This window comes from Oreochromis niloticus, unplaced genomic scaffold (genome assembly GCF_001858045.2).
Source record: "Oreochromis niloticus isolate F11D_XX unplaced genomic scaffold, O_niloticus_UMD_NMBU tig00002839_pilon, whole genome shotgun sequence".
Lineage (NCBI taxonomy): Eukaryota > Metazoa > Chordata > Actinopteri > Cichliformes > Cichlidae > Oreochromis > Oreochromis niloticus.
Window position 1 is genome coordinate 187 of NW_020327727.1, and position 72,089 is coordinate 72,275.

The following is a 72,089-nucleotide window of genomic DNA, read 5'->3' on the forward strand; positions in this document are numbered from 1 at the left end:
ACTTTCAGTTTCAGTAGCGGGTCTTTAGCTTATTTGACACATAGAATGTGTCAAGAAGGGGGGATTTTGGGTTTAATTTGAAATAAGGGGCTTTATGATCATGTTATGACTTCCTGGGTGTTTGATAATTTAGCTATGATAAAACTTACTCATAAGTAATTGCTTTTATGCTTAAACTTAATTGACTGAAATGTTTGTTTTCTCTTTGATCTTTTAGTAGAATAAGCAGTTATAATGATTTTTTACACATACTGGAAAAATGCTCATGAAGAGATGATCTATTGTGAAAGGTGACACAGTGTAGTAAAGGTCAATGCAAAAAATGCTTCTAGACACAGATAACATGAAGATTGACTTGTAGGTCAGAGTTAAGACACATTTTGCTGGAAACTTTTGCACTTGCATAGCAACAGTTTTTTAATGCACGCTTACGGACACAAATATTACGTAGATTCATTTGTGGGGTGGAGGTGAAAAACAGTTTGCTTTGTCTTTGCTTAGCAAGAAGTAATGCAGAAGGTGTGAAAATAGGCCTGCTCTGAATAGGTCGACAGGAAACATCTGTAGACTGAGACAGCCATATAGGGCAAAATGTGGTTGAGCTTGCAAGTGAAAGTGTGCCTGCAAAATAACAGGTTTTTTTTTTTCAGGACGTGCTTGAGATGATCAGATAAGAGAAGAAGAGAGCGAGCTAGAGGAAACACGTGTTCTTAAACGTGGGGTCAAGGTTGTTAAAAGTGTTGTTTACCGAAATGAATAAAATTGAAGAGTATATATGTATAAATGATAGACCCTAGAACATGATAGGTTGAACCAAGTTTGAAGAATTAAGAGAACAATTGATGAACATAGTAGCTTATGGAGGCGTAGCAGGGAAAGGTGTTTGTTTCCTTTACAGGAGATTTCAGGACCACAGCGACCACAGGGGTGGCGAGAATCCAGGAAGCCCGAGACCGAACGGAACCAACCAGAGAAAGGGGGACCCCAAAAAGAAGCACAGAGCACAGAGGGCCACAGTTCCAGAAAATGGGTTGTTAAGAGACTAAACCTCGTTAGACACAGGTTGAATGTGACCATAAAGTAATGACGAGTAATGGGAGGATTGGCCTTAGTAATAGTCTGTGTGATTTCTAAAAGGAGACCTTTTAATAGGATAACGTTAATTATATATGATTGGATTTTATAGTGAGCTTTGAGGGAAGTCAGAAGTGGGGTAAAATTGTGACTCTGGGATTCAAAAGGGGATGGTAGGAACAGAAGGAACGATAGCTCACACCCAGCGTAAACGCAAGGTGTTGTATAAGGGCTTGATTTATTTGTTTGATTTATTTGTTGTGGATACAAGTAATTACGCCATAGTAATAAGGGAAGATTGAAAGTGTACAACTCGTTGAGGGGACGGATGACCTAAAGGGTTGGGCAATTGAAAGGTTTCATTTTTGATAGGATTTCATTTGTAATATTTTAGCTATTATTTTCACATGAAAGTAAACTTAATGGGATAAATTAGGAATTATGTCGTGTTCTTGGAAAACACGAAAAGGGGAAAACTGTTGGGATTTAAATATTTAATTAATTTAATGCTTATTTGCTGATTAGATTGTTTTATGAGAGGCCCAGACTTGACTAGGTCACAGGCTGACAGGAAACTGCATGTTTTTGCAGAATGAGGAGCAGACAGAGTGAAACTAACGTCTGAAGTACAAAAATAACACGTATATGAGACATATCTTGAGCTTCAAATGTTAGCGATCCTGCGGCTACCTTTGGGGTGTGCAGGGCTCTCTCTTCCAGAAGATAATTAAATAAACAATCATAAATGTTTGACCACTATGAGTCGGTTTTCTGTTCTATCATGGGGACAAAAGAATCGGGGTTAACGCCAGTATTGTATTCCGTTACTCCCAACACTGCTGATATGTCATTGCTGGGACTATGTGGCAGGTAGGCTCTTATTCTGCTCCTTGGTTCTGAGAAGAGCTGCCCGAGTGGATCTCCACAGGCAACAGCAATGACAAAGGTGGTGCTGCACAGATGGGCAATTGTGTTCTCCCTCAATGGCAGGCAGAAATGGTGGTTTGTATTCGAGTGAAGCCTGAAAAGGGAACAAATGAGTGGCTGAAGAGGTTATTGAATTATGGGCGTTCTCTACCCATGCCAGTCATGAGCTCCACAGGGAATGATATGCGTCATCTGCTGTGGATAACTGGTGTGAAAGAGCATCTGGCTTTACATTGTGTGATGACGGCCTGCAGGTGATGACAAGATTAAAGTGTGTGAAGAACAGTGCCCACTTCGCTTGATTTGCGTTCAGGGTTGGCTGACCCAGGACCGTGAAACACATAATATGACTCTTTTCAGAATGACTCAAAAATGTGTGGGGTAATACTCAGTCTGTTCTGCACACTTCAGCATCGCATACATGGAAAGTTATTAATATAAAAGAAATCTTGTTTTTTTTAAACTCAAAGAGTTTGAAATAAAACAAATTCACCTAACAGTAGAAGTTATTTAGGTGTCATAGTGGTCCTTTCAAAAGGTGAAATGGTGGTTACCAGGCATATCCAGTAATGCATACGTAGAAAAGATTTTTCAAGTTTTTCCTTGGCACAAGCCACATACTCAGCTGTGGTGCTCAACCACAAATGTTGCTTACAAATATGACACCATATAAGGGAAATAAACAGGCTTTACAAGGGTATACAATTTAATGTCAGGAGTCATTTTTATAACAAAGAGATAATCCACTAAACAAAAATTTCCTTACTTTTTGTGCTTTTTATACATGGAAAGAACTTGTAAAACAATGAACGAGGCTTAAATTGGTCAACCCCCAATTTACCCAACCCCAACCAAATAATTAAAAATTAAAAAAAGCAGATTACTTGTTAATAAATTTGTTTAATGTAGTCTCGAGAAAAAATGAGCAGGAGTTGCAGTATGTGTTATGCACCTTAACAATAAATTTCATGCTTCATACAGTTGAGGCCAAGCTTCACTGGGACAGGCTTAATCAGGTTGATACAGTTGGTGCTGGTTTGGACATCTTAGCATCACTGCAGCATGTGACAATTTTTCCCGCACTTCTCCACAGCTAGTACTAGCAACAGCAGTCTCCTGTGACAGCAAACTTCTCTGTCTTAGTTTTCAGATTCGTCCTTTCAGCACTTCTTTTACCAACTCTGTTCCACAGGTACGTGAACACATGGAGAAGATAGATGCCAGCATGCCACTTACCAGTCCTGCGTGGGCTGGGGTTTGATATCATTTGTTTGCATGTCAACAGGTGACAACAGATGAAGCCATGTACAGCAAGCTCAAACTGATAACTATGAAATTTTGCAATCCTGAATCATGTGCTATGTAAAGCCAAAAGACAAAGATGGTAACAGACATTCTCACTTTCAAAAGTCTTCAGCTTGGTCTCAAACTGCAAATTGTGGCGGCTGTCAAAGACTGATTGCAATGTGATTTTAAACAGATTTTTGAACAAATAGCTCCTGTTAAAGTATAATCAACAAAGAAATAAACAAGGGGATATTGCATTGGCAGAAGTAAAGAAAATTAATGTGTACACAATAAGTGACTCTGTTTTGACATCATTAGCCTAAATGATGTCCTATTGCTGAAACAAAAACATTACAAATTGTATGTAAATAAATGCAAATGCAATTACAAATAGCCTTTTTATACACAACAAATAAGCTTCTGAAACAATTAATATGTATATATGTGACATCAGATACCTTATGGAATAAAGAAATTTTTAATGATTATTGTTTTGTTTATTTTCAGCTGGTTATCTATTAAACTGTAAATGTAAATATTTGCACAAAATCAATAAAGGCAATGAATAGAAACTCCTACATGACATTTATTAAATGAAAAGAAAGATACTTGCATTTGCAGCATATTTAATGACTTAAATGAAAAAATTACCAAAAAAAATCCTAAATCAAATACTAAGTAGATTACTTGTTAATAGATCTGATATCTCAACAGATCATGAACAAAAGTTGCAGTACGTGCAATGTACCCTAACAATATCTTAACTGTGTTCTATATGAGGTGGTAAGGTTTTCTTCTACATCATAAACCAGGACAAAATCATAATATCTGGCATGTTTCCTTCATGCAGTAGGAGAAAATGACAAGGGATATTTTTTGTCATTCATTTATGCCAATGACTCTTTAGGCTAATTTCTGCCTGCTTTTTTGTTATAGACTTCAGGTTACATGAATATCAGCAGGCTCCCCCTTATATTCCTCAGCAAACTTCCTGTTGTATTTTGTCATTACATATTCCAGTACTCTGATGCCTCAAGGCTCACATCTGGAGGAATTTTCCAGTCTGGGCAAATTTCCTTGTAACGCTTGTAATGGTGCCATTCATTTTTTGTAGCACTGCAGCGAAATGCACGTCACTGTTCACAGCAGACGTGCATACATCAGTGACAAGTTATTTGTACTTTCCATATGCGCCTGCCTAGACCCTTGATCGATGTAGTGAGGCAAAGTGCTCAGTATGGGCTCCTCTGCTTCACAGGAGCAGTGGAACGGACATTGTTGCCACAACCAATTAACCTGTTAAAAAGCTCATTCTGGGGCTGCACATGGAGATACTGTAATTTAGTTTCAAATGGTGATCTTTAAATTTCTGTCTAAGAGCTTTTCCCATATCATCACAGAAACTGTGAGCCAGTGAGCAACTGTTCTTGTTGGCATTGTTCAGGATCATGAAGCACCAAGCACATCCTGGGAAATGATCAGCTTATCACCAAGTTCTTTACAAATCTCTTCAACAAATTCCCCAAGTTATCACTATTTCCTGTTTTGGCCTTGTTGATGGCATCATCTATGCTCCTTATACTTGACTTTAGATGTTGGTCTTGTTACGGATTCAAATATTGGGGATGGATACAAGAGGAAAACAAAATAACAACACTGGTCCAGCCGGGTTGAGTCAAATGATGAATTTAATGAATACACGCGCGGGAGATGGACACCGTACGCAGACAGCATCAGATCTCAAAGTGGTGGAGCATTGCTCAACTCTTATACCCTCTAGTGGCCCCCACCTAGTCATTAAAAGCCTAAACATTCACATTCTTTCTCTCACACGGCGCCTAAGCTACGACCTTGGCTCCTGTTTATCTGCTCCTGCTGAGATGGGGCAGAAAACCTCTCCGGTATGTTCTGTTCTCTTCTAATCAGACAAATAAGATCATGACTCTCTGAAAACAGTATTTCTTATAACTCAGCCGTATGATGCATCATAAAACAATATCATTCATTCACAACAAATCAGCAGTCTAATGTAATGCAAATCAGTTTAACAAATGTAATAATCACCTTCAACTAATTCAGGAGAATAATGCAAACTAAAACTACATAATAATTCACAATCTTTAATTAGGGGTCTAACATGGCATAAAATAATATTATAATCCCACAGTCTTCAAACTGAAATGCTGCTGATGGAGTTGAGAAGTGCTTCAGTATTTGATTGCGTATCCATGTCTTTACATACTTCTCATATGAACAAATATAGCTCAGATTAAAGTTAAAGTTAGATTAAAGTTAAAGTTATCCTTTGAAAGCAAATCCAATAAAATAGAATACTGAAAGGACAGTCGTGTGCTGAAATTCTCACATCAGCACTTCACCAATGATGTCAGGACCCAGGGAGCGTTTCACAAAGTCTTCAACTGCAGGCTTTAAGCATCGGTTGGTAAATTCTTCTGCTTTCTTTTGACACTGGTCTCGTTCATGGAACACATCTTTGAAATCAGCACAAAGCTTTTCCCTGCGATTCATTAGACATCTGTAAGGATCATTTCTTGCATGAAATCTTCGTGCATTTTCCGAAACTTTCTGGCTGTAAATCCACAGATGTGTTGCTTTAGAGAAACTTCAAACTCAATGTCTGTTTAATCTCTTGATTATTCTGCAGTTTTGTATCAATCAAGTGTAGAATCTCCTGGATTAAGTATCTGAGTAATTGCTTTTTCTCTTCACTTTTCACTCACAAACTGAGTGCAAGCATCTATGATGCTCTCAGCAAGGTTTTGTCGAGCCTGTATATGATCCTGATTGGTGAACAACTTGCTGAATGCATGTTTAAATTGCTGAAGGACTCCTTCAACTGTATATTTGAAAGGCACCAGACCACAGTCCTTTAGTCTTTTTCATCTAAAGTTGGCATGCATGACTACCCCTATTTTTCAGATTTTCTCTTAAGTAGTAGGCTACACTGGTGATGACATTTTTAGTTTGTTGTTCTACAAAGAAAGTTCTCCACTATTTTATTCCACATCTTATCAAACTCTTTGTCCAGCTCTTTGTATGTCATCTGGACATTCTTTTCCTGCATTCGTCAATTAGTGCACAAACTGCCTTTCAATTTCTTTTGTATGATTTTCTTTGATTTTGAAGAAGTTCAGTCATCCCCTGTCTGATTTCTGTTGCTGCTGTGAGCTGATTAAAAACAGATCTCTCGATTTCTTTTCGAAGGCTCTTTGCACTGTTTGAGAATTCCTCTTTGTATCCTTCAACTAGATGGACATGACCCTCTGTTTGCTTGAAATACTTTGTCAGATTTCAAGAAGATTTATCTCCCATTTGGACAGCACTGTGGTGGCTTCAGTTTTCAAAGATGTGAGAAATTCATTGATGTCAGAAGATTTAGATTTTGCAGCAACTGTACCAAAATTTGAAATTCTTGTTTCTGCATTTGTTACCCAGGTGTACATTTCTTTTTGAATTCCCACTCCCATTTGTTGAATGCTGTGCAGAGTCTCATGTATGCATCAGCTACGAGGCTGTTTCTGAAGCTGAAGATGAAGTTTTCTCGCTTTACTGCATTCCACAGACTTGTCATCCACTCTTTTTTTTTTTTTTTTTTTTTTTGTTTCATAGTTGGGCGTGTCTGTGACATAACTTTTTTTTTTTTTTTTTTTTTAAACCTGTCCCGTTTGGTTCTTTTGCCATCAGAATTATTGTCTAAAGGCGAAGAAAGATGCCCAACGGATTTACTTTACCAAATTGACCATCCCAGCCTTGCCGTAATGGTCCATTTGATTCACCTTTTATTGTTTATTTTATTTTCACTTGCTGAATACGGGACAGACTTAACTGGGGGAAAGAAAGGGAGAAAGAAAGAGGGAAAGAAAAACAGCGGGGAAGAGGGACGGGGAAAAAGGGCAAAAACCAAAAACCAACAGAATAAGCAGACAAAAAAATACATATATCGATCATCTGGCTCACCTGTTGAGAAAGAAAGAGAAAGCAAGCAGAAGAAAACGAGAGTAATAAACAACATCACAATGATCTATGGGAATATGACCGTAAATACTAAATATTAAACATTATTGTGCAGTACGTAAGATCGACAGTGCACAGTGTGCTTTGAGGTAAGAGCCAAAAAGGGTGTAGTTTGTGTGTGATCACCTGTGTGTACACCTGTGAGCATGGACGCGCTTGTTTTTTTTGTTTGTTTGTTTGTTTGTTTGTTTGTTTAAAGGTTCCTTCATGTAATGATCTGCTAGAGGGTGTGGGGGGCCACTGCCCCGTCCTCCAGGGCATGACGCAGGTATGGAGGAGATCAAAACTCTAGACATCCAGAGGCCCCCAGAACACAAGAGACCAAGGAAGACCAACAGAGGGCAGCTGCGTCACTATCCCAGAAAGAGCTGAGGAGAGTCCCAGATGAGGGGTCACTCAGCAGCCGCGGAGCAGAAGCCAGGGGGGTTGCAGTGACGTGCCCGTGAGCTCCGCCGGCAGCCAGCTGTGCCTGAGTGACCGAGCCCTGGGCCGAGAGGCCGAGGGCACCCCGCCTCCGAAGTGGCCCGAGCGAGCCCCAGGCTCCAGGCCCCAATAAGCAGCCGCCAAGGAGTGAGCCGGTGTGTACCTGGGCGCCCACCCCCGGACACAGAGAACCACCAACGCACCGATGTCTGAGGGCGTCCACCACCGGCAGGGGAAGTGGTGGGGGGAGATAGGCCTCCAAACCTTGGAGGGCCTGAGATGTCCCCAGAGAGGTGGCGTCTGATACCCAACCTGACATATAGACACAGACATACAGGCACACACAGATACAAACATCCATTCCCACCCTCATGCTCTCATAGGCAATTATTCCACACTCAACCAACGCGGAGACAGACATAAAGAGACGCTGTACACACAATCACACTCCCCAAGCGTACTCTAAGAACCGGGTCTGGGTACCCTTGCCCCTGGAGGGGGAAACTGCACCCAGACCCAGGTGGTGTTACCCTTTTCCCTGCGGTGGGGAGAAGCAGACCGCCCCGACTCCGCAGCAGCAGGGAGGCCCCACATTCCAGACCCCAGTCGGACGGCCAACTCCTCCTCCTAGCCCCCCACTCCAGCAGGCCGCAGAGAACGGGGGTGTGTGAAGACTCCAAACCTCCCTCCACCCGCTCATATGTAGTGTTGATGTATGTGTGTTCTAAGGTGCATTTAAAACCCAGGAGGGCATGTAGCTACCTGCCAGAGCAGCAGGTAAGCGCATAGCCCCTCCTGCTAGCCCTCAATGTCTACGTGTATTTAAAATTGAGAGGTGGGCAACGACGCCAGGGGTGAGGTGTACACCCTGATGGTAATTTGGATTCTGTGTGGCGTGCCCACCCCCAAGATCCTATATGTATGTGTAATGAGAGTGTGAGTAATGTGAATGTCTAAGTTGTGGGATAAAATTGAGGCAGAGTTAGCCAGAAGGGGACAAAGGGGGGGGATGCCTCCCCTGCACCCTGGTGACACACCCCTACCCCAAGGCCCTGCATGTGTGGGTGACTGTGGTGGAGCGAGAAGAGGGAGGCAGCTGGAGATGGGGAGGGAAGGAAGGGAGGGGCAAGTGACCCCTCCCTGGGGCCAGCTCCCCGCTGACCCCAGTAGGCACCCCCATACTCTGCAACCCGCCAGGGAAAGGGGGCCCAGGCCCATCCGGACCGGGGCCCAGTGCAGCAGCGCCGCCCGGCCCCACAGAGCCGGGACAGTCCACCCGACCCCACCACAGAGAAAACTACACCCACCCCATCATCCACTCATCTTCCAGACTACACAAGACAATAGACGCCCAGGCTGAGATCTTCCTCCACCTCTCCTGTATCTCCCCCTCCTGCAGAGAGAGTTCCCGAAGAGAGGAAAGCTCCTGCAAGATGTGACAACCTCCCCCACCAGTTGAAGAGCCCCCCAGGTGGCTCGATGCACCGGCGGCACCCTGCGCCAGGACCGGGCCCCCATACACCCACCCGCCCACAACCCCGGCAACACACCAACCAGGACCCAGGCCCCTGAGGCCCGGCCAGGGCCCCAGCCCAGAGACGGAACGCCCCCAGAACCTCACGCCCATCCGGACCCACCCAGGGGCAGCCAGGCTACCAGGTCAGTAACCCACGTCCGTCAGCACAGACCCTCCCCTAGCCCTGCTGCACGCAGCCACGAGGAAACCGTCACCCAAGAGCCAACAGAGCCCTTAATTGGCCATGACCGCTACCCGGGTTGAGCCCCCCAAGGAAGATGCTCCTGGGGAACCCCCGATGCCCTAAGCCTGTCCCTACCCCACACCGATCACAACAGTGAAGGTGAGACCAAACTATGACCCCCACCCCCACTAGGTGATGGAGCTGATCAAAGGAGCCCAGAGAAATTGATCTGATGTGGTGACAGAGGCTGTATCAAGACTAATGTAATCTAATAGATAATTTCTATATTGGTTAAAATTAAGATTATTTTTATTTTTCCAGTTCATGAGGACTGTTTTCTTGGCTATGCATAGTGCAGTGAAAACCATATGGGCTATATTCTTTTCCGTAGTGACATTATCCAAGCTGCCCAACAAACACACTAAAGGCGAAGTTGGAATGTTACATTTCAGACACTTTGATAAGTCTTCACATATCTCGCGCCAAAACTTCTGAACTGGTGGACAGAACCAAAGTGCGTGGATATAATTGTCCGGTGAATTGGTTTGGCAGTGTGAGCAGTTGTTGGTAGACGTAAAGCCCATCTTGAACATCCGATGACCTGTATAGTGCACTCTATGTAGTATTTTGTATTGAATTAATTGAAGACTGGGATTTCTAATTAGATGAAAGGTTTTTGAGCAAATCTGAGACCAGAAGTTTTGGTCTAAGTTAACTGATAAATCCGCTTCCCATTTTGCAATAGGAAGTGATATTGATTCATCTATTTTAGAAAGCATTCTGTATATTTTGGACAGTAATTTGGGGGTTTTAAGAGTCAGAAATTGAACCACACTTGGTGGTGTTTGTAGTTCATCTTGACCTGGTTTAAATCTCTTTTTTACTATGGATTTAATTTGCTGATATTCTAAAAATCTTTTCTTGCTGATCCCATATTGTGTAACTAGTCTGTCAAATGAAATAAATTCTGTTCCTTCTAGTATATGTTCTAAATATTTGATTCCTTTACCACTCCAATCTGAAAAGTTTATCATATTATTGTTTTGTAATATGTCAGGGTTGTTCCAGATAGGTGTACGTTTGCATGGGATTAATGAAGACTCTGTCAACTTCAGAAACTCCCACCATGCTGTCAGAGAAGAGCTGATGTTGATGCTTTTGAAGCATTCATGTCGTTGGATGTTTGAGCTGATAAATGGTAGATTTGAAATCTCTAGATTATTGCAAAGTGCTTGTTCTACATCTAGCCAAGGTTCATCTAAGAGGGTATGTTTTTGCCATCCTGAGATAAACTGAAGCCTGTTGGCTAAGAAGTAGTGCTGAAAGTTAGGTAGTTCTAATCCTCCTTTATCCTTGGTCTTTTGTAATGTTTTTAAGCTTATACGTGGGGGCTTATTTTTCCAAAGGAATTTGGACATATATGAATCTAGAGATCTGAACCAATCTTGCGGCGGTTTAGTTGGGATCATTGAGAATAAATAATTTATTTTTGGTAATACCATCATTTTTATAGCGGCAACCCTTCCCATGAGTGATATGGGTAGACATTTCCACCTAGCCAGATCACCTTCTACTTTCTTTAAAAGTGGGATATGGTTTAATTTAGTTAGATCTGCAAGCTTGGGAGAAACATTAATACCTAAATATTTTATATTTCCCGATTGCAGTGGAGTAGAAGAAGAATTATGGAAGGAGCAATTAATCGGAAGGACTGTAGATTTTGACCAGTTAATTGAGTAATCTGATATTCTTGCAAAAGAGTTTATCAGTTCAATCACCCCAGAGATATTGGTTTGTGAATTTTGGAGAAAGAGTAACACATCATCCGCATAAAGGCTGATTTTATGTTCCATGTTCTTGCATTTTATGCCCTTAATTACTGAATTCTGTCTAATTGCTGCTGCTAGTGGTTCGATAAAAATTGCAAACAGTGAAGGGGAGAGTGGGCATCCCTGCCTGGTGCCCCTCAGGAGACAGAAGCTGGAGGATGTCTGGTCATTTGTTCTGTCACAAGCTGTTGGGGAATTATATAATATTTTTAACCAGTTGATGAAAGAAGATCCAACACCAAATTTGTTTAAAGTTGTAAATAGAAATTTCCAGTTAACTCTGTCAAACGCTTTTTCTGCATCTAAAGATAATATTGTAGTTTCAAGGTTTTTACTGTATGAGTAGTCTATCAAATTAAGTAATCTACGTGTATTTGTTGATGAGTGCCTACCTTTTATGAAACCAGTTTGGTCAGGATGAATTAAGAGAGGGGTTATTTTCTCTAGTCTCTTCGAGAGAGCTTTGCAGATAATTTTGAGGTCTACATTTATAAGGGATATTGGACGATAGCTTGAGGGATATACAGGGTCTTTGCCTGGTTTTAGCAGGAGATTAATGTTTGCAGAATTCATATTTGATGGAAGTCTGCCCTTTTCTTTGATTTCCAACAACGTTCTGTAAAAAACTGGTGCTAGAATCGTCCAGAATTCTTTGTAGAATTCTGCAGGAAAGCCGTCTGGACCTGGAGCCTTATTATTGGGCATACTTATCAGGGCTTCCTGGAGTTCACCTAATGTCAGTGGCGAATCCAGTGCAATTGCTTGAGAGTCTGATAATTTTGGGAGAGTTATGTTGTCTAAAAACTGATCAATTTCCTTTTTAGATGGGTTTATTTGTGGTGAATACAACGTTTTATAGAAATCCCTGAAGATGTTGTTTATTTGTTTTGGTTCATATACTGTGTTCCCAGATGAATCTTGAACAGCACATATAGTTGTTTTTTCTTTCTTTATTTTTAGCTGGTTTGCTAGAAATTGACCGGATTTATTACTATGTTCATAATTTTGTAAGCGTAGTCTTTGTACTAAGAATTTGTTTTTTTTATCAATTATCTCATTTAATTCTAGTTTTGTTTTGCGTATTTTGTTCAATGTTTCCTGATCTTGGTGGGACGCGTAGGCTTCTTCTAGTGATTTGATGGTTTTTTCTAATTCCTGAATATTTTTGTTTTCTTTTTTCTTTTTATGTGATGAGAAAGAAATTATTTTACCTCTCATCACAGCTTTCCCTGCTTCCCATAAAACAGAAGCTGATGTTCCGGGAGTGTCATTAAAGTCTAAATATGAAGTCCACTCTTTTTTAAAATATTTAATAAAGTCTTCATCTTTAAGCAGTGATGTATTAAATCTCCAGTTTTTACTTGGCGTAGTATTATTCTTCTGCATTAGTGTTAAAGATACAGGAGCATGATCGCTGACAGCTATAGGGTGAATCTCAGTGTCTGAAATGTCACTCAGCAGTGAGCTGCTGACCAAAAAATAATCCAGACGAGAGTAGGAGCGATGAACATGTGAGAAGAAAGTATATTCCTTACTGGTGGGGTGAAGGGAGCGCCATGCATCGCAAAGACCAAAGTCGCTCATATACTGTTTGATTATATTTGTGGACTGCCAATTACGCTGATTTCCTGCTGTATTGAGCCTATCCATTTCTTCATTTAGTCCAAGGTTGAGGTCGCCTCCAAGAACAAGTGTGCCATCTAAGTGTTCAGAGAGTGCACTGAAAAAACCGTGAAAGAATGAGGGATCATCAACATTTGGACCATATACACTTACAATGCATAGCTTTTTATCAAGTATAGATAGTTTAATGATTAAGAATCTGCCCTCTGGATCTATAACTGTATCGAGTACTGTGAAATTAATTTTTTTATGGATTAAAATCGCTACTCCCCTTTGTCTAGAGTTATAACAAGCTGAGAACACATTAGGAAATTCAGGTGTTTTAAGTTCATTCGAACCTCTAAGAGGTCTGTGGGTCTCTTGTAAAAGGACAACATCTGCCTGTAGTTTTTTGAGTTGGTTAAATATTTTTAACCTCTTTTCTCTGGAGCCAGCTCCATTTACATTCCATGAGACGAATCTTAGTGCACCCATAGATGTCTGTGTATAACTAGGGGTGTATGCTGTGTGTGTTGCTTAGACAGGTGGAGAGAAAACATCACTTGTTCATAAATAAAGAGACGGAGAGAGAGAAGGAATATGTGGCGAGATGCTCCCTGAGTCTGACTATGTGTTTGCATATTTACTAATATGAGTACGCTTGGCTTAAGTGTGTGTATCCTATACGACTGTGTGCGCTGTCTGACTGATGTAAATGTGCTGCCGTTGCGCGCATGACTGTGCGTGATCGTGCTGTGCATGTGTCGAAATAAAGGATGTTGTTTGTGGATGAGTGTGGAAGCAGGTGATTGAAGCAGTGAAAGAAATAAAGAAAGAAAGAAACCAAGGACAAGGGTGAGCAGCATAAAAACAAGAGGGGGAAAAGAGAGAGGAAAAAACGAGAGGGGAAAAAAAAAAAAGAAACAAAAAACGGAAACATTCCAATTAAACCACTGACGGAGAGTGACGGTGTTAATTCTGCTATGATATCACACTTAAGATGCGATTTAATACTACTAAGTTAAACAGATGTTAATGCAAATTAGTGTGAGTGGATGGGGAAAGGGTGTAGCGGATTCTTATCTGGTGTGAAGTTAATACAGCCACGGAGTGGTGTCGGGGTCGCGGTGGAGCTGTCCGTCCACGTACAGACGGTCCACAGCGATGACAGCGCGGGAGCCCTTCTGGATGAAGCCGCGTCGGATTGGGAAGAGGACCCTGCGTCGTTCCAGGATCTCTTTGGGGAACTGATCGTTCACGCTGAAGTCCGTTCCTTTTAATTCCCTGCCGCGGCTTTTCACATGTTCCTTTTGTTTGAAGTGGCCGAATTTGGCCACGATAGGACGTGGTCTCCCGGCTGCAGCCCGAATAGGGCCGAGGCGATGCACCCTATCGAAGACGATGTTCTTCACCGTGTCCTCCGGCAGCTTTAGGTGGGTTTTGATAAAGCTTTTTACCGTGGTCTCCACGTCCTCTCCAGCGGCTTCTGGAATACCAGAAAATACCAGATTATCACGCATGCTACAGGCTTGTAGATCAATAACTGTTTCTTTTATTTTTTTATTTTCTCTATTTAGCTGAGTAACATTGTCTGTGAGACATTTCACCGACTCCCTTAGCGTGGCATTTTCAGCAGCGAGCGTTTCCACCTGCTGCTGGCTGAACTCCAGTGATTCTCGTAAGCATTTAAATTCCCGGTGAAGAAGCTCCACCAAGGACAGCCTTGCGTCGAAAGTGGACAATCGCTTGTCGATTGACTCCAGTATGTCGGCAATATCTTTGCCGGCTGGCGATGTTGTGCCGGGGGAATCTGCCGGGCGAAGTCTTTTCGACGACGGCGTCTCAGATTTAGCCGGGGAAGCTGCACACTGGGCCTTCTTCATCACTAGATCCTGAAAGCACTGATCAATATAATCTTGGAGAGCCTCTAAACTCTCCCCGTTGTTCTCCAGGGTGTTGGAGATTATTTAGACAAATAACGTTAGTTGTAAGACAATTGATAAATGTATTTGGTAAGATTGAAGCTTAAAGGAATTTGTTCAAATCTAAACTACCATTCGCTTTAATTTTCCGCCAAAATCTCCGGCGTCTGACGTCAGTTACAACATGAGTCCCTTACCTTGTCCGTCACTTCCGTCCTCCACTCTTTAAAATCCATGATATTATTAGCAGATGACTTACAGTTTCCCAGCAGTTGGATGATGTTTTTCTTGAGCTCATATACAGCCTCACTGTACCCTGCATTGACTGGTGCCATTGGTGGGTTTCCATTCCAGAGTCCAGGAATGTACCAGTTCCCAGTGTCTGGACTGTACTCCATCACATCAGTGAAGCTCTTGTTCTCCTCTTTCTTTTCCATTCTGGCTGCTGCCTGGGTCATCTCATGTAACTGCTCCAGGAGCAGTTTCCTGTCTCGTAGGTTCTTCTCATGGGCTGAAACATCGGACACATTCTGGTGGACCAGCTGACATTTAGGCTTTTTGCCCACCTCCTTCATCCTGAGAAAAGCATGCACAACTATTTGTAGGACGTCCTTCATTTCAGTTGAATTTTCCATTGCAACATTGACAATGGTGATGTCACTCAGCCCCACAACAAGTGTTGCAAGCTCATTGTCGTGCTCATAGCTGTTGTCCAGTTGTGCAAGTTCTGGTGACTTTAAGCCCTCAGTGTCAATGATCACCATGAAGTCACAGTTTAGAAATTTTTTCATGTCTTCATTGATTTTGATGAGCAACATAAAGGCACCTCGAGTACATCGACCACTGCTGACTGCAAACTGCACTCCAAACATGGTGTTAAGGAGAGTGGACTTTCCTGTGCTCTGAACTCCAAGAACTGTGACTACCAGGATCTTTCTGTTTGGAGACACCAAGTCACTGAGCTGAGAGAGAACATCACTCACCCATCTGAGAGGGATGTTGGATGCATCTCCATCTACAAGCTCAAGGGGAAATCCATCAAGCAACAACTCTGCACACAGTTTGGGCAGATGCTGCAACTGTTGACGTGCTGGATTTGTTTTTGGAAGGGACAGTGAAGCTTCATAGATCTGACCCATTTCACGGAAGAAGTGTTCAGTTCCCAGTGAGCTGTTGGAAAGCTGTCTGTCAATTTCCTTGATCTCCTCTTTGTTCTCCGAATTCTTAGATTTTTCTTTATATTTCTCCCTGAGACCACCCAATTTTGCACGAGACACATTATCAAGGTTCATTCGCATCCATTTCAGAAAATAAAACCTCTCTTTTCCAGGGCTTGTTATTGCATTGATGAAGCATGTCATAGCTTTTGAGATGTCACAGGAATTCTGCTTTTTCCGTAGTTCTTTTTTCTGTATTTTCAGTTCATCTTTGTATTTTTCCAGGTCATTTGCCCCAACCTTTCGAAGTCGAAATTCTTCCTTTTCTAAGCATGTCAGATCTTTCCATATTTGGCCTTGGCGTGGAAGCTGATCTTCTTAATATTTAAGGATGTCTTTAATTTCCTCAGTGATGGCATCTGCATTTGTCTTTGCAGCCTGACACTCTGGAGAGTCTTCATCAACCAGGATTCCAAGTTCATGGGCAATATCTGCCATCTGCTCTATTGCCATCCTCATCTTTGCGTTCTCAACTACACCCCTAACTATTTCCCACAATAGATGGACAAAGTCTGCATCATTTTTTTGCTTTGTTTTATTAATGATGTTGCTCTTGTTCAAACCTAACTTGGTTGCTGCCTTTTTTAAAGAATCTGCATTGAAACTCTTGCTTTGATGATTACCCACCAAGAAAATTTGTGCCTTATGGTTTTTATTGGCAAGCAGTCTGCACTCAGATCCTAAGTCATCAAAAAAACACAGAGACTGCTGCAGATGTCTCACACAAAAAAAAGAGTATTGTTTTCTCAAGGATTCAATGTCACCACGAAGGTTAGCTACAGCCACTGGCTGACTGAAAATATCAATATTTGTGTTTCCACCAGGAAGATACCAAGTAATTTCAGTCAGTCCGTTGGACATTGTTCTTGGACTCTCACCACACTCCATGTTGTAGTGAACAAAGGTGTCATGGTACTGCTGAGAATTGCTCAGAAGCTTATTAAGAATCTCTGACTTGGACAAGGAGCACTCACCCAGTCTGACAAAAGAGATCATTGGAAGTTCAGAGAGAACGATTCTGTCTTCAATGAAGCCCTTGGATTCTGACAGAGACTGAGGTCTGTACTTTTTAACAATGTCTCTCATGGCCCACAGCATGAGTGTGCACTGATTGGTGTCACAATTGGGAAGCAGCAAAGGAACAGAGAACTGACATGTGGACATTTTTAGTGCCATTTCCTGCTGCACAAAACCATCAGAACACAGAAAGAGAGCAGTGATGATGTCGAGAGGGTTTACCATGTCAGCAGATGTTTCAAAATCAAGCAGATTTTCAAAATCAAACTCCATACTCCCTGATTCATCTTGACAGTTTGACTCAAACTAATTTACATGCCACATTTCTAGCTGTCACATTAACCATCATCAGTTTCTTTAGAAAATACCATGGAAGATCTGATTTACACTTTGCTGCTTCATCAGTAATGGTCTTCTCATCTATCTCAAGTATTGCGCTCAATGATAGTTTCTCCCGGTAGTAGTAGTGTTCCAAGCCCAGGTCCTCCAAAAAGCTTGCCATGTCTTTCTGTGGATAAAAAGAAGTGTGTTATTTCCAAACACTCGTAGGTATTACAAGATTAAAAGTGATCTACTAAGCACAGTAATCTCTTCTTCAGGTGTTTTCTACTGTCCCCGAAAAAAAATTGCTTTGGTGAGAATTTTTTTTGAAAAGCTACTGCTTTTTATTATTTTAATGACTCTTTTTTTTGCCAGATATTTCATGTAAAAGAGATTTAGTATCAATGGAACTTTCACTGAGTGAAAATGGACAGTAAGCAATGCAGTCTCTGGACATTTATACTCATTTTGTACTTGAGTAGAAGTACAGATGCTAGTGTTAAATGAAATACTCTTTAAGTAACCTAACTCTGATCATGAGTACCACAGCCACTCTGCACCAGGCACACACTCTTTACTTTAGTTTGCTGAAGTGTGAAGGATTTAATTTGTTTATCCTGCACTAAGCTGTAGAGTATTTTTCATGCACTCTTTAAATAGCACATTTATTCTACCTCAGTTTGTTTTCCAGCATGTTTCACGATATGAAAAAACAATGGCAAATGTCTGAACCCAAATTCTGATTTAAAAACATAAGGACTTACATGTAAGCTTTCCATTTCCAGTTTATCAAATACCCCTGAGCAGTCCTTATCTTTTCATATAACCTGTCTAAACCTGTCCGGTCTTTCTTATTTTTGTCCATCTCAGAGTGAAGTTCTCTCGTCAAAAAATTACCCCCGTTTATGTAGTTCATCTGTATGTCTAACTAGATGCTGAAGAACTGAAACCACAACTTATGGAAACCTGCAGTAGTTCTTGTTTTGTGGCAAAACAAACAAAACCAAAAAACGTTGTCAGAAAAATAGTTAATCAAGCAAAGATACCTGAAAATTCTACTTAAGTACAGTAGAAAATTATTTTTACTTAATTAAGTCCCACCTCTGACTAAAACAGTGTCATGAACCGGCTGTGGCACGCAGGATGTCAGACCCAAAATGCAGGACACTCAGACGGAAGAGTAAACTCTAACAGGCTGCTTTTATTGCAGTAGCAGAAAAAACTCCATAAACACTAAACTTGGGAAAAACAAAATTAAACTAGAAACTTACACTTAACACTAAGAAACCTTGAACCGCGGCGCACAGAGGGGAAAACCACACGGCATGAGGGGACGACACGACAGAGAACAAAGGAAAACACAGGGCTTATATACACAGGGGGGTAATCAGGGAATGGAAAACAGGAGGGAGACACAACTGGGAGAAATAGGGCTAACGAGACATGGGAAGCAAAAGTGAATACACTCACATGAGACGAGACCTTCAAAGTAAAACAGGAAACAAGAAACAATTCACAAGGACGCTGACTTGACACTGAACTCAACAGACAGGCTGTATCCCAATTCAGGGTCTGCAGCTTTAAAGGCCGCATTTTAAGGCCGATTATGTCACAGCGACGCGACGAAGGATGTCCCAATTCAAAGGCTGCTCGAAATACGGCCCTCAAATGCGTCCTTCATTTCCCTGAATTTTAAGGGTCCTCCATGTATCCTCCATGGCCCAACATATCCCAGACTTCATAGCACGGCGATGGGTGTGGATAATTTTGCCGAAAAAAACAGCTGAAGTGGAGCGCCCGAAGAGTAAACTCTTAAAAGTAAGTACCAAATATTATGTGACTTATTTATGTGCAAATGTTTAATAATGAAGAACATTAAAACATGACTGTTGGCCCCATGTCAGCAAAGTTATTTGACATTAGTGATGTCTGTACTTTCAGCGTTAACTTGGTTTTAAAGCCTTTACTTTAAAATATACGACATTAATCTTACAGAGAATGTGATGATTTTATGGATAACCAAAGTCAGTCATATATCCACAAACACAACAAGCTGAAAGTCAGTGAATGCTGCTCGGTTTGCAGTCCTGAATATCACGGCACAAGCAGGATTCACTACACTGTTAATGTTAGCTATGTTATATCGCTGCCTCTGTTCGGTGGTGTCAAGCCAATTGGACTTTAACGTTTGTTTGAACAAGCTGACGGTTCACTCGTTAAGCTGAAAGAAAGATGCTTTAGTCACAGGAGTCACACGTGTCCACTGTACCATCTGGGAACTCTTCTTGTTTAGCACTCGTAATAACACAAACATTAAATCCTCCTTCTCTTGTGCTGTTTTGTAGCAGTGTATACACCTGAGACTGTCACCTGTGTGCCTGTCCTGCACTCTCTCTCTTTGTATTTCTCTCTGATTGTGTAATAAAAGTATGAACATGTATTTATAAGTTACACTTGTGTTTGAATCCTGCAGCTTATCACACATTTGATATGTGTCCAGAGTGAGGACAGACTGAGGGACCCACTGCTGCACATCATCTGTGAGGCTTTGCACCCCTGATGATCCACCAGGACAAACTCAGCAGTGTGTGAGGAAGAGGAGGAGGAAGAGCCAGCAGCAGCTGACAGATGGAGAGAATAGACAGACTGTTCCCTGTTTGTGAAGAACTGCTAGGAAAGTTTAAAATAGCTAATTGTCTGTCCTGAATCAGTCTTATTAGTTAATGTTCAAGTAATTTTATCATTCCAGTGTTTTCAGTGTGGGAGAAAGTACTCAGGGCCTTCAAGTTACACACTATGAAAGGCAGCAACAAGTTTAATATTCAGACAGAAACCTAAAGTATGTATCAGCAGCAGAATGGACCTAAAAATAAATGTCCATGTTTGTTTCAGTTCTATGAAGCTTTGAGTATTTTGGATTAGTAGTACTGCTGTGGTTGTTGTATCATATTGCTGTAATTGTTTATATGCTTTATATATTCTGAGGTAAGTTGATCTATAATGTTACATCATATTCTATAAGGATGTTATGTGTTTGTAGACTTTCTGCCCAGTTTGACCCATTTAGCAGAAGTCAGCCTGTTTAAGGCTCTGATATCTATTCTGTATGACTTAAAGCAGTTATGACATGGTACGATTTTCTCACCCAATAAAGGAATATTTAATATATCAGTCTACTCTTCATTTTATCAGAAACATTTATCACAGCTTGTACATTTTCTTTTTAAACTTATATGTAAGCACTGAGCCAAATTTAGTAATGCCATCTTAATAAAATAACAGCATTTGTCTATTATATTTAATATATCTATATATACACTGTCAAAGATACTTGTCTTTGAGTAAAGATTTAAGGTGGTAGGAAATATAAATAACTGCAACTTGAATCTTTACTGAAGCTCAGTATTTGACACAGAGTTCAAGTTCACTGCTGTAATAACTAATAATGGTTAATATAATAATAACTTTAATATTGGCCATATTATATTTACATTACCAAAGTAAGTTGACTTTAGTCTCATGAACAACATTAGCTAATTGTTATTTACTAGCTAATTTTACAATGAGTGTTCAGTACAGAAATGAAGCCCAACAATCATGTTTTTACAGTACCGTGGTCTCAGCCTCAGATACTTATCAAATCAAAGAGATCCCATAAACAAAATGAACCTACAGAAAAACTTTTCTCCTTCATTTCTGTCAAACGATGCTGTATGAAACATTTCCAGCGGTTAGTATCATAGTTGCTAGGCAACCTGGGCAGCGCGACGGGGGTAAGGCTGTCCCATTTCACAAGCCTCGCACTTCCGGCCTCAGCGATCTTTGAGTGCGTGGCCCTTGTGGACCGTTAAGGCTGTGTACTTTAAGGCTGCAGACCCTGAATTGGGATACAGCCACAGACTAACAAGCAGACACTATGACATCATGGACAGGCAGAGGAAACACAGGGAAGTGGGACCAGTGCAGGTACACAACAGAAACCTAACAAATGGCAAATCTATTTTTTTTTTTTTTTTTTTTTAACCTGTCCCGTTTGGTTCTTTTGCCATCAGAATTATTGTCTAAAGGCGAAGAAAGATGCCCAACGGATTTACTTTACCAAATGGACCATCCCAGCCTTGCCGTAATGGTCCATCTGATTCACCTTTTATTGTTTATTTTATTTTCACTTGCTGAATACGGGACAGACTTGACTGGTGGAAAGAAAGGGGAGAAAGAAAGAGGGAAAGAAAAAAAAAAAAACCTGAGAAGAGGGACGGGGAAAAAGGGCAAAAAACAAAAACCAACAGAATAAGCAGACAAAAAATACATATATCGATCACCTGGATCACCTGTTGAGAAAGAAAAAAGAAAGCAAGCAGAAGAAGACAAGAGTAATAAACAAGATCACAATGATATATGGGAATATGACAGTAAATACTAAATATTAAACATTATGGTGCAGCACGTGAGATCGACAGCGCACAGTGTGCTTTGAGGTAGGAGCCAAAAAGGGTGTAGTTTGTGTGTGTGATCACCCGTGTGTACACCTGTGAGCGTGAACGCGCTTGTTTTTAAAAGGTTCCTTCATGTAATGATCTGCTAGAGGGTGTGGGGGGCCACTGCCCCGACCTCCAGGGCATGAAGCAGGTATGGAGGAGATCAAAACTCCAGACATCCAGAGGCCCCCAGAACACAAGAGACCAAGGAAGACCAACAGAGGGGCAGCTGCGCCACTATCCCAGAAAGAGCTGAGGAGAGTCCCAGATGAGGGGTCACTCAGCAGCGGCGGAGCAGAAGCCAGGGGGGGTTGCAGTGACGTGCCCGTGAGCTCCGCCGGCAGCCAGCTGTGCCTGAGTGACCGAGCCCCGGGCCGAGAGGCCGAGGGCACCCCATCCCCGAAGTGGCCCGAGCGAGCCCCAGGCTCCATGCCCCGATAAGCAGCCGCCAAGGAGTGAGCCGGTGGGTACCTGGGCGCCCACCCCGGACACAAAGAACCACCAACGCACCGAAGTCTGAGGGCGTCTGCCACCGGCAGGGGAAGTGGTGGGGGAGATGGGCCTCCAAACCTTGGAGGGCCTGAGATGTCCCCAGAGAGGTGGGGTCTGATACCCAACCTGACATATAGACACAGACAAACAGGCACACACAGATACAAACATCTATTCCCACCCTCATGCTCTCAACACTCACCCAACGTGGAGACAGACATAAAGAGACGCTGTACACACAATCACACTCCCCAAGCGTAATCTAAGCCCCGGGTCTAGGTACCCTTGCCCCTGGAGGGGGAAACTGCGCCCAGACCCAGGTGGTGTTACCCTTTTCCCTGCGGTGGGGAGAAGCAGACCGCCCCGACTCCGCAGCAGCAGGGAGGCCCCACATTCCAGACCCCAGTCGGACGGCCAACTCCTCCTCCTAGCCCCCCCGCTCCAGCAGGCCGCAGAGAACGGGGGTGTAGGAAGACTCCAAACCTCCCTCCACCCGCTCATATGTAGTGTTGATGTATGTGTGTTCTAAGGTGCATTTAAAACCCAGGAGGGCATGTAGCTACCTGCCAGAGCAGCAGGTAAGCGCATAGCCCCTCCTGATAGCCCTCAATGTCTACGTGTATTTAAAATTGAGAGGTGGGCAGCGACGCCAGGGGTGAGGTGTACACCCTAATGGTGATTGGAATCCGTGTAGCGTGCCCACCCCCAAGATCCTATATGTATGTGTAATGAGAGTGTGAGTAATGTGAATGTCTAAGTTGTGGGATAAAATTGAGGCAGAGGCAGCCAGAAGGGGACAGAGGGGGGGGATGTCTCCTCTGCACCCTGGTGACACACCCCTACCCCAAGGCCCTGCATGTGTGGGTGATTGTGGTGGAGCGGGAAGAGGGAGGCAGCTGGAGATGGGGAGGGAAGGAAGGGAGGGGCAAGTGACCCCTCCCTGGGGTCAGCTCCCCCGCTGACCCCAGTAGGCACCCCATACCCTGCAACCCGCCAGGGAAAGGGGGGCCCAGGCCCATCCAGACCGGGGCCCAGTGGAGCAGCGCCTCCCGGCCCCACAGAGCCCGGGACAGTCCACCTGACCCCACCACAGAGAAAACTGCACCCACCCCATCATCCACTCATCTTCCAGACTACACAAGACAATAGACGCCCAGGCTGAGATCTTCCTCCACCTCTCCTGTATCTCCCCCTCCTGCAGAGAGAGTTCCTGAAGAGAGGAAGGCTCCTGCAGGATGTGACAACCTCCCCCACCAGTTGAAGAGCCCCCAGGTGGTTCGATGCACAGGCGGCACCCTGCGCCAGGACTGGGCCCCATACACCCACCCGCCCACAACCCCAGCAACACACCAACCAGGACCCAAGCCCCTGAGGCTTGGCCAGGGCCCCAGCCCAGAGACGGAGTGCCCCCAGAACCTCACGCCCATCCCGGACCCACCCAGGGGCAGCCAGGCTACCAGGTCAGTAACCCACGTCCATCAGCACAGACCCTCCCCTAGCCCTGCTGCACGCAGCCACGAGGAAACCGTCACCTAAGAGCCAACAGAGCCCCTAATTGGCCATGACCGCTACCCCGGGTTGAGCCCCCAAGGAAGATGCTCCCGGGGAACCCCCCGATGCCCTAAGCCTGTCCCTACCCCCACACCAATCACAACAGTGAAGGTGGGACCAAACTAGGACCCCCCACCCCCACTAGGTGATGGAGCTGATCAAAGGAGCCCAGAGCAATTGATCTGATGTGGCGGCAGAGGCTGTATCAAGACTAATGTGATCTAATAGATAATTTCTACATTGGTTAGAATTAAGATTATTTTTATTTTTCCAGTTCATGAGGACTGTTTTCTTGGCTATGCATAGGGCAGTGAAAACCATATGGGCTATATTCTTTTCCGGAGTGACATTATCTAAGCTGCCCAACAAACATACTAAAGGGGAAGTTGGAATGTTACATTTCAGACACTTTGATAAGTCTTCACATATCTCACGCCAAAACTTCTGAACTGGTGGACAGAACCAAAGTGCGTGGATATAATTGTCCGGTGAATTGGTTTGGCAGTGTGAGCAGTTGTTGGTAGATGTAAAGCCCATCTTGAACATCCGATGACCTGTATAGTGCACTCTATGTAGTATTTTGTATTGAATTAATTGAAGACTGGGATTTCTAATTAGATGAAAAGTTTTTAAGCAAATCTGAGACCAGAAGTTTTGGTCAAAGTTAACTGATAAATCCGCTTCCCATTTTGCAATAGGAAATGATATTGATTCATCTGTTTTAGAAAGCATTCTGTATATTTTGGATAGTAATTTGGGGGTTTTAAGAGAAAGAAATTGAACCACACTTGGTGGTGTTTGTAGTTCATCTTGACCCAGTTTAAATCTCTTTTTTACTATGGATTTAGTTTGTTGATATTCTAAAAATCTTTTCTTGTTGATCCCATATTGTATAACTAGTCTGTCAAATGAAATAAATTCTGTTCCTTCTAGTATATGTTCTAAATATTTGATTCCTTTACTACTCCAATCTGAAAAGTTTATCATATTATTGTTTTGTAATATGTCAGGGTTGTTCCAGATAGGTGTACGTTTGCATGGGATTAATGAAGACTCAGTCAGCTTCAGAAACTCCCACCATGCTGTCAGAGAGGAGCTGATGTTGATGCTTTTGAAGCATTCATGTCGTTGGATGTTTGAGCTGATAAATGGTAGATCTGAAATCTCTAGATTATTGCAAAGTGCTTGTTCTACATCTAGCCAAGGTTCATCTAAGAGGGTATGTTTTTGCCATCCTGAGATAAACTGAAGCCTGTTTGCTAAGAAGTAGTGCTGAAAGTTAGGTACTTCTAATCCTCCTTTATCCTTGGTCTTTTGTAGTGTTTTTAAGCTTATACGTGGGGGCTTATTTTTCCAAAGGAATTTGGACATATATGAATCTAGAGATCTGAACCAATCTTGCGGCGGTTTAGTTGGGATCATTGAGAATAAATAATTTATTTTTGGTAATACCATCATTTTTATAGCGGCAACCCTTCCCATGAGTGATATGGGTAGACATTTCCACCTAGCCAGATCACCTTCTACTTTCTTTAAAAGTGGGATATGGTTTAATTTAGTTAGATCTGCAAGCTTGGGAGAAACATTAATACCTAAATATTTTATATTTCCCGATTGCAGTGGAGTAGAAGAGGAATTATGGAAGGAGCAATTAATCGGAAGGACTGTAGATTTTGACCAGTTAATTGAGTAATCTGATATTCTTGCAAAAGAGTTTATCAGTTCAATCACCCCAGAGATATTGGTTTGTGAATTTTGGAGAAAGAGTAACACATCATCCGCATAAAGGCTGATTTTATGTTCCACGTTCTTGCATTTTATGCCCTTAATTACTGAATTCTGTCTAATTGCTGCTGCTAGTGGTTCGATAAAAATTGCAAACAGTGAAGGGGAGAGTGGGCATCCCTGCCTGGTGCCCCTCAGGAGACAGAAGCTGGAGGATGTCTGGTCATTTGTTCTGACACAAGCTGTTGGGGAATTATATAATATTTTTAACCAGTTGATGAAAGAAGATCCAAAACCAAATTTATGTAAAGTTGCAAATAGAAATTTCCAGTTAACTCTGTCAAATGCTTTTTCTGCATCTAAAGAAAATATTGTAGTTTCAAGATTTTTACTGTATGAGTAGTCTATCAAATTAAGTAATCTACGTGTATTTGTTGATGAGTGCCTACCTTTTATGAAACCAGTTTGGTCAGGATGAATTAAGAGGGGGGTTATTTTCTCTAATCTCTTTGAGAGAGCTTTGCAGATTATTTTAAGGTCTACATTTATAAGGGATATTGGACGATAGCTTGAGGGATATACAGGGTCTTTGCCTGGTTTTAGCAGGAGATTAATGTTTGCAGAATTCATATTTGATGGAAGTCTGCCATTTTCTTTGATTTCCAACAACGTTCTGTAAAAAACTGGTGCTAGAATCGTCCAGAATTCTTTGTAGAATTCTGCAGGAAAGCCGTCTGGACCTGGAGCCTTATTATTGGGCATACTTATCAGGGCTTCCTGGAGTTCACCTGATGTCAGTGGCGAATCCAGTGCCATTGCTTGAGTGTCTAATAATTTTGGGAGAGTTATGTTGTCTAAAAACTGATCAATTTCCTTTTTAGATGGGTTTATTTGTGGTGAATACAACGTTTTATAGAAATCCCTGAAAATGTTGTTTATTTGTTTCGGGTCATATATTGTGTTCCCAGATGAATCTTGAACAGCACATATAGTTGTTTTTTCTTTCTTTATTTTTAGCTGGTTTGCTAGAAATTGACCGGATTTATTACTATGTTCATAATTTTGTAAGCGTAGTCTTTGTACTAAGAATTTTGTTTTTTTATCAATTATCTCATTTAATTCTAGTTTTGTTTTGCGTATTTTGTTCAGTGTTTCCTGATCTTGGTCGGACGCGTAGGCTTCTTCTAGTGATTTGATGGTTTTTTCTAATTCCTGAATATTTTTGTTTTCTTTTTTCTTTTTATGTGATGAGAAAGAAATTATTTTACCTCTCATCACAGCTTTCCCTGCTTCCCATAAAACAGAAGCTGATGTTCCGGGAGTGTCATTAAAGTCTAAATATGAAGTCCACTCTTTTTTAAAATATTTAATAAAGTCTTCATCTTTAAGCAGTGATGTATTAAATCTCCAGTTTTTACTTGGCGTAGTATTATTCTTGTGCATTAGTGTTAAAGATACAGGAGCATGATCGCTGACAGCTATAGGATGAATCTCAGTGTCTGAAATGTCACTCAGCAGTGAGCTGCTGACCAAAAAATAATCCAGACGAGAGTAGGAGTGATGAACATGTGAGAAAAAAGTATATTCCTTACTGGTGGGGTGGAGGGAGCGCCATGCATCGCAAAGACCAAAGTCGCTCATATATTGTTTGATTATATTTGTGGACTGCCAATTACGCTGAGTTCCTGCTGTATTGAGCCTATCCATTTCTTCATTTAGTCCAAGGTTGAGGTCGCCTCCAAGAACAAGTGTGCCATCTAAGTGTTCAGAGAGTGCACTGAAAAAACTGTGAAAGAATGAGGGATCATCAGCATTTGGACCATATACACTTACAATACATAGCTTTTTATCAAGTATAGATAGTTTAATGATTAAGAATCTGCCTTCTGGATCTATAACTGTATCGAGTACTGTGAAATTAATATTTTTATGTATTAAAATTGCTACTCCCCTTTGTCTAGAATTATAACAAGCTGAGAACACATTAGAAAACTCAGGTGTTTTAAGTTCATTCGAACCTCTAAGAGGTCTGTGGGTCTCTTGTAAAAGGACAACATCTGCCTGTAGTTTTTTGAGTTGGTTAAATATTTTTAACCTCTTTTCTCTGGAGCCAGCTCCATTTACATTCCATGTAACGAATCTTAGTGCACCCATAGATGTCTGTGTATAACTAGGGGTGTATGCTGTGTGTGTCGCTTAGACAGGTGGAGAGAATACATCACTTGTTCATAAATAAAGAGAGGGAGAGAGAGAAGAAATGTGTGGCGAGATGCTCCCTGAGTCTGACTATGTGTGTGCATATTTACTAATATGAGTACGCTTGGCTTAAGTGTGTGTATCCTATACGACTGTGTGCGCTGTCTGACTGATGTAAATGTGCTGCCGTTGAGCGCATGACTGTGCGTGATCGTGCTGTGCGTATGTGTGGAAATAAAGGATGTTGTTTGTGGATGAGTGTGGAAGCAGGTGATCGAAGCAGTGAAAGAAAGAAAGAAGAAAGAAAAAAACCAAGGACAAGTGTGAGCAGCATAAAAACAAGAGGGGGAAAAGGAGAGAAGAAAAAACAAGAAGAGAAAAAAAAGAAAAGAAAAAAACCCGGAAACATTCCAATCAAACCATTGACGGAGAGTGACGGTGTTAATTCTGCTATGATATCACACTTAAGATGCGATTTGATACTAGTAAGTTAAACAGATGTTAATGCAAGTTAGTGTGAGTGGATGGGGAAAGGGTGTAGCGGATTCTTATCTGGTGTGAAGTTAATACAGCCACGGAGTGATGTCGGGGTCGCGGTGGAGCTGTCCGTCCATGTACAGCCGGTCCACAGCGATGACGGCGCGGGAGCCCTTCTGGATGAAGCCGCGTCGGATTGGGAAGAGGACCCTGCGTCGTTCCAGGATCTCTTTGGGGAACTGGTCGTTCACGCTGAAGTCCGTTCCTTTTAATTCCCTGCCGCGACTTTTCACATGTTCCTTTTGTTTGAAGTGGCCGAATTTGGCCACGATAGGACGTGGTCTCCCGGCCGCAGCCCGCATCCGGCCGATGCGATGCACCCTATCGAAGACGATGTTCTTCACCGTTTCCTCCGGCAGCTTCAGGTGGGTTTTGATGAAGCTTTTTACCGTGGTCTCCACGTCCTCTCCAGCGGCTTCTGGAATACCAGAAAATACCAGATTATCACGCATGCTACGAGCTTGTAGATCAATAACTGTTTCTTTTATTTTTTTATTTTCTCTATTGAGCTGGGTAACATTTTCTGTGAGACATTTCACCGACTCCCTTAGCGTGGCATTTTCAGCAGCGAGCGTTTCCACCTGCTGCTGGCTGAACTCCAGGGATTCTCGCAAGCATTTAAATTCCCGGTGAAGAAGCTCCACCAAGGACAGCCTTGCGTCGAAAGTGGACAATCGCTTGTCGATTGACTCCAGTATGTCGGCAATATCTTTGCCGGCTGGCGATGTTGTGCCGGGGGAATCTGCCGGGCGAAGTCTTTTCGACGATGGCGTCTCAGAATTAGCCGGGGAAGCTGCACACTGGGCCTTCTTCATCACTAGATCCTGAAAGCACTGATCAATATAATCTTGGAGAGCCTCTAAACTCTCCCCGTTGTTCTCCAGGGTGTTGGAGATTATTTAGACAAATAACGTTAGTTGTAAGACAATTGATAAATGTATTTGGTAAGATTGAAGCTTAAAGGAATTTATTCAAATCTAAACTACCATTCGCTTTAATTTTCCGCCAAAATCTCCGGCGTCTGACGTCAGTTACAACATGAGTCCCTTACCTTGTCCGTCACTTCCGTCACTTACCTCTCACCTCTCACCAAATGGCAAATCTAAACAAAAGACATAACCAGAATAAACAAGAACACGGAGTATAATAAGGAAACACAAAACACTGAGTCGTCAGACTCAGGACCATGACAAATAGACTTCTTTAAAAACTATTTTCTTTAGTCCATGACATCTACCATCATAATTGATTGTCCTAATTATAAAATTAAAAACAACATATCCCTTTCAATGACACCTACTATGGTATACAAAATGTGTCGATGAATGTGAATGCAGAATCTGTGCTATTGTGAAATGTTGTTCAGATTACTTAAACACACATTTAGAACTTACTTGCTGTCTTGGTTGGTATATTGTTGTGGTCCAGTCAATTCAAAATACACATATCAAACACTGCCTGAAATCTTTTCCTTCAAGGCTTTACATTTTAATCTACTTTTTTGTTTATGTATTAATTTATTAATTTTACTTTGAAAATCCATACAGCTATACTACAGGTAGGGAAATATTTATGATGTATTTTTTCAGTTTCATTTTACTTACTTGTGTGTGCAGATTAGCTGTTACTTTTGTTTCTCGGGAGGAGTTTTCTTTGGTCTCACGTCTCAGTGTTGATGCAGACATTTAAAATGATGTCCTCACATTAAATCAAGGAGCTAGGGGCATAGAAATAGCAACATTGAAGACAACCAATGATTTGGCTTAAATTCTGTTTTTCTAGTAAAACTTGCATAAAGCTGAACTGTACCAAATGCATTATTTTGTAAACAGACATTCTTGGTGGCAGATCATGGTGCTGATATAAAGCCAAAAAATAAATTTTCATCACTGTTCCTTTTAGATAAATTTAAAAAATTGTTATGGCCCTGGGCCTTGGAGGGAGTGAGACTGCCTTTTGTGTTCATGCAAATCCGTGTGTGCCATGACTTGTGGGTGATTGGTTACTGGGAGACCCGTGCCAGCCCTCTTTTATGCAGAATGAAGTGTGCCAGACCACATGGACGATTGGCTGCCCGGGGATCCCGTGATGCTCCAGGAGGCAATCAGTGGCTGATCGTGCTCACCTGTGGCTACAAAAGGCTGGAGGTCCTTCACTCTGTGGCTGCTGCTTAGGACTGAACATGCAGTTTGCCCTTCGTGTCTCCCGCTTCGGTCTTTGTTGAACTTGTTCATAATGCTGAACTTTGTCAAACCTTGGTGCATGCTTGAACTTAGCCTGATTAGAGTTTTGAGCTGCTAGCTTGCTTTGATTAGAATTTTGTGACGCTAGCTTGCTTTAGTTATCCCTTAGCTTTTACGTTTACTTGTGTTTTTGCTTTACGTGTGTTAGTTGGTTTCCCAGTGGTCTGCTGAACAGCCCTGTCGGTTTTCTGTTTAAAGTTTGAAATTAAAACCTTTTACTTTACTCAGTTTGTGTGGGGGGCTTGTGTATGTTACTCCTCCCCTGACGCCTAGCAGAGGGGGTCGTAACAAAAATGTATACATAAAAAAACCATAATCATTCCACAAGCACTCATATTTGTGGTATTTCCATATTGATGATCTATAAGCTCAAAATTGCTCAAAATTCTCTCTGAAGGTTCTGAAAAAGTATTACCCAAACCCCTTTGTTTACCTTAAATTATTCTGATTTTTAAAAAGCTTTTCGTAAAATTCACTTAATGTAACATTAAGGTGATCATTTTTAATGGAAAATGTATGCAGGTGTTACATTCTTCTTTTATGGATGTTTCATGTGTCACATTAAACCTACATCACCCATACTTAACTTCACAGTCACCAAAGTTTTCATTCATAATGAAATTTTGCTTGACTCTCGACTATTATAGTAGGATCTTTACCTTACAATGTAAAGCGCTTTGTGATTTGACTGTATGTAAATAAAATTCTGTTATCCCTAAATTTGTAAGTGCAAACAAATATATTTTTAATTATTATTCCAATTTCTTTGTTACTCACATGAATAATGAGAGTTATTCTGGATCATGCTGGGATTCCATCAATTCTTCTTTGTAACTTTAATAAAAAAATAAAATAAATAAAATTTCCATTGTAGCTAAGGGCCATCAAACTAGGTTGTGTATATTTTAGTAGAGATTGTGAATAGAGAATAGGTTTGCAAAATACATTACAAAATACATTAATAAATGAATAGGAAAAGTTACATTTATTCTGATTCCACTCAACTGTTCTGTTCCTGTAGTGTAAAAGGACTTTAATGACCTCTTTTTGTGTGTGTGTGTGTGTGTGTGTGTGTGTCCCGTTTGTCAGAATTATTGTCTGAAGGCCAACAAAGATGCCTGGCGGATTTACTTTGCCAAGTAGATATTTACGGCCTTGCTGTATTAGTTCATTTCATTGACCTTTGAAATGAACCAGGCCAGTAACCCACGTCTGCCAGCACAGAACCCTCCCTAGACCTGCTGCACACAGGCACCAAGAAAATACCACCCAAGAGCCACCAGAGGCCCCAAACAGGTCATAAACAGGTCTGAAGTAGTGGACAGAACCAAAGAGCATGGATGTAATTTTCCAGTGTAGTGCCCTGACAGTGTGAGCAGTTGTTAGAAGACGTAAAGGCCATCTTGAACATACATTGAGCTGTATAGTGCACTCTATGTAGTATTTTGTATTGTATTAATTGCAGATTGGGATTACTAATCAATTGAAAGGTTTTTAAGCATACCTGAGACCAGAAGTTTTGGTCTAAGCCAGGGGTCGGCAACCCGCGGCTCTTTAGTCTTTATTTTGCGGCTCTGGGTGGTTTGGGAAAATAAATTTGAAGTATTTAGCTGAAGTGTATTTTATTTGTGTTTAGTTCTTTTTTTAACTTGTAGTTCTAAATTGGAAGATTATTGTGATTTTGAAATATAAAAAAAAAAAAATTATATCTTATTATTTTTTCATCGCTCAAAATAAGCGTCACACTCGCGGAAGCCGGTATACCCGCCGAAACGCCATGCATTTATCGAGACTTTCGACCCCAGGTAGGCCAATTATGGATCTTCAGATCCACATTATGTCGGCAGCTATTCTCCACCGTGAACTATGTTAAAAACAAACACCGCTCACGCCTCACAGATGACAGCTTACAATCCTGCGTGAAGATGAAAGCCCCGATTTGCAGACGCTGTGCGCAGAGGTTCGGGACCATAAGTCTTATTGTAAACATATTACAGCATGAACATGCTTTTCAGCATCTCTTTATTGACCACTTTTCACACACGGTTGCTGTACGCATACAGCCGGCTGTAGCTTTTCAGCTCACAGCCCGACAACACAACAGCAGAGAGAGCACAGACTTTAAGGCGGCGAGGCGTGATTGCGGGTGCCGCTCAGGTGCGTCCGATTCCCATGCAGTGGCACTGCAGACCACGCCCCGCCACACACATTAACCAGGTAAAATACATATTTAGGCAGAATTTTGCAAATATCTATTTTTTTTTTAGCAGCATAGTGCTTTTTTTCCAATTACTTTTTAAAAGTCAGGTCAAGGCTCCAAAAGCCCAAATTCGATATAAGGGTGGCGGCTCACAACAGTTTTTGATTGCTACATGGATCATTTTAGTTCAGCTGGGTGTCTTTCCTTTTGTTATATTTCTTTAAGAGTTCAAAATGTGTTAATTACATAAATAAAATGTAATTTTCTCTGTAGCACTTCATGGATTTCATAAGCAACACACCTTAGTTGCTCTATGGATTCTTTTAAAAAGCAGTTTAAAACTTTTCTTTTCAAACAAGCCTTTTGTTGATCTACGTATTTTATATTCTTTACATTATTTACATTTGATCTTTTACATTGTGTATAACGTCTATTGATTGTATTGTTTATTTTAATATTTGTGTACAGCGCTTTGTGACTGCCTGTCTGTGAAAAGCGCTTAATAAATAAACTTTACTTACTTACTTTAGTTGTTCACACAAAGCATAAAGGTAAAAAAACCCAATATATACAGTGTTATTTGTGTAAAGTTTCAAAAAAAAGAAAAAAAAAAGAAAGAAATCCCAGTTAACTTTGTCAAATGCTTTTTCAATTCAATTCACTTCAATTCAATTTTATTTCTACAGCGCCAAATCACAACAAAAGTCGCCTCAAGGCGCTTCATAGGTACAGAGAAAAACCCAACAATCATATGACCCCCTATGAGCAAGCACTTTTGCGACAGTGGGAAGGAAAAACTCCCTTTTAACAGGAAGAAACCTCCGGCAGAACCAGGCTCAGGGAGGGGCGGCCATCTGCTGCGACCGGTTGGGGTGAGAGAAGGAAAACATCTAGAGATAGTATTGCGGTTTTGATGTTTTTACTACATGAATAGACTATTGAACTAAGTAATCTACTTGTATTTGTTGATGAGTGTCTACCTTTTATGAAACTGGTTTGGACAAGATGAATTATAAGGGGGGTTCTTTTCTCTAATCTGTTTGAGAGAGCTTTGCAGATTATTTTGAGGTCTACATTAATAAGGGATATTGGACGATAGCTTGTTGGAAATACAGATGTTTGCCTGGTTTTAGCAGGAGACTAATATTGGTAAAATTCATATTTGGTGGTAATCTGCAATTTTCATTGATTTCCTGCAATGTTCTGTGAAAAACTGCTTTCCCTGCTTCCCAGCGAACAGATGCTGATATTCCAGGCAAGTCATTATAGTCTCAATATGAAGTCCACTCTTTTAAAAAAAAAATTTTAATAAATTCTCTGAGCAGTGATGTAATAAATCTCCAGTTTTTACTTGGCAGAATGTTCTTTTTATGTATAAGTGCTAAAGATACAGGAGCATGACCGCTGACAGCTATAGGGTGTATCTTACTGTCTGAAATATCACCCAGCAGTGAGGTGCTGAGTAGGAAATAATCCAGAGCAGAGCAGGATTGATGGACATGTGAGAAGAATATATATTCCTTATGGCTGGGTTGAAGGGAGCGCCATGCGTCGCATGTTTGATTATATTGGTGAAACTGCCAATTGCGCTGAGTTTCTGCTGTAATGAGCCTATCCATTTCATCAGTTTGCTCGGGGTTCAGAGAGTACACCAAAAAAAACAACAACAAAAAAAACCCCCCAACAACAACAGAAACATGGAACATGGGGTCTTCATCATTTGGGCCATATATCCTTATAATACATAACTTTTTGTTGTGTAGTGTTGGGATTCAGAGATTCTTTTATTGTTACCATATAATCTGCCTTATGATGAATGCATTAATAACATGGTTTACAGTATTATTTTATCAGTAATATTCCTTACAGGGTTCATATTGCATTGAATATGTTTGTCATTACATTCATTCTATTCACAGGTAGAGTTCATTTTATACACATTGCATATCTGTGCTTGTTTAGAGTTGATGTTCCATCCAAGAGGGTTTTAAGCTTCACTGGTGAGAGTGTCCAGGTGATACATGTTGAGGGAAGATGAGAACATAGCAGGTTAATTGCACGCATGCTTACAATACACATATTAATCTAGTAGCAGGCCTGAGCGAGGGCCCAAGTGTCTTCTGCTTTTCTTTGAGACCTGCGCCAATTCTGTCTACTTAGTGATTGATGACGAGGGTCCATTATTAGCCCTTAGAGACCCTGAAGCTTGAAGTTTATTACCTTAAAAGGCAAGTGTTATAGAAAAGAGAAGTTACATGTCTGTTTATAGTTATTAGAGATGTACAAGATGTACCCTTGTCTGTAAACAATGACTGTACACAATGTATTTTTGACCTGTATTGACGTGTATGTGTGGGCGTTAATTTTCTAAAAAGGGTGCCTTGCTTCTGTTGGACTCAACCTTATGCTGACATACATAACTACCTGTCTTTCTTTATTCAATCATCTTCCGGGGGTGAGAGACCTCTGCACAGCTCAGACGCCAGTTGCAAGAGCTCTCTAACATTAGAATCATCAGCTGTGACTTATATGGTGTTATTTCGGTACTTTACACGTCACGCAGTCTTGAACATTGTTTATATGGGGAGTTCCTCTTTTTTGTGTCTATATCTATTAATATGCCTTGTGCACTAAAACTTCCTGTTTTTCAGTCTGGCTGAGCACTTGTTTGTGAGTCAAAGGTGGCCTTGCTCTACAAGCCTTCATTATTAAAGTACATAAAACAAGATTCTGAGCAGATACACATTAAAAATATTTCTTTTATTCCTAACAGTAGATAGTTTAATGATTAGGAATCTACTCTCTGGATCTATAACTGTGTTGAGTACTGTGAAATTAATATTTTTATATATTAAAACTGGTACTCCCCTTTGTCTAGAGTTATAGCAGGCAGAGAACACATTAGGAAACTCAAGTGTTTTAAATTCATTTATAGCTGTGACAGGTCTGTGTGTCTCTTGTAATAAAACAACTTCTGCCTGCAGTTCTTTAACCCTCTGGGGTCCAGGGTATAATTGGCCGTTTTTGACTACTTTTGATTTTACCTCTATATTTCACCTTTAAAAACTGTTTATCTTGCCTTGTTTGGTATCATTATTTTCAGCACAACCTCAAATATCTGAAATTTGAGTCATTTTGTCATTTTGGCATACTATATCAGCACAATTGATTCAGACAAAAAATTCAAAATCCGAGTAGAAAAAAGTTATATTTTTTACTGTAAAATCCACAAACATGTTTAACCAATCATTTTCATAACTTGAAAATGCAAATAGAAATTGCACATTTAAAAAAAATTATGCACGTGTTTTGCAAACAACAAAGTTATATGGTATTATTTACCTAAAAATGCAGCCAAGTCCTCAGGCGTTTTTTATATAACCATTTAAAACTATTGGTGTGTTGCCGGGGTTGTGGGCGGGTGGGTGTATGGGGGCCCAGCCCTGGCGCAGGGTGCCGCTGGTGCATCGAGCCACCTGGGGGGCTCTTCAACTGGTGGGGGAGGTTGTTACACCTTGCAGGTGCTCTCCTCTCTTCAGGAACACTCTCTGCAGGAGGGGGAGATACAGGAGAGGTGGAGGAAGATCTCAGCCTGGGCGTCTATTGTCTTGTGTAGTCTGGAAGATGAGTGGATGATGGGGTGGGTGCAGTTTTCTCTGTGGTGGGGTCGGGTGGACTGTCCTGGGCTCTGTGGGGCCAGGCTGCGCTGCTGCACTGGGCCCCGGTCCGGATGGGCCTGGGCCCCCCTTCCCTGGCGCGTCGTGGAGTATGGGGGTGCCTACTGGGGTTAGCCGGGGAGCTGGCCCCAGGGAGGGGTCACTTGCCCCTCCCTTCCTTCCCGCTCCACCACAATCACCCACACATGCAGGGCCTTGGGGTAGGGGTGTGTCACCAGGGTGCAGAGGAGGCATCCCCCCCCCCCCCCCCCCCCCTGTCCCCTTCTGGCTGCCTCTGCCTCAATTTTATCCCACAACGTAGACATTCACATTACTCACACTCTTATTACACATACATATAGGATCTTGGGGGTGGGCACGCTACACGGAATCCAAATTACCATCAGGGTGTACACCTCACCCCTAGCGTCGTTGCCCACCTCTCAATTTTAAATACACGTAGACATTGAGGGCTATCAGGTGGGCTATGCGCTTACCTGCTGCTCTCTGGCAGGTAGCTCCATGCCCTCCTGGGTTTTAAATGCACCTTAGAACACACATACATCAACACTACATATGAGCGGGTGGAGGGAGGTTTGGAGTCTTCTCATACCCCCGTCCTCTGCGGCCTGTTGGAGCGGGGGGGCTAGGAGGAGGAGTTGGCCGTCCGACTGGGGTCTGGAATGTGGGGCCTCCCTGCCGCTGCGGAGTCGGGGCGGTCTGCTTCTCCCCACCTCAGGGAAAAGGGTAACACCACCTGGGTCTGGGTGCAGTTTCCCCCTCCAGGGGCAAGGGTACCTAGACCCGGTTCTTAGAGTATCCTTGGGGAGTGTGATTGTGTGTACAGCGTCTCTTTATGTCTGTCTCCACGTTGGTTGAGTGTGGAGTAATTGCATTGAGAGCATGAGGGTGGGAATGGATGTTTGTATCTGTGTGTGCCTGTATGTCTGTGTCTATATGTCAGGTTGGGTTTCAGACGCCACCTCTCTGGGGACATCTCAGGCCCTCCAAGGTTTGGAGGCCTATCTCCCCCCCACCACCTCCCCTGCCGGTGGCAGACGCCCTCAGACATCGGTGCGTTGGTGGTCCTTTGTGTCCGGGGATGGGCGCCCAGGTACACACCGGCTCACTCCTTGGCGGCTACTTATCGGGGCCTGGAGCCTGGGGCTCGCTCGGGCCACTTCGGAGGTGGAGTCCCCTCGGCCTCTCGGCCTGGGGCTCGGTCACTCAGGCACAGCTGGCTGCCGGCGGAGCTCACGGGCACGTCACTGCAATCCCCCCTGGCTTCTGCTCCGCGGCTGCTGAGTGACCCCTCATCTGGGACTCTCCTCAGCTCTTTCTGGGATAGTGGCGCAGCTGCCCCTCTGTTGGTCTTCCTTGGTCTCTTGTGTTCTGGGGGCCTCTGGACGTCTGGAGTTTTGATCTCCTCCATACCTGCTTCATGCCCTGGAGGACGGGGCAGTGGCCCCCCACACCCTCTAGCAGATCATTACATGAAGGAACCTTTTAAAAAATAAACAAGCGCGTCCATGCTCACAGGTGTACACACAGGTGATCTCACACACAAACTACACCCTTTTTGGCTTCTACCTCAAAGCACACTGTGCGCTGTCGATTTTACGTGCTGCACAATAATGTTTAACATTTAATATTTACTGCCATATTCCCATATATCATTGTGATGTTGTTTATTCTATTACTCTCGTTTTCTTCTGCTTGTTTTCTTTTTTCTTTCTCAACAGGTGATCCAGGTGATCGATATATGTATTTTTTTGTCTGCTTATTCTGTTGGTTTTTGTTTTTTTGCCCTTTTTTCCCCATCCCTCTTCTCAGCTGTTTTTCTTTCCCTCTTTCTTTCTCCCCTTTCTTTCCCCCAGTAAAGTCTGTCCCGTATTCAGCAAGTGAAAATAAAATAAACAATAAAAGGTGAATCAAATAGACCATTACGGCAAGGCTGGGATGGTCCATTTGGTAAAGTAAATCCGTTGGGCATCTTTCTTCGCCTTTAGACAATAATTCTGATGGCAAAAGAGCCAAACGGGACAGGCAAAAAAAAAAAAAAAAAACTATTCACAGAACAATCAGGTGCTCTGCATCAAATAAGAAGGCACACAAATTATTTATGCAACTCCAAAAAATAGTTTGTGTCCACTATAACACAGATGAGAACACCAGAAAGAAAGAGAAAGAGTAATAAGAGAAATTTTAAAACTAACTAGCTGCCGCCATTTTTGGAAACTGAGCTAGGCCGCGCTATGAATTCTGGGATACAGCTTCTTCTTCGGGGTTTAACGGCAGCTGGCATCCTTGTACATGCAGTGCTGCCATCTTCTGTTTCAATTTTGAATCGATACACAGCGCTACTTGTTTTACCAACCAGCCTGATTCCTGAATAACACTGTTTTGAGCCCACTTTAATGAATCCAATTAATATCAAAATATTAATTTAAACCCACACCTTGTGAGGGAATTCAAGCAGCTAGTAAATCAGTCAAAGACAATTGGAAAACCCTGAATGTGGTTAATTAGCTCTCTTGCTAATTGAAAGAAATTCTCAGTGTGCCTATTAACTTAAGTTAATACAAATGGCTAACATTGCCCCTTATAAATAGCATAGCTAGGAATTCTCACAACATTACAGTAGATACTTCACTAAATGTTCTCTGAACCACATGCGAGGGCTGCTAAGCTAACGCTAGCATCCGTTAGCATGCTACATTACTCCTTCCCGCGCTCAAATTAAGTTTATTATTCTGTCCGCTTGACTTTAAAACAGTGATTAGACTACACACTACTTACATTCGAAAAATTAAAATTACTTACCTCTCTTTCTTGACGAAGTTTTCTCTTACAGTTTTTCTTTCAACGCTCAGGTGCAGAAGATTCCTGTGACTCCAAATTCAAATGGAGTTAGGTAACAACTAACATGGAACATGAAGGGGGTGGACATCTCAATTTTTGCTTCTATATACAATTTAGTGGTTTGTACGTTCATAAAACACAGTCAGTATGATAGGTAAATTTCTTCTTCATTGATTTAAAATAAACTCTTATAGGTGTTATTTCATTTTACCTTATTTGTGACCATTTTTTGTTTTTACAGCTACAGTTTGTAATACCCCCCTCCCCCCATGAACTTGGTATTTCCCAAACTAGCGCGGCAACAGCTCCACACTGCAACATATTTTCTGCTTGACTTTAGTCTAATACAATGGCCTGTTGGAGGTGTGTGATTTGCTTCGTCTTTGTGGCGTTAACATTGAAGTCTCTTTTAAGTCCCATTAATACTGCACACAGTCGCAGTCCAGATTTCCGTGTCATTTGTGGAGTCGATGGATGCGCCGAGGATTACCGTGTTTTCAACTCGTTTTACCACCATCTCAGACGCACACATCCACAATACATTGCCACTGGGAACCCGCCTACAGGATGGCTGACAGCTTCATCCGATGCAAATGTATTAGGAGGCGAAAATTTTGGTACAGCCATTTTTGCCGACTATACTGCTGAACCCAGACAAACTGTTAGCAATGGCAATGGCACTGAAGTAGAGCCACCACCACTAGACCCCCCAGTCACATCGGAGGTGTTGGAGGAGGAGCGACAGGAAAGTCAGAACGTGATGGAGCAAGACGCAGCTGAGCTTCAAACACCTCGTCAGAATCAGGTAATGTACTTTATGTGTTTCTGTGTGTACGCGCGCGAATTTTTAAATGTATGTGTGTTGTTTAACCTTAACCAAGCACAGTTACCCCAATTCAGCTTTAGTTAAACCGTAGTAAAGCCTAACTAGAGAAAATGTACTCAGTTCAAGTGAAGGTTATAGTTTTAAAATTATGTGTTTTCTAAGATAAACTACTTGATTAGAATATTTTAATAGGTATGAAGGCCAGTGCTGAATTTCAAATGCATGAATCCGCTGAAATTCAGGCTTGCACAACAATGTAGGCTTAGTTACCATACTTAAACATAATAAATAAACTCATTATTTACCAGTGTTGTGTACCTGCCTTGGTTGTTGTTAGATGCTCCATGAACCAAGCAGCTTTCAAATTTTTCTTTCAGTTAACTTCAGAGTAGATTCCATAAAGATTGGTTAAGTTTCATTAAATAACTCGTAAATTGTTCATAACATTTGCAGCTTCATTAGCTATCCATTGTAGTAGGAATTTTTTAATAGCAAAAATGTACAACAGTTTGGAATATTTCTTTGTTTTGTTTTGCATCTGGTGGAATTTGAAACACATTCTGAGTGAGTCATTTTTCTTACACAATTGTTTTTCTTTTTGTCCTGTAGGGCAAAAGAGAAACTGTTGATCTTGCCAGATGTGCAGCTGCATTTGCTATTGGTGTGCGGGAGCAATGCCACCTATCACAGGTAGTGCTTCATCTGATATTATGGGGGTGTCATTGTTAACTTGTTAATAAGTCTGGTTCAATGTAAGGCTGCAACTAATGATTTTTTTTCATAATCTGTCCACTATCTTTGCAATTAATTGATTGTTTTTTATCACTGGTTTTATTCAGCTATTACTTTCACCTATATAAGTTATTAAGAACAAATGTACATTACGAGGAAGTTAAGCACAAGAGTTGTGCAGTTCACTGCAATGTATGTAACTCTGGGCACACTCAACAGTTTAAAATAGGCTTAAAAGTGTAAAATGTGTTCACTTTTAGGCATAAAAGACAAATGAAGTAGAATTACATAAAAATAAATAAATGAGGTAATCATTTGTTCCCTTTTTCTGTTGTAACCTTTCATGCTCCTCCATCTTGCTCGGTGCAATGTGTTTGTGCCACGTGAGTCATGCATGTGGCATGTCATGCAAAACAATGCCAATTATTGGCTGATTTCTTCTTCTACTGCTCCACTGGTAACAGTAGAAGAAGAACATTCAGTGGCTCATTAATTTGAGCTAAAGAAATAGAGTTGCATTTTGCTTCTGTTATATTTTCTATTTACGTTTTCATGTCTCTGATGTGTTTCCCCCCCCATCAGAGGAGTGTCAACAACATTGTCCTTGGTGTCCAACAGTATCAAACAGCTCTTCTGACGTCCTTGAGGGGAAAAATAAAGACCATCCTTGAAAGGCAACCTGACAGCAATGGACCTTTACAACAAGAAGTTCTTTCAACACTGGACAACTTTCAGGATCCCTTTCCCATATGTGCAGCTTCAAACCTACAGGACCGTGTAACACAGATGCATTTCAACCCTGTCACACCTGAGGAGATCATCATTTCCAAGTATGCCTGTAGAGTTAAAAAGGGAGAATCGAGAGTTCTTGCAATCAAAAACAAGTCTTTCTACTACATTCCTTTGATTGAAAGTTTGAAACAGCTATTATCCAATTCAAGACTATTTGACATGCTCAGTGCTGGACCTCAGAGTTGCCCCAACGCCAGTTTTTTGTATGACATTAATGATGGAATTATTTTCAAAACCCACCCACTGTTTTCAAAGAAGAACTCTGCTTTACAACTGATACTCTATTCTGATGAGATAGAAATGTGTAACCCCCTAGGGTCACGTGCGAGTGTAAATAAACTACTAATGTTTTATTACACCTTAGGCAACATAGACCCTAAGTTTAGATCAAAGTTGGCTTCCATCAGACTTCTCGCAATCGCAAAGTCTAGGGACATAGATGAGTGTGGGGTAGATATAATACTCCGGAGAATCAATGAGGACTTGAAGTTACTGTACAATGGTGTTATGATTAACACTGTCAATGGGGAATTTTATTTAAATGGAGCAGTTGTTGCTGTGTGTGGAGACACTCTGGCCCAGCATGAGCTTGCAGGATTTAAGGAAGGAGTTGGTTTTGCGTATAGCAAATGTCGTCATTGTGAGTGTACTTTTGATGAAATGCAAGAAAATTTCAATGAACATAGTTTCACCAGACGGACATTGGACGGACACATTAGGCAGTGCATTGAAATAGAAAGGGCAACTACTGAATTTTTGAAATCCTCGCTCAAAACGACTTTTGGCATAAATAGACAAAGCAAATTAGTTGATTTCCCAGGTTTTAATCTCATAGAGCAGATGCCACAGGATATTATGCATGTAATTCTTGAAGAAGTGGCACCAATGGAAATTAAGTGTGTGTTGAAATACCTTGTTTTATCTTGAAATTTGGAATTGGACTTGTTTAATTCTGCCATGCAGAACTTTCCTTTTTCATCAGTGGACATACGTGACAAGCCTTCACCAATTAGTATTGCTACTTTAGCTTCAAGTGACAACAGACTCAAACAATCCTCTGGACAAATGCTTATATTGATCAAGATTTTGCCATTCTTATTGTACAGTGTTGTAGAGAAAAATCCCTTTATCCAGTTTATTTTGGATTTAATTGAAATTGTTAAAATAGTTTTTGCCCCAGTTGTGTCTTTACAAACTGTGTCCAAACTAAAAAAAGTGATAGAAGATCATCTTAAACAATTCAGGCAACTATGCCCAGAAAAAAATGTAATCCCAAAGCAACATTACATGCTGCATCTTCCCTCTCAAATTATTGCCCTGGGACCTGTAATACGTCATATGTGCATGAGATTAGAGTCTAAACACAGTTTTTTTTAAACAATGGTCATCCAAATTAAACTTTAAGAATGTGTGCAAGTCTCTTGTAAACCACAATCAGCTGCTGGAGTGTTGCCAAAGTGAAGCAGGAACTGAGCATCCGATATTTGTAAATGAGAAAGAACTAGGTCCTATATCAGAGGTTGCTAATATGGACCATTTGCAATCAAAGGTTGTAGATTTTTTGGGGATTGAAGATGCTATACATCATGCCGTTAGAGTGGCTTATTTTACATGGAAACAAATACATCTGTGACAGGTCTCTTATACTCATTTCAGCAAATGGTTTAAACCCTATCTTTGGACTTGTAAAAAACATTTTTATTGTTAATAGTGTACTTTATTGTTTTGAATACCAGGTGTATGAAACCTTGGGTTTCAACAAAGACTTTCTTGCCTATGAAATTGTAATTCCCAACCTTGCCCAAGCTACTGAACTGACTGATGTTGAAAACCTACTTGATTTTACGTCATATTACCCAGTCAATTTCAGAAACAGTGTCTATGTTATGACAAAATATAACCTTGAAGATGTCCTTTCTTTAAAAACCTGAAATAAATACCTTCCAATGAGTGACTTTCTTATTTCAAGGAAAAAGGTGAATGTTTCTTATTTTGAGATAATTTTTGTTTTACACTCTATCTAAAAGCTATTTTTGCTTGAAATAAATGTAAAATGGTTCATTTTTAGATATACAGACTAAATAAGAAAAAAAAGTAATATATACTTGAAACAAGTTTAATCATCTAACACATGCGACTGGAAACTAGCTTGTAATGTTCAAAACAAGATGGACAAGATAATCTGGCTAAATTTAAGACAATAAATCTTGTCAAGCTACAAGGAATTTGCAGTGCACTGTACACAGAGCTGATGTCTTTACAGAAGAAACCACATGAGACAGTGACAGATTATATTATCCGAGCTGAAAAAGCAGTGACCTCCCTAAGAAATGCAAAAGAAGTCATCAGTGATGGACTTATTATCGCTATGATTTTAAAGGGGCTTCCTGAAGCTTACAAGCCATTTGCTATTCACACAACTCAAAGCAGTGAAGATTTCACATTCACACAGTTCAAAAGCAACCTACGAAGTTACGAGGAAACAGAGAAATTTGATAACAAAGTAAAAGTGGATAATGTGATGAAGGTTGATTTAACATCAATCACCTGTCATGGATGCGGAAACCGAGGACATTTTGTAAAAGATTGTCACCAAAAGGGAACACCTAAGTGGTGTAGCTACCATAGAAGCTCGACACACAGTGATGAGACATGTAGAAGAAAAACCAAGTACAGAGATGATGCGAAACTAACTGTAGAAAAACAAGAGGACAAGAAAGAAGAGCAGACTTTTGTATTTAAAGTTAGTCAAAGACTTCTGCCTACTGACATTATAAGAGAAGGACTAATGGTGGACTGTTGTGCTACTTCACACATCATTACAGAGAGGAACAAGTTCATAGAGTTTGATGAGACTTTTGATACTGAGAAACACTACATGGAGCTCCCTGATGGATCCAGGACAAACAACGTCGCACTCAAGAGGGGAGATGCCAATGTCTCTCTATGGGACATACAAGGACACTGTACCACCATCACACTGAGAGCTGCTCTGTTCATCCCATCCTACCCCCAGAGCATATTTTCAGTGAAGGCAGCTACAACCTATGGAGCACAGGTGGTCTTCAAGAAGGGACAGAATGAACTAGTGAACAAAGATGGGACAGTCTTCTCCATCGAAGAATACAACAGACTCTACTATTTGAAAACGGTAAACAATGAAACATCATACATTGACATGATGTCCTGTGACACTGTTAATCTGACTTGTGATGTGAAAACATGGCACGAAATTTTAGGACATTGTAATGTTAGCGATGTGCTAAAGCTACCTGATGTTGTAGATGGCATGAAAATCACAGGCAGTGGCATGTTAGATTGTAATGTGTGCACAGAAGGGAAATTCACTTACAACAGAAACAGACAAAGCAACCCAAAAGCGAGTGAGCCATTACAGTTGGTGCACACTGATCTAGCCGGCCCCATTGAACCAAGTGGCCAAAGTGGCCATAAATACGCTATATTATTCACAGATGATTTTTCAGGGGCAGTATCAGTTTACTTTCTAAAACAGAAAAGTGACACCACAGAGGCCACAGGAAAGTTTCTAGCGGACTGTGCACCATACGGCAGTGTTAAGTGCATTAGATTGGACAATGGCACCAAGTTCACAAGCAATTCCTTCCAGTCTCTTTTACGGGAAAAGGGCATAAAGCATGAGACATCTGCGCCATATTCCCCCGCAATGGAGAACTCTCTTTGAAATGGGGAGGTGTCTTTTACTAGAAAAAGGGCTACCAAAAGAATTATGGCCTTATGCCATTCAAAATGCAGCACACACCCGCAACAGATGCTATGGTAACAGGACAAAAGGTACACCATATCAGATGTTAACAGGGAAAAGACCAGATCTCTCAAAACTGTGGATATTTGGGTCACACTGTTATGCATACATACATGATCACAAGAAACTTGATCCCAGATGTGAAAAAGGAATATTTGTGGGTTATAAACCAGGTATGCTGGGCTATTTTTACTATAACCCCCACACAGGAAAAGTGTCAAAACACAGACTTGTGAGATTTATCAAGAAGAACACTGTTGAACAACAAACACAGACTGATGAACATGACACAGAAATTCAGACTTATGAGCATGTAGTGCCTTCAAAAGAAAGTACAGAACAACAAAATGAAAATGCAGCAGAAAACAGACCTCCTAGAGAAGAGGAAACCAACAAAAATGAACCAAACCCTGACATAGAAAGAAATGAGGGTGATGAGCAAGACCAAACTGAACGCTATCCTAACAGAGAAAGGAAACCTAAATATTTAGAGGATTACACATCTAACTGCAAAGAGGTAGCTAATGTAACCTCTGTAAGTGTTGATTATTGTTACAGAGCAACGTGTGGAATCCCTCAAACCTATAAAGAGGCGTTGATGTCACCAGAGGCACCAAGGTGGAAACAGGCAATGGCAGAAGAAATCAACTCTCTGAAAGAGAATGACACATTCGAACTGACTACTTTACCTGCTGGTAGAAATACCATTGGAGGAAAATGGGTCTACACCCTCAAAGAAAATGAACAAGGACAAATATTTAAAGCCAGGTTTGTAGCAAAAGGTTACAACCAGACACAAGGAATAGACTACCAAGAGACATTTGCACCAACAGCAAACATGACATCTGTGCGAACACTAATGCAAATATCAGTCCAGAATGGTCTTATTATCCACCAAATGGATGTTAAAACTGCATGTTTGCATGCTCCCATTGAGGAAGAAATATACATGGACCAACCAGAAGGTTTTGAGCAAACAGAGTCAGGAGAAAATTTGGTGTACAAATTAAAGAAATCCCTTTACGGGTTAAAACAATCAGGTAGAAACTGGTACAAACTCTTGAATGACTACCTTGAACAAAATGACTTTGAAAGAAACCTTTCTGATCACTGTGTATACAGGAAGGACATTGAACATGAAACTCTACTGGTTATCATCTGGGTAGATGACTTGATCATTGCGGCTAGCAATGCTAACTTGTTAAACACATTCAAAGAAACAATGAGGTCAAAGTTTAACATGAAAGACCTGGGAAAAATATCCAGTTTTCTTGGTATACAGTTTATGCAAAAACAGAGTGAAATTAGGATGAATCAGAAGAGGTACATTCAAAGAATGTTGGAACGATTTGGGATGTCAGATTGCAAACCCAGATCCACACCGTGTGAACTAAAAACTGATACTAGTACATGTGGAGGAGGTGCGGCAAATGAGACAGTTAACCCAAGAGAGTACAGAGAAATAGTGGGCAGTCTGATATACAGTATGCCATGACGTGTACGAGACCAGATATAAGCTGGGTTGTTAGCAGACTATCTCACACACTAGCAGAACCCACGAGAGAGGACTTAGTAACGGCAAAACAAGTCCTCAGGTACCTAAAAGGCACAAATGACTTTGAACTGATCTTTAGGAAAAGCAGTGAGGATCTAGATCTAATTGCTTACAGTGACTCTGACTGGGCATCCTCTGTAAAAGACAGACGCAGTACAACAGGCTACTGTTTTGCACTTAATAAAGAGGGACCAGTAATATCCTGGAAAACAAAGAAACAGCCTACAGTGGCACTCTCAACATGCGAAGCCGAATACATTGGTCTTGCAACCACTACTCAGGAAAGTATGTACTTAACCCAACTGTTAAATGGCATGGACAGAAAAAGGTACACATGTACTAAACTGTTTGGGGATAACCAAGGGGCCATTGCTTTGAGTAAAAACCCAGTGAACAGACAGAGGTCAAAGCATATTGATGTGAAATATCACTTCATTCGTGAAGTGGTAAATGAAGGGAAAATTCACATTGAACACTGTCCATCAGAAGACATGGCTGCAGACATACTGACAAAACCACTTACAAGAGTGAGACTCAGAAAGTTTCAAAAATGGTTCTTTGGAAATGCACAAGGTGCTATGGTTTGACAGCATGAGAACAGGGGGGGGGGGGGGGGGGGGGGGTGTTAGATTTGTGTTCTCACGAGTAAATATATTAATTTATCTTATGTAGTAAAAGACGTTTTCTGATGTCATTTTATTTTGGAAATGATTTTATTTTGGTGATTATAGGTGACTTCACTTCCTGTTCCGTATGTTGTGAAGCGCGAACTGCTAAAATGTATGTATGGTTTTCCCTCCGGTGTTGCTGTCAATAAAAGAAACGGGAAAAGTAAGCAACAAACCAAGTGTGTGAATTATTAAGAGAACATGGGCGAAGAAGAAGAAAACTCTTCGAGCTCAACAGTTCAGTTTGCATGTTAAAAGCCACAAACATGTAGCTAACTATAGATTTTCCTGTGTAACTGAGAACTGTCCTGCCACGTTCAGAACATTTTCTGCCTTTCGTTCACGTATGCATAGGAATCACAGAAGAAGAAGGGTTTACTGGTGACCTCAGCTGTCAAGTTCCTGGATGTGGGTATGCTGCACAAAACTTCACAGGTCTTTGTGCCCATCTCAGATTTCACATCAAACACGGGAAAAAAGTATTATGTCCATCTGAAGGTTGCTCTAAATACTTCAGTGTCCAAACATCATTTTCCAGCCATATTTCTCGAAAATATAAGCAGACAGTTCAGCAGTCAAGGCAACAAGAAATTGGTGAAATTGCCATAATACAAGGACAGGACACAGTTAATCTATTAGAAGACAGGGATTCACAGCACAATACTACTGATGAAGATTTATTTCTATATCGATTGGCTTTATTTTATTTAAAAATGCAGGCTAAAATGCTCTTGCCAACCAGCACTATACAATGCATCATAGAGGGATTTCAGGATCTTCACAGCTGTGCAATTCACGATGTTCTGGCAAAACTGTCTGACAAACTGTCTGCATTTAATATTCCACAAGCAGAAGTGGATAACATCATTCAAGAACTTTCACAGAATGATCTCTTAACACTGTACAATAAAGATGTGTTGAGATCTGACAAAATAAGGAAGACATTTTTCAAAGAAAATTTCAGTTATGTGGAACCCACTCAAATCTTTTTAGGATCTAACAGTACAGGCAAACAGCGTTATTTTCAGTATGTGCCAATGTTGAGATTTAAAATGTATATTTTTAATGCTTATTTGCTGATTATATTGTTTTATGTACTTTAATAATGAAGGTTTGTAAAGCAAGGCCACTTTTGACTCAAAAACTAAGTGCTCAGCCAGACTGAAAACAGGACGTTGATGTAGAGCTGTACAAGCATATTAATAAATACAGGAAGTCAGACAAAAAGAGGAACTTGTTCCATATAAGGGTTTGTTTTTATCGAAACTATGCGTGACGTGTTGCAAAATATATAGCGAGACAGGCTCCTGATGCCCCAGACTTGAGCTGGCATTTCTGTGTGTGCTCAGTAAAGATCATTTTTTAAGTTAGACCACTTTGAGCCGTGTCTTTTTTGGCCGGAAAGAATACAAAGAACTGGAATTTAATATTTGGTGCCGTGACCCGGATTCTTTTGTGGCTGAGGGGACTAATTTGGAGCTTAAGGTACGATCTGATATGAGGCGGACAACAGACCGGTCTAAAAGATTTAAAGGTAGGCACAAGCCTGTTCAAAGAAAAAGCAAAACTGTGCATATTGGATGAATTCTAAATTATTTGTCCGCCGAATTGATGATCGTTACCGTTAAATTGGCTCAGTAGTGGAAATTAAACTTAATTATAAAATCTGTTAAGTAGATTTCAGGTGACATGTCCATGATAATTTTGGGTAATTAGAAATAAATAAAAGTAAAGTTTGGTGATATTTGAGAAAATTTATTGTGATTAATCGTGGGGTGCATTTTAAGTTGATGTGATACGTGTTTAAGTTGATGTGTTGTGTTTGTTGAGTGTGACGTCAGTGGAGAAAAGAGATATTAGGTTAGGATATTTGGTTAAGGGATCTATCCCTGTATTGATAAGTGGCAGAGTTAGACTCGGGCACCAGATAATTCAACTGTGGAATCCCCACAGTGGTGCTTTTAAATGTATTTAAATAAATTGTAGGACGGAAGGAGGACTTCCAGGGGTGCAAAATGTTCCAAGGATTATGACTCCACTCTGTTCCGGACGCGGGACATTGTCCTCCGTCGAGAGGGTTAATTCGGCTGGCAGCCGCGAGCACCGGGGATGCTCGTTAATAGCTAGTGGTCAAGCACCACTTTTCTTGCACCGTTTGAGTGAAGAGTTGGACTCGGGTGGTCCCGTTTGAACGTGATTGACAGGTAAACCTTAAGTAAAGCTTAATGACGCTGACGGGATTCGGAAGCGCCCAGGAGTGGGGTTTCTGGTCAACTCACGGGGACCACTTTTAAATTATTATAGGGCTTAGAAATTTGACTGTTATCGGTGAGGGCGTTCCCGAAGCGGGTCGATCGGTCAGCAAGGTTAGACCTGGGCTTAGAGGCTTTTAAATTTGTCAAAATTGTATAGGAAAAGTCTGGTACCAGAAGAGGGGGGAATAAGGGTTGGACCCAGGTGTTGGACGCCAGAAAACCCCCGTAGGGATTATGTTTTTTGTGTCTGTATGTACTTGGGTTGTCTGAGTATTGTGGATTATAAAACTCGATGATGTTGTCCAGGGTGTGTCTGTGTGAGACGATTTTTGAGGAAGTTCAGGGAAGTGTGTAAAATGCTGATGAAAGTATTGTGTGAATGATGCTACAAAACTGAGCTGGAAGAATGGTGATATGTGTGGAAAACTGTTAATTGTGCCAAAGGAGCTCTGCTAAGCATGCTGAAGATTTTGATGTGAATGCTGGCAAATGCAAAGAGCTTAGTATATTTAAGTGTGTGTGCGTGTAATAAGGGTGTATTCTTTTTAGATCAAGACTTAGCAGAGTTACAGAGGGTTTATAGACTCTAAATACAAAAAGAGTTCGATTAGGCTGTAGAAACGGGAAAAGAGAGAAACAGATCAAAATATGAGTGTGTGTGGCTGTGTGTGTTTCTGGCAGGAAGTGAAGCAGGAAACTGTGAGCGTGTGACGTTCCAATATGAAAACAGAGGAATTAGAGACTGAATGTCTTAAGAAAAAGTAATAAAAATGATATTAATTAAATGTTTTAGTGTGTTAATACAGGTGCCCATGGACTTACTCAACCTGAAAACATGAGTACAGGCGCAAAAGCATAGATTAACAGAATTGGGATGAAAACAGGCCAGGCTTTGGCTTAAAAATTTAACAGCTTCACCTCTCATTCTCTCCTTATCCTGAGAAGAAGCTTAAAGGACAGTCGATCTCCTGATGAAGACAGAAGACAGACAGAACACCATGTACTTGAAGAATTAACAGCAGGCAAAAGACAGTGCAACTGATCTAAAACACTGAAGGGTCAAGCAGCAGCATGTATGAATACCACTGATGGAAAATGAGCTTTGAATGACAAGCTGGAAACTTGACAAGTGACATGACTGTTTGAAGGCACTGGACGTGATATTTGCCATGCTGGGAGTTAACCTAGAAGAAAAGACTGAAAAGATCAATGGAGAAGAAACAGCTGAGTTTGGCCTGTGTTTGCTGGAGATTTGAAGGCCACACAGGACACTGTGAGAAGAGGGACAGGGACCAGTGAGAGGTCAAGCCCGAACGAGTTCGAGTGAGAGCGTACAGGATATAATTGGATTGAAAATGGAGGCTGAACTGGTGGAGGTTTAGAAATGTCTAGAAAGGTAAATTTAAAAAAAAAAGGAAAAAAGAGAGAGAGATAATAATTACATGAATGAATAGAAAACACACATACACAAATTGTTACATGTGAAATTATTTTTGGAAAGAATCAGAATTGAGATAGTTTGAATCCACAGCTCAGTGCAAAGAGGCATGAATTAAACCTGATTATAAAATACATATGCAATGAAGAAGCAGCTTACACTTAACATTAATATGAACACATAACATAAATGCAATAAAGACACGCTTACACTTATGAATGTGAATACATGACATAAATTGGTATTTCTGGCCGGAGAGAGAGAAGTGGGTTGTTTAAGCAGTGATGATAATAATGAAAATGTCTTAGTTTTGTCACTTTTAGGTGCAAAGCAGACCTGGATCAATTTTCCACATGCAGCAGCCGGAAGAAAGTTATAGGTTAACATCACTGGAAACGTTCAGGCCAAGTTTCTGGTTGAATTGTTTACAGCGCCGTGTGTCACTAAACCTGACAAGCGAGCTCTAACTCCTGGCTGAAGACAAGGAATGCAGTTCCAAGGAGCAATAACATGGCAGTTAAAGAGAGACAGTGGAGAATGAAGGACAAAGCGGAAAGAGAACTGTCTAGTATTGGACTGTTGAAGTGGGGGAGGACAAAGGAGTGAGAGGAGTAGGTGAGAACACAGAGGAATGCTGTTATTTAATGTGGGAAATCAAAATTTGGGTTAGCAAACCTGGGAAAGAGAAAACTGACTGCTTAAGTGGGAAAATTGTGAAGGAGTCTGAAACACTGCAAAAAGAAACATATACAAAATCACACACAAACAGAAAATGCATTAACCTTATAAAAACGAGAGAGCTCATGAAGATTAGACAGCATCTTGAGCATGTGAGTCTGTTTATCATCTTGTCCAAGTTGCTTAGTGTGATGAAAAAGTGATACAAAGACCATTGCACTAATAGCTAAGTAGTTGAAACATGATCAAATTATAGCAGAGAAATGTGTAGGAAAGGCTGCTTTGAGAACATGCCCTGCTGGATCTGAAGCTCTAATGCACAGACATTGATTAAACCTGGCTAATAACACACACACATGCAATGAAAATCAGCTTGCTATCTTTCATTAGTGTTAAAATAGTGTGAATTTAACACACTTAAACCCTTAAGTTGAGGAATAACTCAGGGAAGTTCCATGATAATAGAGTGATTTTTGTGAAAAGGAAAAAGTGATTACAGCTTAAAGTAGTTTTTAGAATAGTGAATTAGAAGTGCCCTTGTACAGATTGATTAAAACAAGTGATTACTGTAGAAAGAAATAAAAATAATTCAATAATGTGGTAATGTTTAAACATGCATTTCTCTTGTCACGGCAACTTATTGAGATATGACTCAGTATGCGAATTAGTTGAATGACTGTGGACAGGAAAAGAAAAAAGAGGAACTTAGGTTTCCTGTCTAATTGTATGCTTGAACCTTGGACTGGAAGAGACACTGTGACTGTGTGAGAAGAATGGCTTGGTAACATACAGGATAATTAAATAAAGTCAGCTCTGTGACTAAGTCCAGTACTCCAGATTTGGAAAAGAAATTTAGAATTTAGTGATGATAGATTGTTATAACGTCTTTAGAAAGGGCTTAATGAGAATATAAATGGTGTGCAAAACGGTGTGGCTTTTAACAAGATTTTCTGTGTATTGAGCAGGTGAAATTATGTCAGTTGACCTCAGAGTCTCAGGACGCTGAAGAAGCTGAGGCCACTGAAATATGATGTGGGGAAAATGAACAGAGGAAGTGATTTAAGTCTGATTTCAGACTATGTAAGTATTAGTTAAGCCAAGAGTAGGGCAAAACCTTTGTGGCCCGAAAGTTCTAATCCCAACAACACATGGATAGATTAATAAGCAAAGTTTTCTGTGCTTAAGATTTTTGGGGTTGTTGTTTGAGTGGGTTGATGCTGTCGGTTAGGTTTGGGTTGTTTTCTTATTTTAATAGAGGCAGTTTTATTAATCATGGACATGGTTAGAACTGAACCCTTTAAAATTGTAACAGTGCACTTAGAGAAAACCTGTCAGGTGATTATGTTTTGTGTTTTGATGAGCTAATAATCAGCTCTCTTTTTCTCATTTTTGTTGTAAGCAGGCCTGTAAAATTGAATTAACAGCGCTGTAAAAACTAATTTCCGGGAGAACAAATATAAGGTGACCTTTTCCAGATTACAACTGGCTGAGGAGAAGGCTACCTGTGGGGACCTGATCAGGTTGTAAGTCCCTGTCTAAAAGGATTGCAGTCAATCCAGTCCAAGAGCATAAAGAACTCTTTTCCTAAACAACAAAAAACAAAACAAAATAAAACAGATGAATGAGCTCATGTTGCTGAGGGTGGAGAATCTGATTATTTGCGTGGGAGTCTCCACTATCAGCAATATCTGGTGTGAATGCGTGTGAGTGAATGTGTATGAATGGACTGTGACTGGACTGACGACTGGACCAAGGTTAGGATGAATAAAGGTTGACAAACAATTGACCAAGTTGGGGAGAGAAAGGGGATGCTTTGCTTTGTGTTGTTTTGCTTTTGGCACGAGGAGAAGAGAGACCATAGGGGAAGAGTGTAGTTTCACATGAGTGTGGAGCTGCAGACTTAATCTTTTGGCTGCTGATTTTGGGTTGTTTGCTTTAAGAAAATTATGTTTCATTGACTGGGTGTAGATTATGGTAGTACATTATATTGTGGGGACAATGCCAAATGCTAAAGGGGAGGAAATTTTTGATATAACTCATGGTACCATTAACTAAAGCAGGCCACTATAGAAGTACATTAAATTTGATAGAGGAAAATAACTACAACCAAAGTAATATTTATGAGTCACATAGGGGATTGTTAGATTTTTCATATAAAATGCAGTTATAAAATAACAAACACTTGTCCAAGTGACCAAGGTTTTTTCCTTAAAAACAGTAAATCATTAAGAGTTGGTACTGGAGGGAGCAAAGCAAGGAAAGCATATATATTTTGGTTAAGTCAGATAAAGTAAAATTAAAATGTACCATTACATTAAGAGGAGCAAAATGAAATCAAAATATGGAGATTGTGTATGAAGAACATGACTGATAACTGTTCTGTCTTAAGTCTTGTTATAACACAAGTATTACAAGTGGGAAATGTGAGTTTTAAAAATGAAGTTAGTGTTAACACACAGGTTTTGTTTCTAGGCAGCTCTGAATGGAGCCAGGAGTTTAAAAGATTTAACATGATGATTAAATTTGATTTTGATTTGATTTTCTGATTTTATTCCTAAACACAGGTTTGGAGGCCTGGCGCAAATATACCCGAGAGGAGAAGCGCTGCGGTGTTTTGAGAAATAATAGGACTAACCTTTTTCTTTTAATTTTATGAGAGATGGTGAAGTATTTTCAGTGTTTTCAGTTTCAGTAGCTGGTCTTTAGTTTATTAAAAAAGGGGGGATTTGGGGTTTAAGTTGAAATAAGGGGCTTTAAGATCATTTTATGAGTTTTGGGGTGTTTGATAATTTGGATACGGTAAAACTGAGGCAGAAATTGTTATTTTCATGTTCAAGCTAAAGGATTAAAATGAACTGAATCCTGTTTAGAAGATAAAATGCTAGGGGCTCATAAGAAGCTGAATACTAAACTTAAGGGAAACTGTGGGACAGCAGCTTGAATAAAACATATGCTTTGGGAAAACTAGGGAAGATTTTAGGAGTAAAAATGTTTGATTTCTTTTTGACTTTTTGATTTCTAGAATAAGCAGTTATAATGCACGCTTATACACACAGGTATTACATAGATTTATTTCTAGGGTAGAGGTGAAACACAGTTTGCTTTGTTTTTGCGTAGCAACTGGTGATGAAGAAGGAAATATGTTGAGAGTGAGACAACCATATAGGGCAAATGTGGTAGAGCTTGTAACTGTATGTGTGCCTGAAAAGAGGAAGTAAGTTTTGTACAGGACGTTCTTGAGAGGATCAGATAAGAGAAGAGAGAGCGAGCCAGAGGAAACACGTGATTCTTAAAAGTGGGGTCAAGGTTGTTAAAAGTGTTGTTTACCGAAATGAATAACATTGAAGAGTATATATAAATGATTCTTTATACACACATTGCACTTGTGCTCATATGAGTTGTAACTCGGTCAAGTGAAAGTCAAAAACCTGGTTCAGCGTGACTGACTGAATTGATATATTGTAGGGATGACCTTGAGTGCCGATGGATAAATGCTAACACGCTTATACACATAATTAGGCTAATCCTTTTGATTAGAGAGTCCCGAACATGATAGCTTGAACCAAGTTTGAATAATTAAGAGAACAATTAATGAACATAATAGGTTATGGAGGCGTAGCAGGGAAAGGTGTTTTGTTTCCTTTACAGGAGATTTCAGGACCACAGCGACCACAGGGGTGACGAGACTCCAGGAAGCCCCAGACTGAACGGAACCAACCAGAGAAAGGGGGACCCAAAAGAAGCACAGAGAACCATTGTTCCAGAAAATGTGTTGTTTAGGAGAATAAAAGCTCGTTAGACACAGGTTAAATGTGAGCATAAAATATATGCACTACCCGTTAAAGGGGGCGAAGAAACCAGGCCTAAGTTTTAAAGATGAAACGGGTTAACTCTATAGAGGCTGTTTCCAAAGAGTGACAAAAGTAATGTAGGACCTTCTATTAGGAAGAGCTCTGAGGGAAGTCAGAAGTGGGTTTAAACTGGGATTCTACTGAAAAAGGGGGTAATACTTAGGGGGAGGACAGTGCTGTCTAAGAGCCTGATGTTTGTTATATTTTAGCTATTATTTTCACATGAAAGTAAACTTAAAGGGATAAATAAGGAATTAGTTCATTTCTCAGGAGAGAAATGAAAAGGGGGAACTGTTGAGATTTAAAATGTATATTTTTAATGCTTATTTGCTGATTATATTGTTTTATGTACTTTAATAATGAAGGTTTGTAAAGCAAGGCCACTTTTGACTCAAAAACTAAGTGCTCAGCCAGACTGAAAACAGGAAGTTGATGTAGAGCTCTACAAGCATATTAATAAATACAGGAAGTCAGACAAAAAGAGGAACTTGTTCCATATAAGGGTTTGTTTTTATCGAAACTATGTGTGACGTGTTGCAAAATATATAGCGAGACAGGCTCCTGATGCCCCAGACTTGAGCTGGCGTTTCTGTGTGTGCTCAGTCTCCATTTTCCGGAAAATGTAAAATTAAAGATCATTTTTTAAGTTAGACCACTTTGAGCCGTGTCTTTTTTGGCCGGAAAGAATACAAAGAACTGGAATTTAATACCAATTAAAGAAACACTGAAGTCTCTCTTGAGACAACCCACAATACGGGAACAGTCAAAACTGCGGTGATCACCAGACATGGTTTTAGAGGATGTCTCAGATGGTCAAAATGTCAAGGATAATGCACTTTTAGAGCACTATCCATCCATGAAGGAACCTTTTAAAAAAAAAAAACAAGGGCGTCCATGCTCACAGGTGTACACACAGGTGATCACACACACAAACTACACCCTTTTTGGCTCTTACTTCAAAGCACACTGTGCGCTGTCGATCTTACGTGCTGCACAATAATGTTTAATATTTAGTATTTACTGTCATATTCCCATATATCATTGTGATGTTGTTTATTACTCTCGTTTTCTTCTGCTTGCTTTCTTTTTTCTTTCTCAACAGGTGATCCAGGTGATCGATATATGTATTTTTTGTCTGCTTATTCTGTTGGTTTTTGTTTTTTGCCCTTTTTCCCCGTCCCTCTTCTCAGCTGTTTTTCTTTCCCTCTTTCTTTCTCCCCTTTCTTTCCCCCAGTCAAGTCTGTCCCGTATTCAGCAAGTGAAAATAAAATAAACAATAAAAGGTGAATCAAATGGACCATTACGGCAAGGCTGGGATGGTCAATTTGGTAAAGTAAATCCGTTGGGCATCTTTCTTCGCCTTTAGACAATAATTCTGATGGCAAAAGAACCAAACGGGACAGGTTAAAAAAAAAAAAAAAAAAAAAAAGAGCACTATCCATCATCTCTTTCACTCATTCTCTACCAAGATGCATTTGAAGTGGTTAATCCATTAGGGTCTGGCAAAAAGAAACATAAAATCCTGGCAGTATACATGACTCTAGGTGAGATCTTACCACACAACCTCTGTTGATGCAATGCAACTTGTTCTGCTTTGCAGGGACACTGACTTCAAAACTTTTGGCCATAACAAAGTTTTTTTCCAGTCTTATTGCAGACCTTAAAGATATGGAAGAGACAGGGGTTCTGGTAGAGGATGGAACCATGATGAAGGCAGCTTTGATAGCCATCTTAGGAGACAATCTGGGCTCCCACTGCATAGGTGGTTTCACTGAGAATTTCAGCTGCAGCAAACATTTTTGCAGATACTGCTTGATTGACAGGGAAAACTTTATCAATCATCCACTATCACTTGGACAAAAAAGAACAGCTGATAACTATAAAGACAGTGTTGAGGTCCTCTCTACAAGTGACCACTTGGTTGTGAATGGCATTAAATTTGACTCTGTGTTTAATTCACTGAAGTATTTCCATGTGTGCTCTGGGTTACCTTCATGTTTGGGCCATGATTTATTCGAAGGAGTGGTTTCCAGTGACTTGTCGCTATATATTGATACCCTTGTGCAAGTGGAAGGGCATTTCACATACAACCAGTTAAACAGAGCAATTGTACAGTTCAAATACGTAGGAAGTGATGCTTTAAGTAAGCCATGTGAGGTGAAAACAGGGCAGAGGTTGGGGGTTTCAGCAGCACAGAACTGGTGTCTTCTACAACTTCTGCCTCTGTACATTGGTGAAAAGATAAAACATCCTGTGGATAGTGAAGTTTGGCAGTTATGACTTAAACTTAGAGACATTGTTGATCTTGTATGTGCCCCCAAAATAAGTCACAATGACATTGCCTACCTAAAGATACTGATAGATGACTATATACATCTGAGACACAGTAGGTTTCCTGACAAAGCTTTAAAAGCTAAACATCACTATTTGTTACATTATGCAGAGCTTATCCTTCACTTTGGACCACTCATTTGTTTGTGGACCCTTAGGTTTGAGAGCAAGCACTCGTATTTCAAAGCATGTACAAGAACAGTGCACAACTTTGTGAACTTATGCAATACTCTGACAGAACGGCATCAGTTACTGCAGTCCTACCTCTCAGTGGGCCAACTGTTTCCACCTACAGTTCAAATCACTGGAGAAGCAAGTGATTATAATCATCATCTTTACAACGCTGTCATTCAAGAAGCTGTGGCAAAAGCAGGCAGCACTAATCAGACCACTTTGGATGTGTCAGCAGTTGTCTACAAAGGTACCAAGTATGTCAAAGGCTATGTTTCCATTGTAGATGACACTGATGATGGCTTGGTTTTTGGGAAGATAGCTGTTATACTTGTTAACGATCCTGAATTGTACTTTGTGCTCGAGTTGCATCACTCAGTACTTCTCATTGACCTCGGACTTTACTGCTTGCGTTGCCCTACAGAAAGAAGTGTGTGTGTAAATGCTGACAGTCTGATGGATTATTACCCACTACCACTTTATAACATGGCAGGCCTTTTTGTTGTCTCCCTACACCATTCAGTTTCCTCTTAATTCTTTTTCAGGGATGGAAATTGAAGAGGAACTCACAAGCCTCCTGCCAGCACTAGACAGAGAGAAAATAATCTGCAATTTAGAACATCTGACAGACGTTATTGGTGTACAACAAAGAAGTGATCTTTTGTTTGTGGAGGCGGAAGATCTCAAACCCTTTCTCACACCAATTCAAATACGTAAACTACTTCTTGCATTTAAAGGAGGTTTGTGTAGGTTCTGTACAACTCATAGACTGGAGTCTATGAGTTGACTCATAGTCACTCAAAGACTCATATGTCACTGATTAGCTTGATTAGCTTTTTTTTTCTCTTCACCATACTACACATGTACTTTGACAGTATAATATTGAAGAGCGTTTTGGGGCTCACATTGTCTGGTAGATAATTAACACGGAAAACATAAACAAAAGTAGACACTAAATCTAACAATATTAACCTTTCATTGGTAGTGGTACAACTAAGGGTGGAAATTGTGACATACTGTAAAATATATTGTATTACGACTTTTCAATGCAAGACCTTGAGTTTGTAGTTCTTTTGCAGTCCTGGGATTGCTTCTTTTCATCTTCAGACAAGGTCCCCAAAACTGCCTTGCCGTTACTACTCAATCCTAATTGTAGGGTTCATCTTTTAGTGAGGACATATTTGTTTACATAGTAGCTTTTTAAAGTAGCTTTTCCAATGATCTTCTTTTTTTTTTTAAGATGGCAACAGACCAGAGAACCTGAATGATACCATTACTCTGGAGCTTTGGCCTGCTGCATCAGCTGAAACATCAAGCCATCCACCTCACCCCTGCTCCTCCACGTCCACCACTATGTACAACCATTACTCCAGCTCTTGGGTCTCACACTTACAGATTCCTTGGGAAAGATTTCCACTTCGACTGTCAGAGGAAAAGAAACACATCTTGTTTACAATTTTTAATTCAGAAGGACCTGGAGCTGTGGAGAGACCTGATGTGGATGACTTCATGTGCCTCACATATATTTCTCAGCGGCAGCTTATCAACAGTTGTCCCTCACTTTCAGTAGCTGAAATTCCAGAGCAGTGGCCATTCTTGTTTACTCGGAAAGGTCTTTCGAACCACTTTTACAAACTCACAGGCATCGATATCAGTGAGCGCTTAGGTCAGGCCCTCATAACCAAAGGCAGAAGGATTATTAACTATTTCTCCAGCCAGAAGCTCAAATGGAACCTTGGTATAAGGACACTTATCCAGCAGATACAAAGTGAGGGAGTTTTGACCAACAACAAGGTTGGCACAGCAGCCATACTTCTCATGATGAAGTATTACAAGGAAGACGAAGACTCCCTCTTTCTCTTAGCAGATGTAAACTTTTTTCTAACAGCTCTAGGTTTAATGCTGTTGCTTGCTATCCTGTTTTGTTTTGTTTTTTTGTTACATAAAATGTCCTGGTCCTTTATCTGGCAGGAAACATCTACCAGGATGTCTCTTGAAGCAGAGAGCAACCTGCCAATCACCTTGGCTGCCTTGGCTGATCATGCTTGGTAAGAAGTCATTTTTGAAATAGAACTGATTAGACCATATTACAATTTCTGTTTGGCACAGGAGCTTTTCGTGGACAGGGGTATCCTGTCTCTGTTTTGTTAGCTCAAATTTCTGTAATTTCCTTTATAAACCAAGGTTGTTGGATATGTGTCTCAGTGAACCCAGCAAAGTAACAATATCAAATTTCACATTACATATTACTGATCAACATGGTAGTCTAGCTACATTAACAGTAGAAATACTGAAGTCAATACTGTAAAGTTTAACAGCAGCACAAACTATAAACTCCAAAATAACCATACAGTTGATTCATCTCTGGTAATTTAATTGGGCTGACTATTTGTTAGGTGTGTTTAATGTGCAGAATAATTCCCAATTATGTACAATTATAATATGTTAAAACGGACTTATGTACATAAGGCCACTGATAATTAACTGTATGTAGCTATTTGCTTTATGACAATTTTTATAATGCTATAAATGATGTTTATGTTTGCAATTACTGTGCGATTTTTGGCTGAGTTTGCTATGAAATATATGAATGCCGAAGGATTATGAATACTGTAATATATTGAGAAATATTCATAATAAGTAATACCTTGTTTTTTCACTTACATGTGTTTTTTGGCTGTGGGTTTTGGGGTGAAACTGTGATATTTGTTGCAATTTCAGTTAAATATTTGAAATAATTTTGCTAAGATTTATGTAATTACCCAGACTTTAGAAATAAGTTTTTATAGTTGTGTGAATATAGTGGATACCATATCTACCCTGAGTTTGCTGTGGGCGATATTGTGTGATTTAGTAAGGAGTGCATGTTGGTCGGTCAGTGGACCTTTATTTCCTTGATTTTGCTATTGTCACTGTCCAGTTACATAGAATTATGCTCATTTTTGGTTCCTGCAGGATAGAAATTGTGCCATTAGAAGAAGATCAGCTTACAGTGACTTGTGTCATGCGCGGGGAAACGGTGGAAGAACCTTATGAGTTCTCCATTGCAGAAGATATTTGAGAATCGGAGTGCAAGACAATCTAGACAGTGTGAAGAAGTGAAGTATTGAAATTATTTTATGTTGCATAATGACAGTGTTGCCCCTATGCATTTAAGGACAAAATTTAATGACTGCCACCTCCTGGATGGTGAGTGCAGAGGGGCGTGTAATTGTTGAGCTTGATAAAGAGAACACCTTTGCTGATGCGATGTCAGTCTTCTTTGGCTCATTCTATGTATTGAACCTGGAATACCAGGAGTCAGCGTGTGCAACATTGGAACTAATTCAGAGGTATGTTTGAACAGTTAGCTAATAGTGATAGATGATGAATAAATTATCCCTAAGCAACTCATTATTTCACATCACAACTCAATGTTACTGTATGTTACTATTTATTATGGCATGTTATAAGGTTTTTTGTAAGGATAAACCCTGAAGAGGGAACAAAATGTACCTCCAAGGTTGGGACAAGCAGAAAGACTGGGACCACTGTGAAGCGAAAGGTTGTTCACATTAACCCTCATGTCACAACTTTCCTCCAGCGGCTTACTGAATTTGAGTGGAAAACTTCAAATTAGGTAACTGTTGTTGCCATTTATAGTGAATTTCTTATATAATTTAAGTGACCAATGTGTTGTTACCTGTGTCTCCACAGACGATCCATGGTCCATGCTTTCTGTACATTTACACGAGTCGAACAACAATGAAGACAAGCTCTCTCGTCATCTTGCAAGAAGCTGTCTCTGTCCAATAGGTTTTTTGAGTGCAACAGTTTAGATTTTTTTTCCTTCTTTTACCCGTTTGTTAAAAATTATTTCAGCTACTTACACTTTAATTGTCACATGTATTGGCTCACCCTACAAATCAATGAACTCAGTCCACAAAGCAAGGTCAGGGTTCAGTGCAGGTCAGTCAAGTTCTTTCACACCACACACGCTCATCCATGTCCTTGTGGACCCTGCTTTGTGCATTGATTTGGTGGTGTGAGCCAGTATTTTGGACAAAGTGTATATAAAGGCAGAAGTGTGGGGCTTGATATTATATTAATTACAATTTAGTTTATTTGTATGCAAACTTCACATTGTAGGTTTAAGACCCTACAAAATATAACTAAGAAGACCCAACACTTGAGCATATGTTGTCTGCCATGATATGGATATGACATAATATCGTTATTGTTTGTACAACCATCTGAGAAAATACATGGATTACATGGTTTAGTAAAAACAAGTGCTTCCTCAATGAAAATATGTTTTCAGTTCTTTTCAGTTTTTGATTTTGGAAATGTGTATTTCTGCAGAGGAAAATCAGAACAGAAAAAAAGTGAAGCACATGAATTATTTTGTGTGTGTGTGTGTGTGTGTATATATCTATCTATCTATCTATCTACCTATCTGTCTCGATCAATCTATATATATGTTTTTATATAAAAATACATATATATAAATAAATGATAATTTTTTGTTATACAATACAATTTTTTGGGAACCCTCCAGTCTCTTACAGTATGTTACTGTTTCCTGAAATTACGGTAAATTACGACCTCTTAAACAGTAAATGACCGCCTGTAGGAACACGGTATCCTCTAGCAGAGATGAATATTTTTGGTACTGATGATGCGTGATAACGGTAAGTTACTGGTAAATATATTGCAGTTTATCACCTTGCAGCGGGCTTACAGTGACATACCGTAATAAAGGATAGTATACCAATTCAACACATTCTCACTCCCAACTTGTCAAACGTGTGACGCATGGTCAGGCTCCCTCTGCTTCACTTATCGACGCGCAGGGTACCCCCCTCGCGTCGAGAATTGACGTGCAGGGTCCTCTCATTGAATACTATAGAGCTCCCTAAACGTTGCTTATTGACGACAAGAGATTGCAGCGGAAAGCCTGTTGTCTGTATATTTATACATTTCCAAAATCACATTGTAGTGACGTATACAGAACACAATAAATTATATAATGTAAACAACTACCTGAGAAACAGCAGATACAGCAGATAAATTAATTATAGGCTATTACTTTTGTATCGTTTATTGCATTTATGGAGGGAGTGGTGTATGCTGGGTAATGGCACAGCTAGCGACTGGGTGACTTTATTCACCCGCTTCGGCTGTTATCACCCAGCTAGCAAGACGACATTGAATCTATGTTGATTTTTCATCCGAACCGTCGTATATGGTCGGGGTTGAAATGCCAATGTTGTAACAACATTGAAATACTGTGGTAAACCGACGGTCTTACTATAGGGACGTTGTAACAATGTTGATTTACCGTTGTTTTTTTGTCATTGATATTTGATCTATTTGTAGTCGACCAGGTGACAACAACAACGTCGAGAAAACGTCTATTTATAGTTGACGATCATTCGGCTCCGGTCACCATCAAAAACCATCGATTTGTAGTTGAGCATTAAATTGCATTGCAACTGATCGGGTATAAAGTACCAGAGAAAGTAGATTTATTGTTCATTTGTTATCAATGACTTGGTCTAGTTCACCAGCTTTAAAAAATCGTGTCTACGTGCAATTTATGTATAGTTGACCGGGAAATTAAAGCAGCGATCACTTGGACTATTCCGCAGCACCCCTCTCACATTGGTACATCCCCCCCAGGTATTCATTGGTCGTGTCCAAATTCATGGGCTGCATCCTCCTGAGGCCGCATTTGTAGACCGATTACGTCACAGCGACGCGCCGAAGGCTGTCCAAATTCATAGGCTGCTCCGAATGCAGCCGACAAATGGGTCCTCATTTTCTCCGAATTTGAGGATGGGTCTGATGTATCCTTCTTTGCCCACCATATCCCAGAATTCATAGCGCGGCCCAGCCAAACTCTAGTTTCCGGTAATGGCGGCCGGTACTACGTTTTAAAATTACTCTTATTAATTTTTCTGGGTCACAAAATAAACTTTTAACATATTTTCAGGCTTGAAAGTAGCTGTGTAAACATCAAATATCTGCTCGGTTTATCAAGATATCGCATATTTGGAAAAGTGCTTCGACGTTTTCGGAGACGTCTGTTACCCACCAGCTCGATAGCTAGCCGAGAGCTCGAGGGTCACTGAAGCCGCCGAGAACGGCACAACTCCCGGCACATCATTTTCAGATCACCGCGGACTTTCGCTACTCGGGTTAAACGTAGTATATAAGTACCTGAGACAACCTGAAAATGTTATTGTTGGGCTTTTTCAGTGTTTTGTTTGTTCGTGAGTAAATCGGTTTGGCTGAGATTAAAGTTATTAGATTACATTAGATAAAATAAAACTTTATTAATCCTCCGAGTGGGTTCCTCCTTGGTTTTTATACAGCTGACTAAACGTCAAACAGAAAACTGATTAAACAGAAGTGTGAGATGCCAGTGTACTGTTATATTTTACATAGCAAGGAGCAGACGGCCAAGTTTATTAAAGGAATTGACGGAAGGGCACCACCAGGAGTGGAGCCTGCGGCTTAATTTGACTCAACACGGGAAACCTCACCCGGCCCGGACACGGAAAGGATTGACAGATTGATAGCTCTTTCTCGATTCTGTGGGTGGTGGTGCATGGCCGTTCTTAGTTGGTGGAGCGATTTGTCTGGTTAATTCCGATAACGAACGAGACTCCGACATGCTAACTAGTTACTCGACCCCGTGCGGTCCGAGTCCAACTTCTTAGAGGGACAAGTGGCGTTCAGCAACACGAGATTGAGCAATAACAGGTCTGTGATGCCCTTAGATGTCCGGGGCTGCACGCGCGCCACACTGAGTGGATCAGCGTGTGTCTACCCTTCGCCGAGAGGCGTGGGTAACCCGTTGAACCCCACTCGTGATAGGGATTGGGGATTGCAATTATTTCCCATGAACGAGGAATTCCCAGTAAGCGCGGGTCATAAGCTCGCGTTGATTAAGTCCCTGCCCTTTGTACACACCGCCCGTCGCTACTACCGATTGGATGGTTTAGTGAGGTCCTCGGATTGGCCCCGCCGGGGTCGGTCACGGCCCTGGTGGAGCGCCGAGAAGACGATCAAACTTGACTATCTAGAGGAAGTAAAAGTCGTAACAAGGTTTCCGTAGGTGAACCTGCGGAAGGATCATTACTGGCTACACCGAGCGGGCCCGCCTGCGGCGCACCCGGTGTTCTCCCTCTTTGCCGCCGAGGGTCTCCCGCCACCGTCGCCGGTGCGGGTCTCCCGAGGTTGTCGGCTCGCGCGTCCCCCACCGGAGCTCGAGCCTTAGTCTGGGCCTGGTCACCGGCCGGACGACTCGACGGCCCCGCCCCGCCTCTACGCCAAAGCGAGCCCGCTGCCCCGACCGGCTCCTCCGAGGGCCGACGGAGGAGAGTCGGGACTGCGGCTCGTTGGAGACGGGCGCCGGGGTCCCGTCCGGCAACTACCGGTCCCGGCCCGCCACGAGAACCTCAACCGAAAGCGCGGGCTGGCGGTTTCGCCCTGACCGCTGCCCGCGCGCCTCCGGGTACCCAACTCTCCTCCCTCCTGCGGAGGGAGCACGGGGGGTTCAATGTCTCCTCTCCCCTGCCCCGGCGGAGGAAGGAGCGCCCGGGGGTTTTTTCTTTTCCTTTAAACCCCTTATCCCGTCTACGAATGTGGCAAGTAGAGCGGGACATTTGATTTACTCTCAGCGGAATTGACCGGAGAAGGCATCTGTTCATGCACTGCACTGGCCTGCACCACGATTAGTATAAGGTAAGAATGATTTTTTTCCTACTCGTTATTTCCATGTTTGCATTTGAATAACAGTAAAAAAAGCTCGTTAATGTTGTACATTAACGAGTTTTTTACTGTTATTTACGTTGCTCCCACAAAATGTGGGAGCCCGAAATTGTGTCTACTTCTTACAATCCGGCAACAAATAAATTGCACTGCGAACAAAGTATATCAACAAAGAAAACATTTTCGTTTCATAATTTCTTCGTTATATTCCCTTACAAAGCTAGCTTTAACGCTTCGAGGTTTCCTTTGTTCTTGCCGTCGCCTCGGCACTTGACCCAGACTTTCGCTCTGTAGTTGCTTAGTACTACAAAAAATTCTAAATCTGTGATATATGATTGATAAACGTAATGGTAACTGTATAAATGTGTTCAAGGACTTTGTTACTTTTAATGATTGGAGACCACCCGCTTCAATTCAAACTTTACGTTGCACGCTCACCTACCAATTGCGTTTGCACCTTTCGTCCACACGTAAACAGCGTTTTTGGTCACTGAAAATGGAGATTTCTAAAAACGCCTGCCAGGGTGGATATTTTCGAAAACTCCATTTTTGCATTTATGTGTGGACGAGAGAAACGGAGAAAACGCAGCGTCAAAGGTCTGCGCCAATTTTGACGTCACACTGTGCGCCACGTTTTTGTTTCAGTGCCATGAATTCCTACTTTTAGTATATTCAGTGTTTAAATGCTTACATATACACACACAGTAACTGTCCCTTCACACATAGGACTCAGTTCATCTTCTATGAGCCGTCTTTGTATCTAGTTTTCCCTCTTTATTGACATTGTTCCTTATTTTTCCTCTTTTTTTCAGATTTGATTTGGTTACTACCATCCACCCATCAATACGTAAGAAACTCACGTCCTTAAAAACATTCCTAGTGTTAAACGTTTCGCTTATTTGGCTATTTCCAAATATAGCAATATTAATAAAATAGCAATATATTTGTTTAATCTGATATACACTTTTGTCTGGCCATACATTGTGTTTGTACTTCCAGACACATTTCAAGAAGCCGAACGCAGTCTTCAGAAATATCTAAGTGAACACTGTGATACGTCTGACCTTCAGTCCGAAGCTGAAACTCAGACCAGTCATAAAAGAAAGCACAAGTAAAACTTTATTCACAAACATTTCTTTGATTGTTAAGAATTTATAATCCTGTCTTTTGTACATATCTGTGATGCTTGAATACTGCAATATAACCACATAATATAGTCCAAAAAGTGTACGTTTGTAAACTTTTTAAAAACGCAAAGCCATGTACACTTGTGCACTTCAAAAATTCATTGTATACTGCACCTTCTTGCACATCTCCGTTTCCTGTGTGTGTGTTATTATAAATCAAACTGTAACTGTAGGAAAAAATATGCCAAAAGCACATTTGTAATTACTTATGAACTTTTTCTACTTATTTCTTTAGACCAAATCCCCTGTACACATATAGTGACTCAGAGGATGAGCAGCCCACAAAAAAACGGTTTCCCCAGGCACCTCGAGTGAAAATACCAGGTAATAAAATAATGTCTAGTGTCTGTGTACATATCTGTGTGTGACACACGGAAACTTTTTGGACAAGTTGTCTGTATTCTTAAATACTTTAAAAAAATTTATCTTTTTCTAAACAGCCCTCACCACTCCGCAGTCTTCCCCCCAGCCCACTGACAGCAGGCATCATAATGCCCCTCCCAGCTTCCGGCACCTTTCGCCACTCCGGCAGAACACTCCAAACGACACAGCTTTGCAATCTCCCCAGCATGCAGAGTCTGATGTCGAGGCCTTCCCTATAGATGGTATGCTTTTAAAATTGTTTTAAAGCTGAATCACAATGTCATTGTGCACTTATCTTCAAAACACCAGTTTATACTCCTGAATGTCATCTTGTTGTGATTTGTTTTTCTGTAGATTCCAGAGACTCTGTGAGGCCACTATCGAACATCTTGGAATTTCAGATTTTACATGGTATAAATGGTAAATGGCCTATATTTGTACAGTGCTTTAACTAGTCCCTAAGGACCCCAAAGCGCTTTACACATTCAGTCATCCACCCATTCACACACACATTCACGCACTGGTGATGGCAAGCTACATATACAAATATCATATATATGTGACAGGCAAAAACTAGCAAACACTTTTAGCAGTTAAAACAACTTATACTTGAATGCAGAATGTTACACCATCACTTATGGATATTTTAGTTTTTCAACTCTCACTGCTTAAGCCATTAATCTTTCTAGAATTGTTCTTTGAAACAGATGCGACCTCACAAAAGATGTTAACGATGCTGTCAGACCGGACCAGAGCAGTTAACGAACTCCGTGAGGAGGTCAGAGCCATCCGCAATACCGGCTCCAATGAATCGGTAGATGCTGGGGTACTCCCTTTGGATTTGCCCTTGCACAACATTGAGGAGCTAAACAATGCAGAGGCAGCTCTTCAATCGCAAAAGGCAAATAAGGCAATGGTAAGTATATTAAGCTTATGTACACTTTGTAACTATAAAGTGTAATAGCTGTCAGATGTGATTTAAATGCATAACGACGGCATGTTGATTAAACACACAAGCACTTGCATACACATTTAAGACATGAGACACGCTAATTCCATCTCTTAAAATGTGTCTATTGGTGAGACGCTTTGCGTTGATTGGAGGGACCACACTGGAGGTGCGAGTCCGCCGTGTAATGGCTTATGCCATCACAAACGAGCTGGCCTCAGTACTAAACTGGGCAGGGAAAAAAACAAAGGACCAGACGAAGCAAAAAAGGGCATTTAAAGATACTGCGCTGTGCAGATGCATATTTGGTAAGTTTTACCGTTTATTGTAGTTTTATGAGCCTAAAGTGAACAATAAAGGGATCGATTGATCTGCTGGGTGTGTTTCACATGTGTCCAGTTTTTGCTATATTACTTTGTCTTTTTTAATAACAAGACTTTCATGTCTGGTTAATCTGGAGATGGAGTCTTTGGCTTGTTTAGTCCTCGGGTTGTAGTTTGTACAGCCCAAGGACCCCATGTTTATTTTGTTTTAAAGGATGCACGGCACACCATGCTAAGACTTATCATTTTTTCCACTCATAGCTCTTTGGGAATCAAATGCGGCAGTTTGCAGATTTACGCCTGGTGACTTTCATGTTTATCAGCCTAGGAGTTTACATACTTTCTCCCTGCTGAAGACAGATAACAAGTGCTTATTCATGTGCTCTAATTCACTTTTTTTGTTTGTGTGTGTGTGTTTTTGTCCTAGATGGCCTGACGCAGCAGTTAGGGGCAAACTCTATGTCAGAGTTTGTCTTTGCACAGGCAGTGCAGAAATGGCTCCGATACGCCCCAGATCGTTTGGGTGGCGCAGGACGCACATCATCCGTCCCCATCCCGGAGTAAAAACTACAAAGTTATGTTAAAATATAAATGTAAATAATGTAGAAATGTAGAAAACTGTGTTTTAATAAAGTATTTAGCAAACGAAAACATGTCTATTGACCTTTTTTTGTTTAGTTTTTTGTTTTTCTCTGTTACATCACATGCAATGCTTTCTTATTTTAGGATATTAATATTGACATGTTACATTGTGAGACATTTGATTTTTATAAAGGGTGTCCAGTTTGAGGAATAAGTGCAATTATGTGTTTAGGTGGTTTAAGTATTGATGGAAACATGCAGTAGTTTAGTATTGGTTAAAATAACTATAAAGAAAGGTAGATTTCCAGTCATGATTTAACTGTTGTTTTAATAAAAAACTGTGCGAAAGAGGTGGAAAATCAACACCATAGCTCAACAGTGTTTCAATATCAGAATCTGACATTGTTTCAATGTCAACAGCATTAGAAAATATAACGTCGAATCAATGTCAGGTTTCAACATTGATTCAACATCAAAACCTGACGTTTCAACGTTAAAAAAGGGTGCAAGAGTGACGTTGGGTCAACGTCACACTTCAACGCTGCTTCAATGACGTCGCCTGATATTGACTCAACATTGTTTCAATGTTTCCTTGCTATCTGGGCAGTCCATACAATGGGCGTTATTAGCACAAATCAGTCCCATAGATATTGGCCATCTCCTGCTAGATTGTTCAGAAGGTTGTTATCATCCATCCAGATGGAGGATCACTAACAGGAGCGTGGAAGACTCCAGAATCCACTCTGGCTGGAATCCGGTGGATACAGCAGTGTTTACAGGTAAGGCCATTTAAATGGACAGCATTTATAGAATGACTATTAAAAGTCAGCGAGTGTCAATAATGTTTATGTGGTTATGTTAGTAATACACCAAGTGCTAATAAAGCATCTTAACAGCTTTAAGATGCATTTGTAGATATTATTACATGTTTTACCGTCTTTATGGTGCTAGCTTAAAGTTACGGTGTAAACGTTAGCTTATATTGTAGTAAAGCTGTTACTGTTTAAATGATGTTAGGACAGAAATATTAGCTTCTGTCATGACTGATGAAGTTAGTAGTTAATAAAGTTTCCAGTAAAGTGTTTAATCGCAGGCACAGATTGACAGCAAATATCTCGATTAGCTTCAGTGCATCTGTAATAAATATGTGCAAGTTTCAGTGCTTCGTTTAAACTGTATGATACTTATACTGACCCAGGGTCAGTGTAAAATACAATCCTAGCTGTGTGAACAAAGCCTGGCTCCTTTAATCCCGCATGACAAACCTCAGGATGCAGGTTATTATTACTCTTTCCTGCTGGCACACTTGTCACACCTGAGAGTCAGCTAGAAGCTTACAGTGATGTGGACATCATGCAAAGACTGCCAGACTCTGTAATACTGCAAATGATCAGTGACTCAGGTTAACACTAAACTTTAAACGGTACCTCTGTGTCTCTGTGTGTGCTGAACATTTAGGATTGAGTCAAGCTGCATCAGCTGAAGCTGTTATTTATTATTTATTATTATGTGTGCCTATGCCAAGAGGCACACATATTACTATTCCTCGGATTTATTATGTGTGCCTATGCCAAGAGGCACACATATTACTATTCCTCGGATTTATTATTATTATTATTATTATGTGTGCCTATGCCAAGAGGCACACATATTACTATTCGTCGGATTTATTATTGTGTGGATGCTTTAGGCATCCACACTATTGAGTTCCTGTTTCTCTTTATTCTTTATACTTTATTATTATTATTCTAGTTGCCACTTTTTCACTTTTTTTGGCACTTAACTACTTTCACAATTTTCAGCCGATTTTCACCGTTCAAATTTTAAACTATTCTGCTATTTCTGCTAATGATGGCTATGACTTTTGGTATTTTATGCTATTATACTTTTTAAAATATTAAGCTTTTTTCCTTTAATTTGTCCCATTGAAATGAATGGGAAACTTCCGCAATTCTGCTAAAACTTGCTTGTTTTTGAAACTTAACTACTTTTTCCTGCTTTCACGTAGAACAACCATTCAAACTTTAAAATGTTCACAAATTATTGGGCTATTCATGAATGATTCAGCTTTTTCATATCTGTTACCGTTTTATTTTTATCCCTCTTAAAGTTTTGAGTTGCAAAATTGTGATTTTTCACAAAATACATGCGTTGTTATGGTTGCTATGCACTTGGCTTTCAGTGTGCCACTGTAGGTTTCGCAGTCTTCTCTTCATGTCCGAACAACTTCTTGCTACTTGCTCAATTTTCACTCAACTTCCACAAATTATACATCAAAACGTAGGTATTTTTGCTGGCTTTCAGAAAATGTCACTATCATTGTTGTGAGATTTATAGAATTTTGGCAAATCTCCTCAGACCAACACAAAGTCTCAAAAATCCCCATAGAAAGTCAATGGAGAGTTCGTTTAAAATCACCGCTTGATTTCTGTAATGAGAGGCATTTTCGAATCGTCATATCTCCCGAACGAAGCGAAGTTAAGACATGAGGCTTGTGCCAATGTATCTTCAGACACTCCTGACGCTCACAATTCAAGAATTTCTTTCTCACC

The 72,089-nt window shown here is 40.8% G+C and overlaps 2 protein-coding genes and 2 long non-coding RNA genes across 4 annotated transcripts; 3 read left to right on the forward strand and 1 right to left on the reverse strand.

The window, feature by feature from the left end:
* Positions 1-14,484: 14,484 nt before the first annotated feature.
* LOC100694659 (interferon-induced very large GTPase 1-like) lies at positions 14,485-17,258 on the reverse strand (the record flags this gene model as incomplete). Its single annotated transcript, XM_025904623.1, has 3 exons — positions 16,781-17,258; positions 14,997-16,162; positions 14,485-14,769 (listed from the first exon to the last, which is right to left on the reverse strand). Coding segments are annotated over exons 1-3 (1,929 nt in total), but the record flags the coding sequence as incomplete, so codon positions are not given.
* Positions 17,259-38,700: 21,442 nt separating this feature from the next.
* On the forward strand, positions 38,701-46,016 carry LOC112845070 (uncharacterized). Its single transcript, XM_025904622.1, has 5 exons — positions 38,701-40,099; positions 40,730-40,810; positions 41,435-42,138; positions 44,546-44,795; positions 45,987-46,016. Exons 1-5 carry the CDS (start codon positions 39,644-39,646, stop codon positions 46,014-46,016), a joined length of 1,521 nt encoding a protein of 506 aa, XP_025760407.1. The 5' UTR covers positions 38,701-39,643.
* A 15,632-nt stretch (positions 46,017-61,648) lies between these two features.
* Positions 61,649-61,919, forward strand: LOC112845071 (uncharacterized). Its single transcript, XR_003217873.1, has 2 exons — positions 61,649-61,707; positions 61,829-61,919. It is a non-coding gene; the product is annotated as an uncharacterized LOC112845071 (long non-coding RNA).
* A 5,477-nt stretch (positions 61,920-67,396) lies between these two features.
* On the forward strand, positions 67,397-68,064 carry LOC109200699 (uncharacterized). Its single transcript, XR_002060848.2, has 3 exons — positions 67,397-67,644; positions 67,761-67,925; positions 68,038-68,064. It is a non-coding gene; the product is annotated as an uncharacterized LOC109200699 (long non-coding RNA).
* Positions 68,065-72,089: the final 4,025 nt, after the last annotated feature.

Coding starts and splice junctions, on each gene's coding strand:
- LOC112845070 (XM_025904622.1), top strand. CDS start 39,644: ATGGCCTGTTGGAGGTGTGTGATTTGCTTCGTCTTTGTGGCGTTAACA. Junction 40,100..40,729: donor AAACACCTCGTCAGAATCAG/GTAATGTACTTT, acceptor TTTGTCCTGTAG/GGCAAAAGAGAAACTGTTGA. Junction 44,796..45,986: donor GACTCTACTATTTGAAAACG/GTAAACAATGAA, acceptor TTATTGTTACAG/AGCAACGTGTGGAATCCCTC.